General features: G+C 41.6%; 6 protein-coding genes across 6 annotated transcripts; 3 read left to right on the top strand and 3 right to left on the bottom strand.

Moving 5' to 3' along the window:
* The first annotated feature begins 7,914 nt into the window (after positions 1-7,914).
* On the top strand, positions 7,915-8,886 carry LOC120379889 (olfactory receptor 10A7-like). The gene has a single exon (XM_039497404.1). It carries the CDS (start codon positions 7,915-7,917, stop codon positions 8,884-8,886), a length of 972 nt encoding a protein of 323 aa, XP_039353338.1.
* A 17,212-nt stretch (positions 8,887-26,098) lies between these two features.
* LOC120379888 (olfactory receptor 10A4-like) lies at positions 26,099-27,079 on the bottom strand. Its single transcript, XM_039497403.1, has one exon. The coding sequence runs from the start codon at positions 27,077-27,079 to the stop codon at positions 26,099-26,101; it is 981 nt and encodes a 326-aa protein (XP_039353337.1).
* Positions 27,080-32,941: 5,862 nt separating this feature from the next.
* Positions 32,942-33,901, bottom strand: LOC120379887 (olfactory receptor 11A1-like). Its single transcript, XM_039497401.1, has one exon. The coding sequence runs from the start codon at positions 33,899-33,901 to the stop codon at positions 32,942-32,944; it is 960 nt and encodes a 319-aa protein (XP_039353335.1).
* Positions 33,902-45,129: 11,228 nt separating this feature from the next.
* Positions 45,130-46,077, top strand: LOC120379886 (olfactory receptor 14C36-like). The gene has a single exon (XM_039497400.1). The coding sequence runs from the start codon at positions 45,130-45,132 to the stop codon at positions 46,075-46,077; it is 948 nt and encodes a 315-aa protein (XP_039353334.1).
* An 11,323-nt stretch (positions 46,078-57,400) lies between these two features.
* On the top strand, positions 57,401-58,348 carry LOC120379885 (olfactory receptor 14A16-like). Its single transcript, XM_039497399.1, has one exon. It carries the CDS (start codon positions 57,401-57,403, stop codon positions 58,346-58,348), a length of 948 nt encoding a protein of 315 aa, XP_039353333.1.
* A 7,893-nt stretch (positions 58,349-66,241) lies between these two features.
* Positions 66,242-67,189, bottom strand: LOC120379884 (olfactory receptor 10A4-like). Its single transcript, XM_039497398.1, has one exon. The coding sequence runs from the start codon at positions 67,187-67,189 to the stop codon at positions 66,242-66,244; it is 948 nt and encodes a 315-aa protein (XP_039353332.1).
* Between the last annotated feature and the right edge of the window lie 4,900 nt (positions 67,190-72,089).

Genomic DNA, 72,089 nt, shown 5'->3' with positions numbered 1-72,089 from the left:
TTTTCTCCAGTTGGAAAATGGTTAAAATATTCATATTCGTCCCTATCTTTCATTTAATAAGTTATGGTCATATTTCAATCAATTAAAAGGAAAGGGAGTGGAATTCAGAAGACCTGGTTACATTCCAGGTTCAGCCACAGACTCCCTGGGTGACCCTGGCTGCATCACTTATTCTTCCTCATTGTTCAGTGGTCATGAATAATAAGAGAAAGCGGCAAACTGAAGCATACTCTCCTACTATACCACCGCCTGTTTCAGGCAATATATCATCACAAATATACCTTGTTTTTCACCTATGTCTGGTAATAATATTGACTTCCCTTGCAGGGGTGTGGTTAGTATAAAATCTGTTCATTATTCTGAAGGTGCTTATATTACAATGGTGAAGACCACAGAATTACCTAGATATACAGGAGGACTATTACCCAGAGTTGGTAAATTGTGTGTTGAGCTTTAAGCATGAGTAGCCTCACTGAAGTCAATGACCCTTCAGCTGATGCTTCAGTGGCATATTTTGAGCATGTGTTAAACTCCCATTGACTTTAAAGCAACTACTTACAGGTTTAAAGTGAGACGTGTGCTAAAATGCTTTGCTATAATGAGGCCAAAGTTTGGTAAGAAGTGTTTGCATGACAAGAGCACTGACCATTTTGAAAATAAGTCTGGATGCTTTGCTTTGCTTTGCTTTGTTTTAAAGTACACTGTTGTTCAAAGATGAATCACTTTGGAAGAATTCTCTGGTCCAGGTTATACAGAAGCTCAGACTAAATGATCACAACAGCCCCCGCTGGCCTTGGAATCCACACATCTGTGACAATTACCTCCCTGCTGTAATGTTTCCCACTTTGTGTAGTCACTACCAAGTAAATGGCACTCCACATAGCTTTTATACTTGAGTCCTCCATTGATGGCCAGCTCTGAAGCCCTGTGAAGCCAACAGGTGTCTCTCACTGGATCACACTCATGGGTTTGCAATACGAGGCCCTAATCTAGATTCACACCTGTGTAATTTAGGCTATGTCTGCCCTTGGAGCTACAGGTGTGATTCCCAGCGTATGGACACATATTTGTGCTAAGCTGTCATTGAGTTAGCATTCTAAATATAGCAGTGTAGCTGCAGGAGCATGGGCAATGGCAAGTGGCCATGTGCTAGTCACCTCAAGTACAAAGCCACTCAGATCCCAAGGGCACATACTTCTTTCAGCTAGACTGTGCTGCCACCACTCCCCCAGCTTCTAGTGTAGCTGAAGCCTTGAGTAGAATTCCATTGAGTTGACCTGAGCCTCATTGACACAGAGGCTGCTTTGTACCATTCTAGCAGTATGAAAAGGGCCTGAAAATGGATATAAATGACATTGACATCCACCCCAAGGCTCTGTTACATTCACAGAGCCACATGGAGTCTCTATAATGTAAATGAGAATCAATTCCAGGAACTTCAAGCAAAAAAAAGACAAAAGTTTCCACTGAAAACTCTTTCACTGTAGAATTTTTCCTCCCAATTAAAGAGACTCAGTGGGAATACATGGGTGTAAATCCCCCAGTGTATTGGGCACAGTGGCTGCAGCATAATTCCATCCCAAAGGTCATATAAGGGGACTGAAATAGACCATAGATATCAGCACATTCATTCTGCAGAGAGCTGAGCAGAGAGAGCTGGAGGTAGGAGGAAATTATTTGGGATCTAGCTACATTCTGGTTTGCATTCACTATTGGATAGACTGAAAACATATCTGAGGGCATGTTGCTTTTTGCTCCCATGACTTGAACTGTCTCTGTATAGAAACCTGGGGGAGATTCTCAAGTGGTGTCATTTCAAAGAAAGAAGTTTCCCCTGCTGGGGATTGGTCCCTTTAGCATTTATTTTTCTGGCTTTGCTAAAGAAATTTAAAACTGCAGTTAACTAGGTGCCCACCTTTGGAAGTTCGTGACATTAGCCATCCCCAGGGCTCTGTATAGTAACATAAAATCTTCCATCAGGTAAACAGATTGGGAAATGATGTAATTAGACTGCAAGTTCTTTGGGGCAAGGGCTGTCTTTTTTAGTACAGGCTCTGTCAAGAGCATAACATAATGGACTCCTGGTCCATGCTCGGGGCTCCTGGGCATTAATGTTTTTCAAATAAATAAATAAATAAAACATGTCCCACAAGTAATGCAAACCAGAGCACACAACTCAAGAAATTGAGACAGAGATAGTTCTGTATCAGCAGAATGAGGCAATTGCAAAGAGATACACCAGTACCTGATAATTAACTTAAAGCAACTAGGAGTTTGTACTGAGTTTTATTACTTTATTTGTAGAAAGAAAGGGTGTAGAATTAACACTAATGATGAAGTATTTTTTCTCCTTTTATTTAGTTTATTTTTTTCAATTCCCTGTTTCACTAAGCCATCAGTGATTACTGGAGATCTTGGACACTGAATTAGGTCATTGCCTATTACATTTTAATTTTGCCTGATCATATCATAAACACAGAACTTCCTAATTCTTTAACTCTAGAGGTGTTTAGCAACTTGACTGGATTGTCTGCTTTCTCATACATTTATCTAGGAATCACTTTTTGCAAATGCACACATGAATGAGACTCCTCATGTGGCAGTTTGCTAGATCATAGCCCTCAGCTTTATGTGACACCTGATAGATGTTCTGTTCCCAAAATCCAGGTTGTGGTCTCTACAGTCTCTGTATTCATGCAGCCTTTGCAGGTGTCTTAAGAGTGGAGCATCTTGAGAACCAGCGAATGGGACTGGATTAATGGTGGGGGAGGTGGGTGCATGAAATGAACAATTTGTCTGTCTCTTTCTATAGACATGGCCCCCACCTATGTAGTTTGATCAGTCATATAATTGGGTTTCTGCAGAGCTGTATACTCTCATATTTCTAGGGTATATTCAGGGGCAATTCTGTGCTTAAACCAGGGAAACTTATGATACTGAAATCTCTTCCTGCCCCTGCCACGAACTAGTTATGTGACCTTAGAAAAGAATCACTTCTTGCTTCTCTGTGTTTCAGTTTCTCCTTCTGCAAAAGTCCAACCTACCTCAGCATGAAATTGTGAGGCTGCCATAACTGATATTAGTTGTTCAGAGGTCCTCTGCTGGAAGGTGCTATATAAATGGTAGGGGACACATAGTGACACCTTCACATTGAACGGGAACCTGTTCTGTAAATGATCACATATGTATCTGTAAAACAGCTCATGGAACAAGTCAAAATCTAATCCATAAGAGCTCAAATTACTGCCTAGTTATTTATCATTATTATAACTACAAATAAGAATAGGAACAATGCCTTATACATTTCTCAGAGGTGGTCTAAACATGGAATTTCTGTCCCAGAAGATCATACAGTTCAAAATTTGGTTTAATCCCAGATCAGACCAAAAAGTTAAAATCTCAGGGGATTTTTCGTGAAACAAAATATTCTGAAATATTGCATTTCAATAAGGTAAATATATTGAGGGGTTAAACAAGGTTTAACATTTCATGTTGACTTTACTGTTTTGATTATATTATTGTTTAAATGATAAACCTGAAACAAAATATTTCAACCTGATCAATTTCCTATAGACAATTAAGACAAAATGAGAACATGAAAGCTAAATATTTCGATTTTCTTGAATCAGCATTTTCTTACGAAAAGAATTCCTCCAAAATTTTTTAACCAGCTCTGCTTTTTTTTTAGCTTCCCTCTACTTCTCTATACACAGTAGTCACATTTCCTTACAATCCTGCAGTCACATACTCCAGGTCTCTGGACATTTCTTCATAGTTTAGATCTTTTAATTCTCATCCCAAACAAAAAACAATCAGACTTTTTACCGCTTTTTGTACTCTCTCAGGTTTTCTATTAACCCTTTCTTTACACACACACACACCCCCACACACAAAAATAAAAATGTGCGTTGGTCCATATATTATTCAACCATAATCAATTCTATTTGAATTTGAACAATTAACAGTTATTTGGGAACATCTTTGATTCCGTGATAAAAATGTCTCTTTGAATTTCCATAGGAACAGTCATCTCAGAAACTCAAAGGGTTTTATAAACATTAATGAAATTAGCCCCACAAATCTACTGAGGGAGAAGTAAAAATCATCATCCCTTTTTATAGGTGGAGACACGATGGTAAAAAGAAGTGAAGCAGCATGTCAATCTTCTCTGACATTTTAGAATAAAGCCCTTAGGTGAATTAAAATTCCACCTGTCATGCTGAAAGGAAAAGGTGATTTTTTCAGGATCTCAGAATTATTCTTTCGCATTCACCGAGAAGAGGGAAAATACTCATCGTGCAAATCAATGTAGCTCCATCTACTTCAAAGTAGCTTTGCTGATCTGTGTCCCCTGGGAGTCTATGCAGTTTGCCAGTTAGAACATAGTGTAGTTAATCCATTTCTTAGTATTACCAACAATCATCTACTGTGCATGCTTAATGTAGCAGGAGAGAAGATGGGATAGTTAAAGGAATTTGAAAGAGGATAAAATCAAAACAGTTCAGTGAAATGTATCCATCTACCCATTAGTCTATTGGTCAATCTCCCTATTGTCTTATCTGTCTTTCTATTGGTCTCCCTGTGTGTCTGTCTGACTTTCTATTGGTCTGTCTGTGAGTCTGTCTGTCTGAAAGGCATGTTCCAGGCAGTCCTGATTTTTTACACAGAAACAATGAACTTTGTGGGGGTGATTCTTTCCCTTGAGACATTTTCTGGCCACATCTAGAATATAGAAATGCCAGTCAACACAGACTGGGATTTTGGAAGGAGCCTAAAGGAGATTTGCACTTGGTGAAGTGAAGAATTTGCCCCAATGAGTTTGGGGTAACATTTTCAAAGGTATTATGGCTTCCCCTCATCCTCCCTTGGCTCTTGTCACGCAGACAGAAAGCAGAGGGCCAGAGTCCAAAGTGCAGGCAGTGCAATGTTTACTGGGGTTGCCAAGCAAGCATAATCTACAGCTCTGAACACCTGTAGAGCTTTTTTTGATCTTTTTCCCACCTCCTCCTTCTAAGCAGGCTTAATTATACCTCTAGTGCACACCCCTGCTCCCACCCCTTACGACGGTGGTCCCCAACGCAGTGCCCGACTCTGCCGTCCCAAGAATGGAGGCAATGCTGCCCCATAGCATGTGCTGCCCCAGGCACGTGGTTGCTCCACTGGTGCCTGGAGCCAGCCCTGTATGTGAGTATTCTTCCGCTGCACTGATACTGCTGTTTTCTTGTGCTTTGCAATTTATTATTTTTTTAACATTTTGCCCCAAAATGAGTGGTTCAAATAAAAGACAACATGCATATTATTTCAACGCAGAGTGGGAAGAATCCTATTGTTTTATTGAAAATAAAGGGAAAGGTGTTTGCTTATTTTGTGCTGTTGCAGTGCCAAAAAAACATAATGTCGAACACCATTTCCAAACTAATCATGATTCTTTTGATATTAGCCATCCACTTAAATCTGAGTTGAGAAAGGTTTGATTTGAGTTGATTAATTTTCTTCTATCTGCCCAGCAATATGTTTTCTCTAGACAAGTGGTAAAGTCTAAAGGTGCTTCTATTGCTTCCTTTAAAATTGCTCATCTGTTCGCAAAGAAGAAAAAACCCTTTCAAGATGGTGAATTGTTGAAGGAAGCATTTTTGATGGGTGCTGATTGCCTGTTTCAAGGATTTCCTAACAAGGGTGAGATTTTGTCGGCAATACAAGACTTGCAGTTATCAGACAACACAGTTACAAGGAGGATACATGCAATTTCAAGTGACATGCAAACTCAGCTAAAGGATTACTTGGAAATATGTGACTGGTTTTCACTGTAATTTGATGAGTCGTCAGATATATCGGCTACAGCGCAGTTGGCAGTTATGGTGAGGATGATATTTAGTGACTTCACCATAAAAGAAGAGTTACTAAAAGTATTGCCTATGAAAGGGCAAACAAAGGGTGAGGACAACTATAATTTATTCAAATCATACGCAACATCAATTAGTACGCCACTAAGCAAGCTGTCTGCGATCACCACTGATGGGGCACCAGCAATGATGGGCTGCGCCAATGGATTCATTGCACTCTGTAAGAAGAATGAATCCTTTCCAAACTTTATGTCTTATCATTGCATTGTCCACCAAGAACCTTTGTGCATCAAAGTTCTTTCTTTTCAACACATCATGAATGATGTTGTTAAAATTATTAATTCTCTTCGAGCGAAACCTTTGCAACATCGACTTTTTAAGTTCCTGTTGGAAGATGTTAATGATAAACAATCTGATCTTATTTTGCACACAGAAGTACGATGGCTGAGCAAAGGTAAAGTTCTTGCAAGTTTTTTAAGCCTAACTGAAGAAATCAAAGAATTTCTGAAGTCCACAAATCAGAACTTGGAGCAACTAGAAGACTCCAGCTGGTTAATGGACTTAGCTTTTCTTGCCGACACCACTGACAAAATTAACATTTTAAATCTTGAGCTCCAGGGAAAAGACAAACATGTGGCTCAAATGATAAGTTCTGTAAAACCATTCAAAGCAAAACTGATCTTGTAGATGTCGCATATGAAGATGAAGTCTCTCGTACATTTCCCAAGTATGAAGAAAATGGTATGTGACAGTGATTTTAACCCATCACCATTTGTTATCCACATTCAAACAGTTCTGGAACAATTTGAAAAGAGATTTCAACAGCTCACCATCACTGAACCTATTTTCAACTAAGTGCTGATGAGCGTGTATGATTAACTTGTGTTTAACTTTTTTTATATTTGTTTGTTCGTTTATTGAAATCCAGATACAAGTAACAATACAAAGAATATTTTTAATTAACCATATCTGGCTAGCTATGTTAAAGTAAGAATAGTAAATATATTTGGACCAGCAGTTCAACAATGTTTTACTTTTTTAAAATAAATAAGATGAAAACTGTTCATGATATTTATTTTGTAAAAACTCCTTAATTTTTCTTACAGGCGGATAAAAAAGAGGAAATTCACATGGTAAGGTGAAAGGGTAACTGACTAATCATTTAATTAATACCTTTTACATGTAAAATTACATTTTGTATCTTATGGATTCATATGTAATATTGTTTATCTTATGGATTCATTATGTAATATTAAATATGATGTTTTTCATATTATTTAATGTACAAATACAAAATAAGCCTTGAAAAATTGTTGGCGCCTGACAGACTCTTCTGAAAACATGAATGTGCTACTGGCCACAAAATGATTGGGGACCACTGCCTTACAATTTATGGTCATGTTCTTTTTTGGAGCGTGGTGAGTCTGGAGGCTTCAGCACAACCTCTTTTTTATCCCATCAGAGGAGTAAAGAGTGAGGTTGTGTTTCAGCCAGGGTCACCGTTTCTTTGGCTTTTAGTGTTTCTTATACCTCCGCCCATCCACCTCACCCCTCCAAACCGGTTGTTTGATCTTGTCTTGGGAAAGGAATTCTACATTTGTATATCAACCTCCCACCATGCCCAGCAACACTTTAACTCTATTCCTTATATTTTCTTATTGGGCTGTAACACCAACTGGCTAGGCAGAAGCAACATATGGTGTCTTTGTTCTTTGCTCACACATGGTAGTAAGACACGAACAATTGTGTTTTAAATATCTCAAAATTCAAATGGCTAAACAAAACCTAAAAGTCTATCTCAGGCAAATATACAGACCTGAATGCTATATTGCCATCACCAACAAAATGTACACGGGGCAGTAAAGAACCCAGGTACAGATCCTTAAAGGTATTTAGGTGCCTAACTCCCATAGAAATCAATGGGAGTGAGCCATCGAAATATCTTTGAGGACATGGGCCCCAACTCTCATAGAATGTCCATTGGAGAATGTGGGCCTTTGACTGTTTCTCCTTATTTCCCAAAGTAGGTCATTTCTTCACATGATATCTAGGTATTTATTGTCTCCCACAGATGAAATATGCAAAGGAATCAAGAAGGGGGAACCTCACCATGGTGACTGAATTCATTCTACTGGGATTGTCCAACCACCGTGAGCTGCAGGTGCCTCTGTTCTCCATCTATCTGTTCATTTACATTATTACTCTGATGGGCAACATCCTCATCATCCTCATCACCATAGACACAGCCCTTCAAACCCCTATGTATTTCTTTCTCCGAGTCTTATCCTTCCTGGAGATCTGCTACACCTCGGTCACCATCCCCAAGATGTTGGTGGACTTCCTGTCAGACAACAGGAGCATTTCCTATGTGGGCTGTGCTGCACAAATGTACTTCCTGCTCTTCCTTGGAATCTCTGAGACCTTCCTTCTGACTGCAATGGCGTATGACCGCTTTGTGGCCATATGCAACCCATTGCGGTATAGGCTCATCATGAACAGGAAGGTCTGCCTTTCATTGGTAGTTCTCTCTTGGTTCAGTGGTAACATGGTATCCCTAGTACAGACAGCCTGGGTTTTCACCTTGCCATTTTGTGGGTCCAATCAGATTAACTATTTCTTCTGTGACATTCCCCCATTGATTAAGCTTTCTTGCACTGACACCTCTTCATATGAAATGCAGTTGTTTACAGTTACTATACTGTTCAATTTCACTCCATTTTCTCTCATCCTTGTGTCCTACGTTGTTATTATCTCCACCATCTTAAAGATGGCTTCGGCTGATGGCAGACACAAAGCTTTCTCCACTTGCTCCTCACACCTCATTGTGGTGACACTGTATTACGGGAGCAGTGGCCTGATCTATTTAAGACCTAAGTCCATGAACTCACCGGACAGCAACAAAGTGCTTGCTCTGATGTATACAACCATCACCCCCATCTTGAACCCTATAATCTACAGCCTGAGGAACAATGAGGTGAAAGGGGCTGTGTGGAGATTGTTGTGGGATGGGCAGAAAGGAAAAATATTTTCTCGAAGAAAATAATTGGGATATAGGTCTTGTTCTGAGATCAGTTATCCAACTGTACAAATCTTGAGCAGTTACTTTTTATGTGAATGCCATTCACTGCTACAGTTGATGTAGTGTCCAAAAACTGCAAAATGAAACACACACAAATGTTGAAAACATTCTGCCAATTTTCTGGGTATTGAAATTAGAAAGGGCACTGACCAAATTTAATGTGAATATGCATGGCTTTCTTTTCATCTTAAGTCAAAATTGCAATGAAATAGGTTGTTGATAAAGCTAATTTTAGAAAACAATGTTCATGTGCTGCAAGCTAACCATTTTGAGAATGATTTTGAACAAAATTTCACAAAAATTGTAGAAAATGAGCATGAATAATAAACAATAAAGTACAATAGAAAATTTCACAAAAAAAGACAAAAATAGATCCATTTGAAGTTACCAAATGAAAGTCAGGGCTGGTGCTTCCATTAGGCGTCCCTAGGCAGTCGCCTAGGGCGCCAGGATTTGGGGGGCGGCATTTTGCGTGCTCCCCTCAGGGTGAATGGGAGCTTCCAGTTCCGCTTCTGTCGCACCACCAAAGAAGGACCTTCCACCGATGTTTCGGCAGCAGCTCAATGACTGCCGCTGTTGCCTGCAGCATTTCGGCGGAGTGTCCCCTCCCCACAAATTCTGCCTAATGCACCAGAAACCCTGGCGCCCCTCCTGATGAAAGTAACTTTGTTTGTTTTGTAATTTTTTCACCATTTCTACTAAACACAGAGCAGAAAATGAAATGAAAAAAAGGAGAAAAGATATTCACAAGCCCATCAGAAAAACATTTCCAATTTCATTGTAAATATAATTTCCCCATCAAGACTTTTCTCGGTGCCATGACATTAGCCATCCCGAGGGCTCCATATAATAATGTAAAATCTTCCAACAGACATACAGATTGGGAAATGATGTAATTATACTGGAAGTTTGATGGGACAAGGATTGTCTTTTTGCTCAGCTTTTGTCCAGAGAATAGAACAATGTGGTCCTGATTCATGAACAGGACTCCTAGATATTACCTCAGTTGAAAGAAAGAAAGAAAGAAAGAAAGAAAGAAAGAAAGAAAGAAAGAAAGAAAGAAAAGGTGTCCCACAGGCCCTGCAAGCCATAACCTACCACTCTCGTAAATCAGACAGACATAGTCCCGTATCTGGCAGAGTCTGGCAATCAATAAAGGGAGAAACCAGTATCTTATCATTAACTTGAAGGCAACTGGGAGTTTGTATTGTGTTTTATTACTTTATTTAAAGAAAGTGATTGTGTAACATTAATGCTAATGATGAAGTATTTGTCCTCTTTTTACTTAATTTTCACAGATCTCAGACATTGAATTGGGTCATTGCCAATTACATTTTAATTTTACACAGATCTTCCTGATTCTGGAAACCTAGAAGTGTTAGTGATAGGATTGTCTACTTTATCAGACATTTATCCAGGGCTCAATTTTGCAAAGGCACATGAATAAGCCACCTCATGTGGCAAAGTTTTCTAGATTGTAGCGGCTGGCTTTAAGTGACTCCTTAAAGATGTATCCGAAGAAGTGGGCTGTAGCCCACGAAAGCTCATGCTCAAATAAATGTGTTAGTCTCTAAGGTGCCACAAGGACTCCTGTTCTTTTTGCAGATGCAGACTAACACGTCTGTAACTCTGAAACCTTACAGATGTTGTTTTTTTTTCCTGAAATCCAATCTGTCCAGGCTCTGGGCTCTGCAGCCTCTTTATTCATGAAGACTTTATTTCTGTCTTTAGAATGGAAGTGGGAGCATGAAATAAAACTCTTGTCTATATCTGTATAGAGACATGGCCCCCATCTGTGTAGTATGATCGGTGATATCACTGGGTTTCTGCTGAGGGTTACACTCTCATATCTATAGGATATATTCAGGGGTAATTCTGTGCTTAGACCTGGGCAACTCATGAGACCCAGAATCTCTTACTGCGCCCACCACAAACTAGCTGTGGGACCATGATGGAGAATCCCTTCTTGCCTCTCTGTGCCTCAGTTTCTCCATCTGCAAAAGTGGGGTAAATACTGACTTGCCACAGCCAGAGGTTGTGAAGCTGGCACAACTGATGTTAGTTGCTCAGAGAACCTGAATTGGAAGGTGCTGTATAAATGTTAGGGGACATATTTTAATACTTTCAGCCTGAATGGGACCTTGTTCCATAAATAATCACATTGGTTTCTGTGGAATTGCTCAGGGAACAATTCAGATGATAATCAGTAGGGGCTCAAAGAACTGGCTAGTTATTCATCATTACTATTATGACAAATAAGAATAGGAACAATGTCTTATACCTTTTTCAGGGTTAGTCTAAAAATTAAATTTCTGTCCTGGAAGAAATGAATAATTTCAGAATTTGATTTTATCCCAAATCAGGACAAAAAGTCAACACTGCAGATTCTTCAGTGAAACAAAATATTCTGAAATATAGCATTTCAGTAAGGTAAAAATATTGGGAGGGTTTAATACATTGAAATTTATATTATATTATATTATATTATATTATATTATATTATATTATATTATATTATATTATATTATAGTTAAAATGATAAAGATTAAATCATTTTCCCCCACAATATAAATTTCCTAAACAAATTTAGATAAAAATAAAACATTCCAGGTAACCATTCAGATTTTGTTTAATCAGCATTTTGTTACCAAAAACATTCATCTGAAATGTTTCAATCAGCTCTACTCTCCTTTACAACCCTCTACATGTTTATCCATAGTTGTTATATTCTCTAGCTGTCATATACTCACATACTCCAAGTCTCTGGAAGTTTTTTCATATTTTAGATTAATTCCCTTCCCCCACAACAATATTCATATTTTCCCCTCTCCGTTTTACTATCTCCAGTTTTCTATGAGCCTTTACTTAAAAAAAAAAGGCAATCAATTTTAGCTCTTGTCCATATATTATGGACAATGAATTATCAACAGTTATTTAGGAATGTCTTTGATTCAATAATAAGAATATAAATTTGCATATCCATACCACCCACTACTTGAGGATCTCAACATGGTCTATAAATGAGTTAGGATCTGAGGCTAAAATAAGAAAAGACAAGTTAAAAATTGCTTACACAAGTAAGAGGTCTTCAAGTGAGCAGGAACTGATGAAATTCATGCTAGAACACTCAAGGAACTGACTGAGGAGATATCTGAGCCATTAGTGATTATCTTTGAAAAGTCATAGAAGATGGGAGAGATTCCACAAGACTGGAAAAGGGCAAATATAGTGCCCATCTATAAACAGAGTAAGGAAAACCTGGGGAACTACAGACCAGTCAGCTTAACTTCAGTACCTGGAAAGATAAAGGAGCAAATAATCCAGCAATCAATCTTCAAACACCTGGAAGATGATAAATTAGTGCCACTGTCAAGAACAAATCATGTCAAACCAAATGACAGAGTAACGAGGCTTGTGGATGGGGGGAAGCAGTAAATGTGGTATGTCCTGACTTTAGCAAAGCTTTTGATACTGTCTCACATGACCTTCTCATAAACAAAATAGGGAAATACAACCTAGATGGAGCTACTATGAGGTGGATGCATAACTGTTTGGAAAACCATTTCCAAAGAATAGTTATCAGTAGTTGAGATCATGCTGGAAGGGCATAATGAGTGGGGTCCCACAGGGATTAGTATTGGGTCCAGTTTTGTTCAATATCTTCATCAATGATTTAGATAATGGCAAAGAGATAAACATTTTGGATGATACCAAGCTGGGAGGGGTTGCAACTGCTCATGGAGGATAGGATGAAAATTCAAAATGATTTGGACAAACTGGAGAAATGGTCTGAAGTAAACAGGATGAAATTCAATAAGGACAAATGCAAAGTACTCCACTAAGGAAGGAATAATCAGTTGCACGCATACAGACTGGGAAATGACTGCCTAGAAAGGAGTACTGCAAAAAGGATCACAAACTAAATATGAGTCAACAGTGCAACAGTGTTACAAAAATAATGAACATGATTCTGGGATTAGCAGATATATTGGAAGCAAACACGAGAAGCAGTTCTTCCGCTCTACTCTGTGCTGATAAGGCCTCAGTTTGAGTACTGTGTCCAGGTCTGGGTGCCATATTTCAGTAAGGATGTTGACAAATTGGAGAAAGTCAAGAGGAGAGCAACAAAAATGATTAAAGGTCTAGAAAATATGACCTATGAGGGAAGATTGAAGTCAGATTAATTATTTCTTCGGTGATATTCCCCCATTGATTAAGCTTTCTTGCATTGACACATCTCAGTATGAAATGCAATTGTTTACTGCTAATATACTGGTCTTCACTCCATTTTCTCTTATCCTTGTGTCCTACCCTGTAGCACGGTGCACACCTACTCCAGCCCGGAAGGGGTTGGAAAAGCCCTGCAGAGGGCTGGGGCTGCGCAAGGAAAACCCTGGCTGACTGGGGGAAGTGGCTGCAGCTGGGGCCATGCCCCAAACTAGGCAACTGGGCCTTATAAGAAGACCAGGGAAGCCAGAGAGAGGCGAGCTAGAGGGATGCAGGGCTGGGGGAAGGCCGTAGGAGATGGGAAACACTAGGCCAGTAACTCCCCAGACTGCAGGGCCTAATTCTAGGCCTTCTAGGTGTTCGGCTTGCAGAGAGGCAGCTGGAGGGTGGGTAAAGGCAGCGAGTCCAAACTCCTTGTTGCCTGTGATGATCGGCTGATAGACTGCAGTCCACCCCAGGGCGCGGGGGCTAAACAGAGACTGGCATTAGCCAGGATTGAGGTGACATGGGGATAGGGGGTGGAGGGTTCCCCTGGGGTGGGGAAACCCAGAGAAAGACTGTGGGGTACTGCAGGAGGCAGAACCCTGAGATAAGGGCACTTGGCTCTTGGGATGGACACGGGGGCCAATGGCAAGCGGATCACCGGCCTGCAGAGGATGTTCTGGGGTCTAAGAGCTAATTCATGAGGACATCCAGCAGGAGGCGCCGCAGGGGTGAGTCTGCACTGTGCTACATACACCTTTATCATCTCCACCATCTTAAAGATGGCATTGACTGAAGGCAGACACAAAGCCTTCTCCATCTGCTCCTCACATCTCATTGTGGTGACATTGTATTACAAGAGTGGCAGCCTGATCTATTTAGGACCCAAGTTCACTGACTCACCAGACAGCAACAAAGTGCTGGCTCTCATATACACAACCATCACCCCCACCTTGAACCCCTTTATGTATCGCCTGAGGAACAAGGAAGTGAAAGGGGCTCTGAGGAGACTGTAGGGAGACAGGATGAAGCAAAAAATATTTTCTCACAGAAAGTAATTTTGGCACAGATCTTGTTCTGATATCAGTTACACAACTGTGCAAATTTGGAGTAGCTCCATTGACAACAATGGCATTCAATATTATGGTTTAACTAGTGTCCAAAAACTGCAAAATGAAACATGCAAAAATGTTGTTAACATTTTGTCAATTTTGGGGGGACATGAAATTAAACATTTTGGCCAAAAAAGTCACCAACGTTTCAGAAATGATGCTCATCTCTTTAGCTGCTTGAAACACATGGAAAAATTACAAAATCTCATCTACAATTCAGATTAATATGCATAGATTTTTTTTTCATCTCAGCTCAAATTTACAATGAAAAACATTGTTGAAAAATTTGATTTTGGAAAATAATGTTGATATTCTGTATGTAAAATCATTGTATGTTAGATGATATGTGCAAATAATTGTCCTCTAATTACGCGTATTTATTATGAATGGCTTGCCTAGATCTGGGAAAGAGATATGAACAGCATTACCTCTAGGTTGATTGCGAATTTAAGGTCAATGCTGACCAGCAGCTATTAATTCAATCATAAATGGTTGGTTGACTGTGGCAAAGTAAGCTAGTAGTTCAGTCATTCCTTCCTGAGAGAAGTGTCCACATGTGAGGAAACTTCCTTCTGAATTCTCATTCATCACTGCCCTGTTTTGCCAAGGTTTGAAATAAATCACGGTATATGCAGGCATGGTTTTCCATGACCTTGTGTCTACTGTAATGGATTACAACTGTACAGAAGAATGATAGAGCAGATGTAAAATGCTACCAGAATAGAATGATAGGTCCTGGTTCTTCTCTAAAAGTGTAAATCAGAAATGACTGCATTCTCTTTTGTGGTGTAAATCAGAAATGACTGCATTGACATCAGAGGCATAAATCAGAGGAGAAATAGGACCTAAGCATTTATAATCTCATTCAGAGGTGTGAATGAGTACGCAAGGTGCAAGGCAGTAGACATTCATATTCTACTCTCCTTTGTAGAATTGGTCCCTATACAGTAGGCCATTTGGCTGGTTGTTTTCCAACTTCTTCATTCTAGGCCCACTTTTCATGAGAAAAACTGCTTGAAACTTCTGAAATTAAAGCCATTGCACTGGCATGAAGGAGGGGGCTGAATCATGACAAGGATGTTTAAAGTGGAGTAACACGCTGATGTCTCAGACCCATTGTGTAAGTCTCTCAATAAAATAATAGGAGCGGTCGCAGCAGAGCAGGTGAAAATGATGTCTGATCACCAGGGGTAAAAGCAAGTCAGGACACTTACTGGTACGGGGCCGGGGTGGCTCTGGCCCCCAGAAGGGGCAGGGCCTCAGACAGAAAGGGCATGGCTAGGGGTCAGCCACCTGGTGCCCCCGTGTTGATTTAAAGGGCCCAGGGCTCCAGATGCTGTTGTTGTGGCAGTGGCAGCAGCAGCCGGAACCCCAGACCCTTTTAAATTGCTGGCCCTAGGCAGCTGTTCCCTCTGACCCCGCCCCACCACACCCATCAGGGGGAGGGGGAGGGACCTTAAAGCAATGCCACAGCAAAGGACGGTCCTTAAAGTGTTGTCACGGCAGCACTTTAATGTCCCTTCCCCTTTTGCCTCCCCTGTAGGCAGCCCTGCTGGTAAGGACCCTACCAGCAAGGCCACCTACAGAGGAGGCAAAAGCGGGAGGGACATTAAAGTTCTGCTGCGACAGTGCTTTAATGTGGGCTAGGTATGAGCCGGCGCAGTTCTTACCGGTATGCCCTACTGCCCCCTACTGGTTAATTTTCGCCCCTGCTGGTCACCAAGGCCCAGATCCACAAAGGGACTTAGCACCTCAAGATGAGATTTAGGCAGCTTTAGGCACCACTGCAATCCACAGACACCTGTTCTGCTGCCACTAAACTCTGTAGGCACCTAAACTAAGGGCCAGATTTTTAAAGTATTTAGGTGCCTAGTGGGATTTTCAAAAGCATCTAAACACCCACTGAAATCCATACCTTTAAAAATCTGGCCCTACGCACCTACATTTGTACTGTCAACATTTCCTTACTGCCTAAATTTCTGCCTCTAGGCATGGAATGCCCATTTGACACCAAAGCTGCAGCGTGATCAAAAAAACCTGTGAAGACTGGTGTCCCCAGCCTGTCTCACCTGCGGACCCTTATCCACTAAGGAGGCTCTGCATGCATATAATGGCCCGAGGGAGACATGGAATAAAATGAAGTAATAGCAGCCTCTTCCATTATAAAATGTAGCCCAGCAGTTAAAGAACCACTTGGGCTGTCAGACACCCAAGTTCAATTCCCCTCTTGGGTCAATCAGGAGAGGGGATCTTCCAGCTCTGAAGTGACTGCCTTGACCACTGGGGTACAGAGTCATTTTCATTTGCTATGAGGCCCAATGCATATTTAATTGCTTGTACAAAGTGGAACAGATTCAACAGGAGAGACTGGAAGAGCACTGTATCAGGATTTCCTTTAATTAGGCTTGGTAAAATTCAATTGTTATTTTTTTATAATTTTGATGCATAATATTGATGTTTGTTTATAACAGGGTTTCTCAAACTGGGGTCGCCGCTTCTGTAGAGAAAGCCCCTGGCGGGCCGGGCTGGTGTGTTTACCTGCCCCATCTGCAGGTCCGGCCGATCGCGGCTCCCACTGGCTGTGGATCGCTGCTCTGGGCCAATGGGAGCCGTGATCAGTCGGACCTGCAGATGGGGCAAGTAAACACACCGGCCCGGCCCACCAGAGGCTTTCCCTACACAAGCGGCGACCCTTGTTTGAGAAATCCTGGTTTATAAGCATTTTTCTATTTTTTATCAATTTACATTACCACAGTTGTGCAACATCATAGGTTTTAAGTATTTTTTCTAATTGTTATCAGTTTAAATGTTCATAGTTGTGGGAAATAATGGGGGGAGAAAGACAAGAGTGTGGGTCATTATTTAATGACAGGAGACATTAATTGCAAAAAGTTAAAGCTTTATAATCACTCAAACAGAAACTGAAATCACATGACAAAATATATTCAATCAAATTCTAAAAAGTTCCCAAGCAGCTTTTGTCTTACTTTGCCTATCCATAAATTTCTATTCTTTTCAAAGGAAATATTTTTGCTGTTTTATGTGTGTGGGGTGAAATTGATGTTTACAGTCTTTACCAATAAAAATCTTATTCTTCAAACCTACCCTTAAGTCAGTGGTTACAGCATGTAGCCAAAACATCGAGAACCCATGTTTGAATCCCTCTACTTCTCAGGCAGAGTGGGAAACTGATCTGGGAGCATCTCCCATATTTTTGGTGAGTGCCCTGAACAGTGGGCTAAAGCTTATAAGAGAAGCTGCCTCCTCTCTCTGACATTTTGTGTGCAGTCAGGCTTGCTCTAAGAATGCCTACTGCATGAGGTACACCACATGTTGGGCCCATGGATCTTGAAAGGTGCCTTGTGAGGATATTGACCATTGTAGCAATGGAAATATGTCTCCAAGTTTTGCATCTGTTGTTATGGCAGGGGCTGGTGCTGCTTTGTTTTGGTGGATCCTGGTGGGGAGCTTCTGATGATGAGCTTGGTGATGTTGAGGGGTTGTTTTGAAGGCCAAAAGAAGGAGTTTGGGAAATATTTCTTTCAGGATGTGGCCCCCGGTGAGTATGCTTTGTAATTTTTTTAATTATACTTACATTCATAAATCTGCTAGACAACAAAAAACATGTCATTAATAAAGACACTGGATTTCTGGCTCATTATAACCATCTGTAACCCACTAACCCCACTTTGTCCGATTATTGTAGAAGTGTTAACTGCCTACCTCACCTTTAGTGATTTTTGTATTCCACCTTGTAGTTAGCTGTGATTCTCTGAGTACCTTTCTCCGACCTGAAGAAAAGCTCCATGTAAGCACAAAAGCTTGTCTCTCTCACCAGCAGAAGTTGGTCCACTAAAAAATATCACCTCGCCCAACTTGCGTTTTTAATATCCTGGGACAAACATGGCTACAACAACACTGCAAACAAGGTATACCTCATGTAGACCATCTGAACTGTGGAGAAATTCATCACTACTGTGGAAGCAGGGAAAGAATTAATAAGGATTTGAAGGGTATCTTAATGCATGTCAGTTAGTTAGCAAGAGTTAGCCCAGCTGTAACCCTAATGACGTGAGACTTCTAGAAGCAAGGATAGTGTGAGACGTAGGGAAAGAACTGTGTACAAAGTTATTACGACCTTGTAACTGATAACCAAATATGCAGGCTTGCTTTTCTTAGGAGTGAGACAATCAAGATAGCAGAATGGCTTATGTATAAACAAAATGTAGTTGTTGCTCTCTGTTGTCTGTATTATTGCTAGTTATTGTCTGTAACAAAGGTATAAAGGCTTGCTGTAATTGTTTACCAGTTGAGAGACCTGTCCGGGACTGGGCGACCCTGTGTCTTATGGCACTCTCTCCCTCCATTGTAATTACTGGAGAAATAATAAAGTATTTGATTTTGCTGCACCCAAACGAAAAAGCGAGAACTGAGTTTTTCTGCGACAATTTGGGGGCTTGTCCGGGATGGCAACGCCCACGGACCCACAGATGGCTACTACGGATCCTTCCCCTTCGAACCCCATGGCGCCACATGAGAGGTATGAGACCTTTTGAAATCTCTATTGGGGTATCGGAGGAGGACTGTCCGTGGGGACGTCTGTCTCTGTTGGGCTCACGCCATCTGAACTTATTGACTGTGCAGCAAGATCAGATGCAGAGTGGTATTGGGGAAAGGCCCCAACAAGGTTAGTTTATAGCAGTACTGGGAACTGCTGAGTTGGCCAAGGTAATGCATAAGGTAATGCATAAAGTAATGCATAGGTAAATGCATTAGAATGCACCGGTGCTGAGGGGTTTTTACCGCCTCAAGAGGGGTTGTCATACCGCCTCATGGTATTGGTCCAGATCAGGTAAAGATGCATCGTGGTTTAAAAAAAAAAACAACCCAGAGGTAAAGAAGAAAAACAGAAAAAGGAAAGAAAAAAGAGGCCTTGGTGTGTGTGTGTGTGTACACCAGTGTGAGTGACTGTTACCGGAAGACGCCAAGAGTACCCTGTGAAGCGAAGGCTAGTGATCAGGACTACTCTAACGCAAGACCGGTAACTAGTGGATCTTTAGGAGATCCGACCCACGGTGGGCTGACTCGGCCTGGCATCGTCTGGCGAGGAAGCTTCCTGAGTCTAGGAGTGTGTGAACCCATCTTCCCTCCCCCCGCCCTTCCTTTCCGTGTGGGCTACTGACAGTCTGATCATATCACTGGACGCAATCAGAGTAAGCGGCGCCGTCTCCCAGAGACTAGCCGACGCTCTTTGCTGAAGGGAGGTGTAGGAGAGTCATAGTCATCCTCGTTAGTCTCTCCTGTGTGAGTGCCCTGTAGGGAGAGATCCTTAGTTTCTGAGCCACTAGCGCGGACAGGGCACCCTCTCTGTGTGTGTAAGTGGAAAATGGGTAAGGGACAGTCTAAACTTTCCACCTTACCCCCTAAGGGTACCCCAGCATATTACATGTACGTACATTATGGTCCTAAAACCTGCAGGTATTTAAATGATTGGAATCTGTACACGTGTGAAAATCCATCTAAACAATGCCCATTAGAAGGTACCTTCAATCTAGATAAGATCATATATCTCAGAGGAGCTTTTAATCACCAGAGAAAAGCCTCTGACACAGTGTGAGCAATTTGTCTAGGAACGGGTTAATTTGAAATTCAGCTTGTCCCAGAGATAAAGGGAAAGTTGCTCTACGTTCAAGGTCAAGAACCACCGCAGACTATGCTAAGTGCAAAGAAAAACTGCTTTCAGCCCCAGCTGCTTGTGGAGGATAGAGACAGGCAAACCAAAGGCAATACAAGTTACAGAATTGAAATTACATTTGCAAAGCTTAACTTTCCTGTGAGACATGTGTGAGTATTAAAGTGGCTTAAGGCTTGGGGCATTCATATTTTTCCTGAGTGAGGTGGGATTATTCCCAACACTCTCCATTGTTGTTTTATTATTTTTAATGAAGCTTTAAAATTTGGTTATATGGTGTGTTTTCTTCCCCCAACCTCCTGTAGTGTCAGCCTGATCACCTGACATGAGGGATAAATTGGTAACAGATATTTGTCACAGTTTGGTGAGCGATTAAGAATGGGGGAGCCCTGCAGAATTTACACCATCTATTTGTTTTACCCTTGTTATTTTATGTTTGCTTTGTTTGGTATTGTTGGTGTTATATGTTAAGAATTGCATGATTAAAGGTGAGCCCTAATAGGATAAGGAAACACTATCTGGTTTTGGTGAACTATCTGGTTCTGGTTCTGTTCTGTTTAACCGGTTACTGTTGTTTTCTGCTCTGTTCATTTGGGCGTTAGGTGTGTGGGCGGATCTGAACTTCTCGTTCGTAATTCCTCAGGGTGGAAGCCATGTGTGCGATGAAACTCTAAGTTTGTATTGAGATTCTTCTGTCCCGCCCCCTGTAGCGGACAATGTAATAGAAGTAGGAAAAAATCTGGCTTGGACTGTAATTCTCTCTGCTTTCTGTGTAATTTTCCTTTTTGTTTAAGTGTCAGCAGACAAATGGGTGGGTCTCTGGGTAGACCCCCTAAAGGGGGTTGGATTATGTGTTAAGTAAATGGCCTTTATGCAATGGCCATGTATTTTTGCCCAGGTGGCAAGCCTTACTAGGGAGGACTCGGGTAGTCTTGTGAGTAGAAATGTTTTAGGGAAAAGACCAGAAGGGCGGGGGCTAGTTGAGAAGCCCACCCTCCGAGCTAAACTGGTAGTGGAACAAGTTTGTGCCCATGAAAGGGACGGTTCAGAGAGAAAAACAGGATCGGGCCCAGGCGGGCAGGCAACAGACAGAGAGATTGGAGAACAGGTTGGAGACTTTTGAAGGTGTAGTGGAAGGAAAGAGTAAGTGAGTATAGGCATGAATATTTCAAATACTCAGGAGGATATTTGGAATGGTGATTTGAATTGGTAGTGGCTGTTGAAAGACAAAGCAAGTGATTTAAAGGACAGTGAAAAGTTGACTCTGTAGTTGCTGGAAGGAATAGCAGTTGAACTTTGTAAAAATGCTAAAGAGAAAAGTTTTTGGTGTCTTTGACATGTTTGTAAATATATTCAGGCAAAGAAATTATTAGATTGCAATCACTTGGCTATGAACAATTTTGTTGAATTAGTTAAAGAATGTATACAGTGCTATGTAATTAATATTGTATTAGGCTCTAAGGGCACTGTAAGTGGTGATGTTTTCTTTCAGTGTTTAAAAGCAAAAGTTAAAAGCAAAAAGCAAGCCAGAAAGCATCAGTGTTAATGCAAATTATCTAACTGATAAGGTAGAAGCTGCTGTAACCTGGGCTGCCTATAAAACACATACAAGAAAATATGGGGTAATTCCCCTGTTTTGCCTAAAATCAACAAGAGAATCTGTATATTTTAAGTAATTGACTGCCCAGAAGGGGTAGACTTCTGTTTTTGTCTTTCAGATAATCAAAGAAAACTAATGCCAGCTGAACAGCATTCAATGTACCATGCATTTACTGACTGAGTAAAAATTATGTTTTGTGTTCTATGTTCTGTCTTGTGGTGTTTGTCTCATGGCCAGAATTGTTGTTTAATATTTTCATGGGATGGTCTGATTTAAACTCTAGCGGAAGTGTTGGATTGAAATGTGGATACTTGTTTTGTTCGACTTAGAATACAAAGTGTTTGGATACATCAGAAAAATGTGATATACTAAAGTCTAGTACATTTTCTTGGGTGGGAGAAAGAAACTACATTGGCCAAATCTTTTAATTACAAATTGTTGTTAAAATTTGCATACTGCCGGTCTTTGGAAGCAAAGACACATGAAAAGTTAACCCACTCCCCATATTTTACGTGGGATCTTCTGGTTACCTCAGATTTCAGAGGGCTGGGGATGGTAGGAAGCTATTGCTGTTGTTAAATGTACCACTCACAAGACCCCTCATGATGAAGTTACCCGTGGAAATGCTTTGGCAGACTCTGCAGCCAAAGCAGCGACCCTTTCCGTACCTCAGGCTGAACATACTTGTGTCCTAATTAAGCAGCCTTCACTAGCCTCCCTTGAGGATCTGGCTAAGATCCAGGAGGCTGCATCAAGAACCTAGAAAAACTCTTGGAGTGCTGATGGATGCATTTTCCATACTGATCATCTTTGGTGTGCCCCGGATGGTCACCTGGTGGCACCGAAGATGTTACTGCCCTATCTTGCTCACATATACTATGGAATGGCACACGTGAGCAAAGGGGGGATGGTTGCTGCAGTTAGCATAGATTGGTGTGCACCGAGTTTCCCTTCTGTAGCACATTCCTACTGTCAACACTGTGTGATTTGTCAACAGCACAACATTGGTAAAGCTGTTAAAGCTAAGCGGGCAGCCCACACTCCTCCTTGGGGACCTTTTGTAAATATTCAGATTGATTTTATTCAAATGTCTAAATGTTGTAGTTATGAATATGTATTAGTTTTAGTTGATGTATTTACCAATTGGGTTGAAGCTTTTCCTTGCAGGAAAGCAGATGCCAGGACTGTTGTGAAATTTTGCTTAAAGATTTTGTACCACGTTTTGGCATCCCTGTGAGTATCAACAGTGATCGTGGAACTGATTTTACTGGACAGATGGTAAAGGAGTTATGTGCAGCTTTGCAGATCCAACACAACCTTCACTGCCCTCACCTGGGACAGTGGAACGCCAGAACGGGATTTTAAAAAATAAACTGGCCAAGATTTGTGCTGAGACAAACTTAAAGTGGCCAGATGCCCTTCCTTTGGCACTGATGAGTATGAGAGCCATTCCCAATCGAAAGACTGGACTCAGCTCTCATGAGATTTTGACAGGACGCCCAATGCGACTACCAACTGCACCTCCACTAACCCTAGCTCAGATGGACATTCATTTGATGGATAACATAATGCTTAAGTATTGTCAGGCACTAATGAAATGTGTTAAGTCTTTTTATACACAGGTGAAGGAAGCACTACCGAAGGATCCTGTGCAACCTTGCCACTCGTTGGAACCAGGAGACTGGGTCTACATAAAGATCCATCAACGAAAGACTGCTTTGGCTCCATTCTGGAAAGGCCCTTAAGTCCTGCTGACTACCAACACTGCTGTGAAGTGTCAAAGACTACCTGCCTGGACCCATGCATTGCACTGCAAAAGACCCCTCCACCTCGGGAGGACACTCCTACTGATGATCAGCGTACTCCTTCTTCTAGCCCTGCTGTACCTTCTGGACAGCAGGAAAAAGGACAAGGTGACGTGCTCGTAACTTCTCCCTTGTCCACTAACAAATCTACTATGCCTTTAAACTTTTCTAGAAGAAGCAAAACCATTACATGGTGATGTCTGGTAATCTCCCCTGTAGGATGCTGAACCACGACTGCTTCGGGAAAGAAGAAGAAACACCCACTCCACTGACATTGCCAAAGTCCAGGAATTCCTGACCAGAAAGGGCATTGAGAACTGACCCTGGTGAAGAAACAAAGAATTACACACTGGCAGGAAAAAAGAAAAATTTGTGGGACCCATGCTTGGGAATGTGGTGTTGATTGGATTTTGGGGGTTATTCTACAGGCTGCGCCCTGTGTTTTGGATAAATCCTTCAGTATGTATTGCCCTCCCTAATTGGATTTTAAATGACATTGCCCTTATCCAGTTTTCAGATCACTTTTACATACCCAGATTGCTCACAAGGGGCTGCCATTAGATTAGCACAACAGAGGGCCTGTGTTATTTCCTCTGGAAAGAAAGAGAATTGACCAAATCCCTGTGGGCTAGGGGCCAATAGTACAGCAGCCATTTGGAATATTCTTAAAAGCCAAGAATATGATAAGAAATTGGGCCAACTAGAAAAGGCCACCAACCTTATTCTTGAAGCTCAGCTATCTTAAGTACAGGCTGGAGCTGGTGAGTTACATGTCATTTCCACCCTATGACCCAGAAGTTACTGACAGAGATGGTATTGAATATCACTGAGGCTGGGAAGGCATTGCAGTGGGATCTAGTATGTTTAGAAACTCAGGATTTCCCGAATGACCAGCTGATGGCCATTCCGAGGGATCTTGAGCACCGGACTTGGCCCACTGCCCTTACAGACACATCAGGAATACCATCTGATCTGTGGTCATGAAGACATACTTGGACACAAAGCATGATTAGCATGAACATGAAAGGTACTTGGACACTTTCTGGATGGAAGTGTGGACATTTACAGTGCTCCTTCCACGCATATGGACCGGTTGGGGGGGGTGGGCTCCCACATACCGAATCCTGCCGGGTCCATGAGGAGGATGCATGTGGGACTGAATTATTTACCGAGACATCTGGGAAATTAGACCACCTGGTATACCTAACTGATTTATAGACAGTACCCCTAGAATAACACCTGACATTTTGGATAAGGATAGAGAGTCAATGGACATTTTGGCCATTAGAACCACCACAGCTCAGTGTATCTATACACTGGAGCCAGGGGAAGTTGTCACTGTTTATGACAATATTTGCTGAGAGGGTGGAGGTCAAAGGAACTACCCTGACAGGACGCCCACTTTTTCAAGCTAATGATAGCTGTGTGTATGTTACAGCCACCACATTGCAAGATATACATATTAATCTTACCACTGCTGCAGGCAATCATATCATTTACTGGCCTGCAGATAGAATGTTGCAAGTAGCTCTTAGATTTCAGTTATATTTTAATTGGATTAGAGTAGTGCCTGATCGGTTTTAAAATTTGCTTTCATTGTTACCAGAGGTTCAAAGAATCTCTGAATTGCAAGGGCAAATTCACATGCTTCAGAATCTATGTCAAGCTGAAAAGAATGCCTTTCATACAGCTTATAGAGTGTCTACTTTGTGTACTAAGTATGATGTCTTGTGCTTTGTAATCAAAATTGTACAACAGCCCCATTATATTATTCCTATGGGAATGTTATTGTTTGTAGTGTTGTTAGTTAGCTTAGGATTATGTTATTGTTGTTGTTGTTGTAAAAAAAAACGTAATAATAGCAATACCTTTCATGTTCTTGCTAATCATGCTTTGTCATTACATCCAATCAAAACCCCTAAGGTTGAAACATCTGATGTAGAATCTGAAATCCACGAATTAATGCAAATAGAGATTTGAAAATATTTGTTGTACTAGAAGTACAAAAGGGGGGAGTGTGGAAGCAGGGAAAGAATTAATAAGGATTTGAAGGGGATCTTAATGCATGTCAGTTAGTTAGCAAGAGTTAGCCCAGCTGTAACCCTAATGACGTGAGACTTCTAGAAGCAAGGATAGTGTGAGACATAGGGAAAGAACTGTGTACAAAGTTATTACGACCTTGTAACTGATAACCAAATATGCAGGCTTGCTTTTCTTAGGAGTGAGACAAACAAGATAGCAGAATGGTTTATGTATAAACAAAATGTAGTTGTTGCTCTCTATTGTCTGTATTATTGCTAGTTATTGTCTGTAACAAAAGTATAAAGGCTTGCTGTAATTGTTTACCAGTTGAGAGACCTGTCCGGGACTGGGTGACCCTGTGTCCTATGGCCCTCTCTCCCTCCATTGTAATTACTGGAGAAATAATAAAGTATTTGATTTTGCTGCACCCAAACGAAAAAGCGAGAACTAAGTTTTTCTCCGACACTACTTAACCCCCTAAAATCACTGCCCATCTTGCAGTGCAGCTCATTTCACTCACATTACCCCAGGAAGATCCAGGGTCCATCCAGACTATATCTTATGAGTCAACCTATACCTGGCCCCGCAGTCCATACTTCTAAACTGGCCCTTTCTCACACTTGGGGTCTTACTATAGGTAATAGAACAGCTCTAATAATTAAGGACGCCCACATGAGTCGTGGTTTGCTACACTGCATCACATGATGAGCTCCCTTTCTACATATTTGATTGCAACTTAAAATAAATGCCTACCACATAGTTTGTGATTGGTTATAGAAGTCATAGTCTTACTTAGAGCTTTTCTCAGGGCCTCCTTGACCTCTTTGTTTCTCAAGCTGTAGATGAGGGGGTTGGCCAATGGAGTCAGGACAGTGTAGAAGACAGAGAACACTTTGTTCAGGTCTCGCAGGGCAGCGGTGTCTGGGAGCATGTACAGAATGATTAGGGTCCCATAGAAAATTGTGACCATGATGAGGTGAGAGGAGCAGGTGGAAAAAGCCTTTTGCCTCCCCGTGATGGACGGGATTCTCAGGATGGTGCTGATGATACACACGTAAGATGTCAAGGTTAAGAGAAATGGAAGAAGAATCATTATGAAGGAGAGAAGGAAGATCACAAGAACCATCTTGCTGGTGTCACTGCAGGACAATTTGAGCAATGCGATGTAATCACAAAAGAAATGGTCAATTTCATTGGGCCCACAGAAAATCATTTGTGACATCCAACATGCTGTGTTGGTACTGACTGTCAAGCCACTTAGCCAAGACCCAGCTGCTAGCTGGAGGGAAAACCGATCATTCATAAGGGCTGAATAATGCAGGGGTTTGCATATGGCTAAATACCGATCATATGACATCACTGCTAGGAGACAACATTCTGTAGCTACCAGACAAGCAAAGCAATGCAATTGTACAATACAGCCCCCAACAGAAATGGTTCTGTCTCCAGTCAGGAGACTGGCCAGCAACCTGGGCAGGACGGTGGAGGTGTAGCAGGTCTCCAAGCAGGACAAGTTCCCCAGGAAGAAGTACATAGGGGTGTGGAGGTGCTGATCAGCCACAACTAGCACAACAATGAGGATGTTCCCAGCCATGGTCACAATGTAGATCACTAGGAACAGCAGGAAGAGAAGAATCTGTAGTTCGAGGAGATTCCCAAATCCCAGGAGGATGAATTCTGTGACGCCTGTTTGATTTCCCCATTCGGTATCTTCCATGGGTTGTATCTACAGAAAATAACTCCCAATAATAAATAAGTGAATTCTGTCACTGTTTGATTTCCCTTACTCTGTTTCCCATGACCAGTCCCTAAAAGATAGTTAAACAAAACCTTTGCAACGTTATTAGATGAAGTTAGAAATTTAATACAGAGTCAATAATTTAAGCCTATAAAATTATAATTTAAACTCCGATTTTCCCGGTGATTACTAATGTTATTTTTGACCTGATACTCCAGACAGTGAACATGCATATCTTCATATCTCTGATGCTTGAGGCATCTGATGTCACCTTAAAAGTAACTTGACATTTCATTAGCCACAAACCTTGTTAATACAACCAATGCAATCTCCATTTCTTCCAACTTGAACTCTGGTCTCTTTTGTGGGCTAGAACCCACTTCATCAGATCTGATAAATGCCTGAGAGCTTAGGCCTAAATACATTTGTTAGTCTCTAAGTTGCCACAAGGACTCCTCTTTTTTTTTTTGATGATGCAGACTAACACAGCTACCACTAAAACCTGTTCTATATCAGTAGAATTTCAATAACTTTCAAGAGCTACACAGATTTAAATCAGATGGGGATCTGACCCATTGACTGCATTGGCATTGAATGTCTGGCCCAGTGCATTCAAAAAATGAGACAGTCAAGATTTAAACCATTCTTTACAGCGGAAGATACCTCTCTCACATCTACTTAGTCTTCTTCTATAAGATTTCCTGACTTTCCAATTCCTCATTCAGCCTACAAGTAAAATATATATAATAGTATAGTTGTGAAGCTAAAAAAAAGTATAAAAATGTCTCTGTTATTCTTCCTAAAGGTCAAGCTACTTATGTTTGAATCCCACCCTTCTAGTTGAATACTTCTGAATTTCTAAACAATTTTCTAAGAGCACTCACCTAGGATATATGGGACCATGGATCTAGAGGCCGGCTTCTTCCTCACAGTGTTCTCAGATCTGTTAATCTGGATGGTATATTCTGCCTTGTGGTTTTTTAAGAATGCGCAAAAGACTTTCTCGATTCAATATTTATCTGGGATAAATTATCCTTTCTGTGAGAGGGTGAGATCTCCCTGGGCATTTCTGCTACTGGGAATTTTAAACAGGTGGGAAGGGACCATTTATGAGAAACCCATCAAAGAGTCTACAAACAACAAGTTTAATGATGTACATCTAACCTCAAAGGAAAACTCTTGACTTCAGTCTCTTCACAGATTTGATGAGATACACACCATTGTCCGGTCTATGCAATTTACCTGTCCCCCATCAACAAAGTTTCTGAGCACCCCACAATATTGAAAGTATTTATCCTCTTAGCTGCTGTGAGAGGTAGCGAAGAGCATTATCCTCAGTTTAAACACAGAGAATTCAGGTAGAAAGAGAAAAAGGGCAGATTTACAAAGGTATTAGGCACCGACAGATGGACATTGGTATCTCAGGGGATTTACAAAAGTGTGTAAGTGAGTTAGGTGCCTAAGTCACATTGACTTCCAATGAGTGTTATGGGACAAATATTTAAAGATATTTGGGCATCTACAGATGCAAATAGGCATCTAGTGGGATTTTCAAAAGGCCTAGGCACTTAATGTGCAGTGAATCTCAAACCCTCTGCTGCCCCTAGAGTATAGCCACCCCTTCCCCATCTGCCACCCACTGCTGCGTGGGAGGGATAGCTTAGCAATTTGAGCATTGGCCTGCTAAACTCTGGGTTGTGAGCTCAATCCTTGAGTGAGCCATTTAGGGAACTGGGGTAAAAATCTGTCTGGGGATTGGTCCTGCTTTGAGCAGGGGGTTGGACTAGATGACCTCCTAAAGTCACTTCCAACCCTGATATTCTATGATTCTATGCTGCCACACCCCAACACACTGCTGGCCCTAGCTGTCACTTGCCTACCTCTCACCCTCTGCTGCCCCAGTGTCCGTTATGCAGTACAGCCACCCTTTCCGCACCCAATCCCTCTTCTACTCCCAGTTCCCATTACACAGTACAGCTGCCTCTTCATCACCCCTCACTGTCTCCAGGAACCAGCTGACATCTGGACACATTTGCCCCTATTTATGATAGTCCTCTAAAGCAGAGAGTGGCAAATTAACGGACATGCACCATTGCTGTATGAGAAGAAAGAAGATTCCTCTCTGTAGCAAGAAAAGTGGCAACCGTAAAGTCTTGGACAAATCATCCAGAGAAAGAGATCAATCTGGTGTTGCTGAAAGCGTTAGCCATGCGTTTGGGGATGGTGACAGAGAAGTAACAAGGGTCTAAGAAGGATCAGTTAACAAGGAAGAAGTACACTGGGGTGTGAAGATGATGTTCAAGGGCTAGGCCCATGATGATAAGAATATTTCTCATCTCAGCTGACAGGTAAACCACTAGAAAGGCCATGAAATGTAAAATAAGCAGCTCTCAATATACAGGGAATCCCAGCAGAATGAACTCGGTCATTGAGGTTTGACTAGACATTTCCCGCATTGGATACAGTCTGTGGAGGGATGATGTGGGAAGGAAAGAAGGAAACAAACTGCTTATATTTATTATGCACCAGAAAAAGAGAAAAGGACATGATACATTCCAGGTGTAATGTCCTAGATAATCACATGGACATAGAATGGAGCAAGGGAAATGACTCTTGTTCAACTGAAAACCTTGACCCTACCTTCACTGCAGTCTCTGTACTGCTCGACCACAAATATATAATTAGAGGGTAACCTGATTGTCATCTCTACCCTGTTTTAGCTTTCTAGGAAGCAACTAATGAATCTATTTATTGAAAAACAAATGTACAAAGATTAGAAGAATGTTCACAACATTTCAAAGGTATTATAATTCCATTAATTTCATGAGGAACTCAAAGGCAATATAATTTCATAATGAAAACAAGATGGCTGACACAAAGGGGAGACTTTTACTGAAATAATCCAATTACTTGACTGAAGACTGTGTCCTGAACCTGAAAACCTGATGGAAGGGGTGACATCAGAGACTCCAGCTTACAATTCACCTGTCCGAAAGTTTCAGAGAGGTAGCCGTGTTAGTCTGGTTCTGTAAAAGCAGCAAAGAATCCTGTGGCACCTTATAGACTAACAGACGTTTTGCAGCATGAGCTTTCGTGGGTGAATGCCCACTTCGTCGGATGTCCGAAAGGTAAGTCTACCTTCATCTCTACCTGAAATGAAAGCAAAAAGGGCTAGATTCGCAACAGGACTTAGGTGCCTAAATGCCAGAATCAGGTCCCACTGGTATTCAAGAAATCCTCACTCAACTGATGCTGAATCCTGTAGATACGAAACACACTTGGCATTAGCATTTTACAGTTGTCCATAGCCTTCAAAGAGACAGCAAAGGAGTCACTGTCCTTTCACATGGCCTGGCTTGCTGGGATTATCACACCATAGGAAGGGAACTGTGCAAAAACCTGTTCAGGAGAGTGTCTGTCATAGAGATATGATGGCTGATGAGTTGAGAACCTAGCATGAGTGCACTGCTCAGGAATGTGTGTGTTTTTGTAATACCAGCCCTGTTTTTGCCTGATGCTCTGAGCTTACAAGCGGACAGAGCCTAACTTCTGCTAACTTTGCTTCTTTGCTTTATTGCAGCAAAGCAGGACTACTACTTTAGTTCAGGCCTTAGGCCAAACACTGAGCCTCTGATACAAGGCCTTATGTCTCAGGCTCTCTTTCTACTACACTTATTATCATCTACATACAACATGTATCCTGCTGTCAGGACAGGACATTTCATTTTACATTCAGGTGTCTCATAATCTTGGGCAGTACGTTGTGGTCTATTGCAATCTATTTTTTGGTAACATCACCTATTTGTAGATCTTTTACAGTAATCTTGTGACCTTACTGGCACAGGGCTATTCCTATGCCATCCATTCATATCAACCATTCTTAAGCCTATGGTCCAGTCTGGCTCAGCTAAAATATTACAGGCCTCAGCCTGTGGGCCTTGTGTTCCACCCATGCTTTACTTATATACCTAATACACACTCATCACTCCAAAATACTTTTCAGTTTTTTACTGCTATAATCCTACAATTTAAATCTATTTAACATACATTGACAATAATATATGAAATAGCACATGAAATGAGCATAACACCAAATAACACAATGATAAAATGAACTACAGTCTGGTGACACTCAAGGGGAGATGTTAGAGGGCTTATTTCTTTACCCATTTACTTCCCTGGTTCTTCTTGCATAAACACAGAGCAACAATACCCAAAGTTCAAAGGTGCAAACAATTTAATGTTTATTGGGGTGAACTTTCAGCAAGAATGATTTCAAATTTCTTCCTCAGTGTCTCGCTTCTCAGCTCTGAAACCACCGAGCCTTGCCTGTGTCCCTGTTCCCACTCACTGTTCCCATTCCCCTCCGTAGCGAAACATGATTCCAATCCCCCCATTACTTCCTCATTGACTGCAGACTATATAGTAAAACTTGAGTTCTTAACCAATCATTTTACTGAAATTTAACTTACCAATTCTAACACATTTTAACATAATTATTTAACCAATTATATTCCACCACCTTAATTGGTTTACACTCAACAAAATTAATTATACAGCAGACAGAAACAATCACAGAAGCAGACAGAGATTATACAGACAAACAATAGGGAAGTGGGGACTACAGTGATAGAACAACAAAGAAATGAGGATTTTACACCCCAGCTATTGATAAGGGAGTTCTTTCCAGACAGGATGGTATCAAACAAAGTTTTTTTTAATTTATTTAGGCTCTTCCCTTTCTCTGGAGGTGATAGATCAGATCACCTTTCTAACAGCCCCAGATTCCCTTATTTCAATGTGGCTGGTTTGGGATGTGAGGATGTAACCATTTGCTTTCCAGTTTATGGCTGCTCCCACTGCTTAGCCAAAGGCCTTAGCTTAAGATCAGGTCCTCAGACTGTCACAGTGAGAGAAGGCCCTTACACAGGCAGACAATGATTTTGATTCTTTCTTTTATACCTCTATAACTAGCTAAGTGATAAACATGTACCTAAATTCATAATATATAGGCCTTTAGAGACAGGCATGAATATCTATATCCTAACAGTAGATATTACAGTTGTGGGATAAAATTCAAAGCCATATGATCAGTTAATTTAACATGCCCTGTTGGCTTACCCCTCTGCACTCTGCCCCCTAAACCATCATCTCTACAGGTTTGTGTGTGTGGAAGTTGAGACTTTTAAGGGTGTCTAGAGATAAAAAATCCCATTGAACTTCCTTTGAAACAACCCATTCACCTACCTTTCAGAAATTCCAGTTACAACCTATATTCGTATGCCTAGTATATGGACCACTCACCTGAATAAGTAATATTCAAATAACAAGTGACAATCTCATATAACAATCATTTCAAATTTTATTTTACCTTAAAAACATTAACTTGAACTATATGAATTTTAGGAAGGCTGTGAAAGGAAAGCAACAAAAATGATGAAAGGTTTAGAAAACCTGATGTGTGAGGAAAGGTTAAAAAAACACTAGGCATATTTAGTATTGAGAAAAAAGACTGAAGGGGGAATCTGATAACTGTCCACAAATATGTTAAGGTCTGGTCTGAAAAGGAGAGTGATCAATTGTTCTCCATGTGCACAGAAGGTAGGTCAAAAAGGAACCAGCTTAATCTGCAGCAAGGGATTTAGGTTAGATAGAAGAAAAAAATTCTATCTATGATAGTTAAGGTCTGGAACAACCTTCCAACAGAGGTTGTGGAATCCCAGTCACTGGAGATTTTTAACAACAGACTGGTCAACACATCTCAGGGATGGTCTAGGTTTACTTGTTCCTGCCTCAGTGCGGGTGGTTGGACGAGATGGCCTCTCAAGGTCCCTTCCAACCCTACATTTCCATGATTCTTGCAAAAGCCACACATTTACACAGAGCTTTTCTCAGGGCCTCCTTGACCTCTTTGTTTCGCAGGCTGTAGATGAGGGGGTTGAGCAGAGGTGTAATGACAGTGTAGAAGACAGAGAATACTTTATTCAGGTTTCTCAATGTATCAGTTTTTGGTAGCATATAGGCAATGATTAGTGTCCCATAGTAAATGGAAACAACGCTGAGGTGTGAAGAGCAGGTGGAAAATGCCTTTTGCTTCCCAGTGGTGGAAGGGATTCTGAGGATAGTGATGATGATGCAAATGTAGGATGTCAGAGTTAAAATGAACGGAATCACTGAGAATACTGAAGAGCATATGAAAGCAACCACCTTCAGCACATGGAGATCACTGCAGGAGAGTTTTATTACTGGGATGAAATCACAAAAGAAACTGTTTATTTCTGTGGGACCACAAAAAGTTAACTGTGACATCAATATTATTACTATGATCATAGCCAGGAACCCACTCATCCAAGATCCAACTGTTAGCTGGAGGCAGAACCTATCATTCATGAGGGCTGCATAATGAAGTGGTTTGCATATCGCTAAATACCGATCATATGACATCATGGATAAGAGGAAACATTCTGTACCCACCAGAGCACCAAAGAAATAAAATTGTATGATGCAGCTGCTAACAGGAATGGTTCTGTCCCCAGACAGGAGACTGGCCAGCATTTTAGGCAGGACAGTGGAGCTGTAGCAGGTCTCTAAACAAGACAAGTTCCCAAGGAAAAAGTACATGGGGGTATGAAGGTGCTGATCAGCCACAACTAGTGCTGCGATGAGGATGTTCCCGGCCATGGTCACAATGTAGATCACTAGAAACACCAGGAATAAAAGGCTCTGCAGTTCAGGGAGATTCTCGAATCCCAGAAGGATGAGTTCCGTCACTGATTGATTTCCTCTGTCTCTGTTTTCCATGAACAGTCCCTACAGAAAATTAAACAAAACCTCTACAATTGTACTTGATGAAATTAGAAAATTAATACAGAGTCAATCATTATAATTTATAAAGATAATGTAAACTCCCTTTTTCCTGCTGATTACTGGTGGTATGTTTCAGCTGATACTTGAGACAATGGACATGCATGTTTTTGGTATTGCTGATGCTTGCGGCATCTGATGGTAGCTTAAAAGTGACTTGATGTTTCATTAGCCACAAACCTGGTTGATACAACTGGGGCAAACTCCATTTCTTCCAACTCTAATTCTGATCTCATTGGTATCATGCAGACACCATGTTTTCCCAACTATTCCCGTCCTTGTTTGGAAAGAATCCAAATCCCTTCTGAGTTACTGAAAACTGACAGACAACTTTCTTTCTTAAGCAACCTGGGCCTGATTTTCAAAGTTATTTAGGTAGCTGCCTAGGACTGGAGTCACACCAAGATTCAGCTGCCTAACTGCCACTTAACACACCTAAATCCCAGAATCAGGCCCCACTAGAATTCACAAAATTGCCATTCAGAAGCTCCCCAAACCCAAAGATGCCTAACCTTGTTCAGCGCCTAAATTTTGGTTGTAAAAGTCCCCCAGGTGCCTACATTTCTGCCCCACACCAGACCAGACGAACCCAGTGGTTTTCTAGGCACCTAAAATTTGGGCACACTCAACATATCAACAAGCCTTTGTGATTCTAGCCCTTTAGTGGAGCTTTCAAAGCTAGATGAGCTTTCTTGTTCCCAGCCTACTAGGGACCTTTTGAAAATTGTACTATGCACATGCATGCATCTTAAGGAGCCCATAAACTCCTTTGAAAATCTGGCCCCATATCTTCAAACTGTTTTATATCAGCCGAGCTGCCATAACTTTCCAGAGCTACACTGGTTTACACCAGGTGGGAATCTGACCCCTGGGCTGCACTTGCATTGGATATCTGGCCCAGTGAATTGAAAAATGAGACAGTCAAGATTTAAGTCATTCTCTATAGTGGAAGATACCTCCCTCACTTCTACTTGGGCCTGGTCTACACTGGGGGGGTGGGTTTGAACTACGCAAATAGCGTAGCTGAACTCGAACTATCTTAGTTTGAACTACTCACCCGTCCTGACAGCGCGGGATCGAAGTCCGCGGCTCCCCCGTCGACTCCGCCACCGCCGTTCGCGGTGGTGGAGTTCCGGAGACGACGGGAGCGCGTTCGGAGTTCGATATATCGCGTCTAGATGAGACGCGATATATCGAACTCCGAGAAGTCGATCGGTACCCGCCGACCCGGGCGGGTAGTATGGACATACCCTTAGTCTACTTTTATAAGATTTCCTGACCTTCCAATTCCTCATTCAGCCTACAAGTAAAAATATATAATAGTATACCTGTGAAGCTAACAAAAGTATAAAAACATATCTATCATCCTTCTTAAATGTCAAGATTCTGATGTTTGAATCTCATACTTCTAGTTGAATACTTCTGAATCTGGAAACAGTTTCATTATAACTGAAGCTCACCATCTGGCATCAAGATGATATACACTTCAGCTGAGAAAAATGCTTTCTTACTGCCTTATTTTTCATTGAGCATGAGATTCTTCTCTGAGAGTCCTATGGACCAAGGAGATAAATCCCACTTGCTCACTTAGTCTGGGATTTTCAAAGAAGCATATGGGATTTAGGCAGAAAGGGTAAATTTTTCAAGAGTCTAATGGCCTGATTTTGAAAGCTATTTAGGCATCTAGTGGGATTTTCAAAAGCACGTATGTGCCTTAATGTGACTTGTTTCATAGTACTCCCAACTCAGAAAGACACAAAGGTGAGTTCTCCCATTAAATCCTCTAGCCCGCAGACATTCCAAATCTTCTGAAATAACTTGTCCAAAACCCTGTGTAAATTCCTGGTTGCCAGGTTGCTCTGAATATCATCACAGATTCTAACAGGTGAATTAAATGTAACTATGAATTGGGAAACCAAAAAGTTTTGTTGAACTTTTTGTGGTTTTGGGGGGGAGGGATAGCCTAGTGGTTTGAGCATTGGCCTGCTAAACCCAGGGTTGGGAATTCAATCCTTGAAGGGGCCACTTAGGGATCTCAGACAAAAATCAGTACTTGGTCCTGCTAGTGAAGGCAGGGGGCTGGACTCAATGACCTTTCCAGGTCCCTTCCACTTCTAGGAGATAGGTATATCTCCTATTATTGTTCTGTTCTGTGATGAAAAATGGCTTCCTGACTAAATGGAGAATATTGATTATCTTTGAAATTGCTAAAATTTCCTTTGAAAAATTAAAACAAACACCAATTTTTGCCAGCTTTCTAAAAATGTAAAATTATGTTTTGAGTTTATTGAGAACCACAAATATTCCTTTACTGGGTATTCATTATGTTTTGAAAAACAAACAAACAAGAAAAATTCAGGGAAAGGTGTAAAAAACAATATTCATTTCCTTTGACATTTCTGGTAGAAATTAAAATATTTTAACATGATCTAATGTTCAATATGTGAACTTCTTGCAAAAAGAGATGACCCCAAATCACAAAAAGAAACTATCTCAGGATTAAAATGTAAGAAACAGGACTTTTTCAGTGTCTATAACAAACCAATCTCAAGTCAAAACTTCTAGATCTTCCCGTGTATACTGGACTCCATCCCAGTAATGGATGTCAAAACCTCTTCATCTTGAATATTAGTTTTCCAGGCTCGCATCTTCCAAACATTTAAATTAAATTAACAAGAAGGCAGTGAGAGGAGATTCAATATTAACTCATGCTCCCTCAACTCTTTGTACATTTAGAGTGAGCTACATTCATCTATCACTACATACATCCAATATTCCCAGGTCAGCAAAGGATCTAAGTGAGAAACAGACAGAGTATATGAGAAGAAATAGAGAGAGAGAGAGAGAGAGAGAGAGAGAGGGAGAGTCTGTAATATACCTCAATAAACATAGCTGATAACCTTCTATGAGGGAAAATCCTGAAGTGGGGAGAGAATGAAGATGGAATGGTCTGTGTTTCATCTTCTCTGATGCTTCAAACCAGAAAACCACAAAGGGACTTAGACACCTAGTAAATCACTAGGATTCACAAAACCTGAATTTAGCATCCAGGCATCCTATAGAATGAATGGTGGGAGAGACAGGCACCTCAAAATGAGATTCACAAAAGCCAGCTCACTCAGCGGGGAGCCACTTAAGATGTCAAGGAGAGGTGTAGTCTGTCCCAAGCACTCTTAGGGAGTTTTATGCCTGAGTTTGTGATGGAGGGAAACACCAATCTGGGTTTAGCATTCTCAGCTGTGATCCCTCTGTAGGGTCAGGGGTTTCTTCTGACCAGAAGTTGCTCCCTCATAAGTTTTATCCTAGCAGTGAGAGCACTCACCTAGGATATACGGCACCATGGATCTAGAGGCTGGTTTGTTCTCCTGGTATTCTCAGATCTGCTGATTTGGATGGTATATTCTGCCTTGTGGTTTTTTAACAATGCGCAAAAGACTTTCTCGATTCAATATTTATCTGGGATAAATTATCCTTTCGGTGAGAGCGTGAGATCTCCCTGGGCATTTCTGCTGCTGGGAATTTTAAACAGGTGGGAAGGGACCATTTATGAGAAACCCATCAAAGAGTCTACAAACAACAAGTTTAACGATGGAGTACATCTAACCTCAAAGGAAAATCATGCAGACCGTAAAACTCTTGACTTCAGTCTCTTCACAAATTTGATGCGATACACACCATTCTCCTGTCTATGTCACCATTACCTGTCCTCTATCAACAAAATCTCTGAGCTGCTGTGAGAGGTAGAGAAGAGTATTATCCTCAATTTAAACACAGAGAATTCAGGTAGAAAGAGAAAAAGGGCAGATTTACAAAGATATTAGGCACCGACAGATGGACATTGGTATCTCGGGGGATTTACAAAAAGTGTGTAAGTGAGTTAGGTGCCTAAGTCACACTGACTTTCAATGAGTGCTATGGGAAAAATGTTTAAAGACATTTGGGCATCTACAGATGCAAATAGGCATTTAGTGAGGTTTTCAAAAGGCCTAGACACTTAATGTGCAGTGAATACCAAACCCTCTGCTGCCCCTACAGTATAACCACCCTTCCCCACCTGTCACCCTCTACTGCCCCTAGTGCCCATTATACAGTACAGCTGCCCTTTCCTCTCCCCTCACTGTCTCCAAGACCCAGCGGACATCTAGGCATATTTGCCCCTGTTCATGATAGCCCTCTAAGGCAGAGTGTTGGATATGGCAACATAGAAGACATATGCCATTGCTGTACGAGAAGAAAGAAGATTCCTCTCTATTGCAGCAAAAGTGGCAACTATATAGTTTTGTTCAGCACATCCAGAGAAATAGATCAATCTGGTGTTGATGAAATCATTAGCCATGGGTTTGGGGATGGTAACAGAGGAGTAACAAGGGTCTAAGAAGAATCAGTTAACCTGGAAGAAATACACTGGAGTGTAAAGATGGTGTTCAAGTGCTAGGCCCATGATGGTAAGAATATTTCTCATCTCAGCTGACAGGTAAACCACTAGAAAGGCCATGAAATGTAAAATCTGCAGCTCTCAATATACAGGGAATCCCAGCAGAATGAACTCGGTCACTGTGGTTTGACTAGACATTTCTCGTATTGGATACAGTCTGTGGAGGGATGATATTGGAAAGAAAGAAGAAGGAAACAAACTGCTTATACTTATTATGTACCAGAGAAAAAGCAAAGGACATGATACACTCTAGGTATAATGTCCTAGATAATCACATGGACATAGAATGGAGCAAGGGAAATGACTATTGTTCAGCTGAAAACCTTGACCCAACCTTCACTACAGTCTCTGTACTGCTCCACCACCACCTGTTTGTCATCTCTACGCTGTTTTAGCTTTCTAGAAAGCAACTAGTGAATCCATTTATTGAAAAGCAGATGTATAAAGATTAGAATAGTCCCAAAATTTTAAAGGTGTTATATTTCCTTTCATTTCATGTGGAACTCAAAGATGATACAATTTCACAATGAAAACAAGATGACTGACACAGAAGGGAGACCTTTACTGAAACAATTCAATTATTTAACTGAAGGCCATCTCCTGGGCCTGAAATCCTGATGGAAGGGCTGACATCAGAGACTCAAGGTTGCAATTTGCCTCTCTGCAAGGTAAGAGTACCTTTGTCTCTACCTGAAATGAAAGCAAGAAGGGCTAGATTCACAAAGGGACTTAAGTGCTTAAATGCCAGACGCAGGTTCCCACTGGCATTCAAGAAATTCCTGCTCAGCTACTGCTGAATCCTGTAGACACCAAACTCACTTGGCACTAGCATTTTACAGTTGTCCATAGTGTTAGGGGGCTTATTCCTTCACCCTCTCAGTTTTCTGGTCCTTCTTGCATGAACAGAGAGCAACAATACCCGAAGTCTGAAAGTGCAAACAATTTGATGTTTATTGGGGTGAACTTCCAGCAAGCATGATTCCAGTTTCCTTCCTTAGTGTCCCCCTTCCCAGATCTGACACCACAGAGGCTTGCATGTGTCCCTCTTCCTGTTCCCATCCCCTGTTCCCATTCCCCCCCTTAGCAAAACATATTCCCAATTCCCTCACCCCCAGTCCCTGTTCCCATTCCCCCTTTACTTTCAAATTGACTGCAGACTATATAGTAAAATTTAAGTTCTGCTCAGCAATACCTTAACCAATCATTTTACTGAAATTTAACTAACCAATCCTAACATACTGTCACATGGTTATTTAACCAATTATATCCCATCATCTTAATTGATTTACACCCGACAAAATTAATTATACAGCAGACCAAAACAATTACAAAACCAAACAAAAATTATACAGACAAACAATAGAAAAGTGAAGACTACAGGAATAAAACAATACAAAAATAAGAATTTCACATCCAAGCTATTAATAAGTGAGTTCTTGCCAAACATCTTCTAGGCTCTTCCCTTTCTCTGGAATATCAGGACAAAATTGTATTCCTAACAGCCCAATCGCCCCTTATTTCAATGTAACTAGTTTGAAATGTAAAAATGTAACCATACACTTCCTAGTTTATGGCTGGCCTCTGCTGCTTAGCTGAAGGCCTTAGCCTAAGAACCAGGCTTCAGACTCTCACAGTAAAAAAAGTCCCTTATACCAGCAGACAGTAATTTTAATTCTTTCTTTTATACTTCTATGACTAGCTAAGTAATTAGAATACACCTAAATTCTTAAAGTATAGGCCTTTGCAGACAGGCCTGACTATCTATATCCTAACACATAGCCTTCAAAGACACAGCAAAGGAGACATTGGCCTTTCACATAGCCTGACTTTCTGTGGTTGTCATACCATAGGCAGGGAACTGTGAAAAAACCCATTCGGGAGGGAGAAAGACACAGGTCTCTGCCAAAGAGAGATGATGGCTGATGAGTTGAGAACCTAGCATGGCTGCCCTTGGTGGACCACAGAGGGGGAACACAGGTGAGGTGTGTTATTCACAGAGAAGCCAATGGTTTAGATGGAAACTGAATCACCTACTTGGAGATTGTGTTTCTAGGTTAGATTTGGGCCTTCAGTCCCTCAAAGAAGCCAATTAGCTCAGATGGATTGGCTGAGGTGTGTGTGCTGTGGTTCCTTGTCCAGAACCTTGAGAAATGTCAACCACTCTTTTCTCAGGGGTCAGAAAGGGAACAGCTGCTGCAGGCTATTCACTTACTTAAAGAAGATCCCTAAAGATGAAGGGATCTACCTCATTCCCTGTGCCCTGAGCCAGCTACTTCCCATGTACACTAGCTCTCTGTAATAGTCCCATGTGACCGTGGTGTGAAATGAGATCTCATTTGCTGCCCATTTCCAAGTGTGGGACTGATAACAGGACATTTTCTTTATTCTTGGGATACCTTGGGACACTGTCTATTCTCAGTCCTTGCTTCTGCTTCTGCATAGCGTACAAGGAACATCCCTTCAGCTCAGGAAAGCAGGTATCAATAGCTCCTAAAAGAAACAGACCATGTGGAAATTCCCTGAGGAGCCACATATGAGGATATGATGCTCTGATTATCCCTAGTGAGTACGGGAATAGATTTTGGAGGAAATAACTCAACTGAAAGGCCTGGACTCATCCATGTTGTGAGTTTGTTTATTTCTGTGGAGTTACAGAAGGGGTGCATTTAACTCCCTTGCCCTATGGAGAAAAATGTGATTGACTCTGCCATATCCTGGCCTTGAACTCCATGAAACTGTATTTAATTTCATCTAAATGAAAGCTTCTCTACAAGCCAATCTTGATGGTCTTACATCTTCAGTTATAGGACAAGACGTGAACCAAACTCACATCCTCTTAGGAAGCCAAGAAGTTCCTGGTATCCAGCCTAGCCTCAGTTTCTCTCCATGACTCTGTCTCCCTCTTGCAGGGAAATCCTGGTGTTTTGAAAGCCCTCGCCCTGCTTGTGTATGTCTGGACAACAGCTACCATATTGCTCAATGATGTTTTTGATAGAGGGCCCAGCTGTAAAATCTTCTCTCTGCTCCGACTGGCTTTTCCCACTTGTCTGGAGCATCCAGATAGGCCACCTATGATTATACCTTCAACATGCATAAAACTCATGCCATGTCTAAGACTATAGTCCTACTCACATCCTCAAAAGTATTGTAGGGTCTGATGTGTCTTATCTTGAGGAGGTTCCAGTGTGTTCTTATTACCTGGGGGGGATGTTTGTACCATACTTGGAATTGTGGTGTTCCGGTACCACCCTTCTGGAATGCATTTGCTGGATTGTCCTGTGCCTAGCACTTCTCAGGAATGTGTGTGTTTTTTGCAATACCAGCCCCGTTCTTGCCAGGTTCTGTGAGCTTGCAAGGAGGCAGAGCCTGACTACTGCTAGCTTTGCCTTTGCTTTATATCAGCAAAGCAGGACTACTACTTTAATTCAGGCCTTAGGCCCCACACTGAGCCTCTGATACAAGGCCTTATGTCTCAGGGTCTCCTTCTACTACTCTTATTATCATCTACATACAACATGTATCCTGCTGTCAGGACAGGACATTTCATTTTACAATCAAGTGTCTCGTAATCTTGGGCAGTACATTGTGGTCTATCACAATCTGTTTTTCCATAACATCACCTATTGGCAGATCTTTTACAGTAATCTTGTGACCTTACTGGCATAGGGCTATTCCTATGTCATCCACCCGTATCAAGCATTGTTAAGCCTATTACCTAGTCTGGCTCAGCTAAAATCTTCTAGCCATGCTTTACTTATATACCTAATACACATTCATCACTCCGAAATACTTTGCAATATTATACTGCTGTAATCCTACAGTTTAAATCTAGTTAACATACATTGACTGTATATGAAATAGCATATGAATTAACTATAATACCAAATAACACAATGATAAAATGAACTACAGCCTATATTTGAATGAGAATAGGGCTCGACACTAAGGGCCAGAATTATAAAGATATTTAGGGGCTTAGTTGGAATTTCACAAGCACCTAGTTGCCTAAAACCTCTTGATTTCAGTGGTTGTTAGGCAACTAGGCACTATTGAGTATCCCACTGGGCACCTAAATACCTTTAAAATCTTTCCCTAAGGCTGAAAGTCTCCCTCATAGTCAGATATAAGGCCAAATCCTATTTGCTACATTAACGTCAATAGCCTCATAGGGTTCAGTTGGACAGCTCAGGGAAGGAGTCAATTCTTTGGTCTATAGTATACCGGAGCTCAGACTAGAAGATGATCACAATGACCCCTTCTGGCCTTAGAATCTGTGGGTGGATGGATGGATAGATAGATGGATAGATAGATAGATCAATATGATTTTTAAGCCAATGTGAATATTTTTCGGAGGAGACATTTTTGAACATTTGGTACTGGCAATGCTGCCTTATTTTCCAACAAGAAAAGATTTAATTTGATTTTTTGGGGGGGACCAGTCCTAGTTATCTAATTCTTGATTACAAGGCAGATTCCTCCTGTGTCCTTGTTTCTGAGCTCTGCAGGCCTCCAGGGAATAACAGCCCTGGTACATATCAGAGAAATTGCCTGGATAAATCTCCTTAGCAAGGCATCAGTGGCTCACTGTTAGGAAGGTTCGGCTTGGGTACCCACCATATCAAAAGCAGATCTTGTCTTAATATATTTCCATGATACCTGATGGTGATTCCAGAGCACTGGTAGGGTAGGAATTGCTTGCTATCATCAAAATTATTCACCAATTCTAAGCAGCTGCATTATGAGTCAGTCTCCCTTTCCTAGCCCCAAATCGTACCAGTAATCAGTAATTCTTTGGTTGCAGACTTAGGGGGGCAGGGAGATATAGGAATGCATGTATTTCAGTGTCCTATTTTCTTTATACCGTTTTATAGCATCTGAAACAATACCTGGTGTTTTAACTCAGGATTCTGGCAGGTAAGCTTCCTATCATGCAGCTGAACATGATTCTGATTTCTGCACTAGACAATGTAAATCTTGAATTTATTTCTCCACTGACATCCATATCTGTCTTTCTATCAATTTTCTTTTCGTGGGATAATTTACCATAATACATGTTGGTGTCCTGTTCTGTCTGATTCAAGAAGATGGTGCTGATTTATGTAAAAGTCAAAGCAGATTAGAGAGAGAGAGAATGATGGAAATGGATGAATTGCTGTTGCTTGAAAGGTATATACGTACAAAAATGGGTGGATTGTTACATAGATAGCTGCTTATAGGGTTGGGTAGATGGATGGAATGTGGGATGGATGGATGACAGAATAAGCTTTCCTTACAGTTAATTCCCTCCAACTTATAAAAAATCTGTTCCTCCCCACTTCTGCCTTCATATTTCATTATCTTTCTTTTTGATGCCTAGCACTGAGTGTACTGTTCCAGGTGTCCTGTGGAATCAGATAGAATCAGACTCCCACCTGTTTCTTTTGTTTATCTCATCAAAAACATCATTGGCTCTTTTGGACACCCTAAGTATGTCTATACTGGGGAAAAAATGTCCCATGGCAGCAAGCTTCAAAGATTCAGTCAAGTGACTCGAACTCACGGGGCTCAGGCTATGGGGCTGAAAATAGCAGTGCAGACATTCCCATTCAGGCTGGAGCCAGGCTCTGAGAACCTTTCACTTCACCGGGTTTTAAATCTGGTCCTCCAGCACAACCAGGCATGTCTACACTGCTACTTTTAGCCCAGTCGCATGAACGCAAATCAGTTGGCCTAGGCGCTGAGACTCGTCGTTAATGGGAGGTTTTTTTGCAATGTAGACATACTCCATATACCATTGTAAATACATGTCCATTGACTGTGCCAATATATTGTGGATTGATTTATAAGTAGGCTTGGAAGAATTAGAAATATATCAATAAAAATCAATAAATATTAATTTCACCATACACACAAAAACCAGCAAAAATATTTCCATTGAGAATAATCAAAATATGCAGCTAGGCAAAGTAAGAAAAATGGTACTTGAAAACTTAGTCAAGCTTCGATTTAAGGCTATTTACTTTGTATATTTTGAGGTGATATTGACAATTTACATTTTAACGGTTACAAACCTTTAATTTTTTTCAATCTCAATGTCATGTAACAAGTATTGTCTGTCCCCCCCATTCTGTGATCCCCTCCCAATAATTTCCTGCAAATGTGAAAATTTAAATAGATAAAATGCAAGGGGAAAATGCTTAAAACATAATGTTTTGGAATTTTTAAAATATAAATTGGTAATACTAATTGTTAAAAAATAACATTGATATTGCCTGGTGAAGTTATAAAAAAATAAAAATTGAATTCTGCCACATCTACAGATAAGGATTCTACTTCCAGTAATTGAGGGCATAATTTGAAAACAGCCCGACAAATTCTCCACCGATGTAAGCTGACAAAGTTTCATAGAAGATAAAAATATACAGAAGCAGAGAATTTGATCCAATGGGTTTCTCTTGCTGTAAATGAGGCTGAATCATTTTGAAGAGCAATTAGGTTTGGGAAAATGTCAATCAACTCCAGGACATAGCATGAACATTAAATATGCAAAATGTATCTAAATAAATTGAGAATAATTTGTCACTAATACTTTCTCCTTGTATCTGAATGACCTTAGAAAAGCACTATTCTATGCACTAGTTCTAGAATCCAGAATCTTTTCTGAAGAAGAATAAGCACATATATTGTTCACTTTTCTTCTTTTCTACCCTCACCCTGGTTTTATCTTGCATTTCTCTCCACACAGCAGGAAATGTCCAACCAAAGCACCGTGACCGAGTTCCTTCTCCTGAGATTCTCTGATGTTCGGGAGCTGCAGATTTTGCATTTTGTGGTGTTCCTGGTGATCTACCTGGCAGCCGTAATGGGCAATCTTCTCATCATCACAGCCGTAGCCATTGATCACCATCTTCACAGCCCCATGTACTTCTTCCTGGGCAACTTGTCCTTCCTAGATGTCTGCTACATCTCCGTCACCGTCCCCAAGTCCATGGTGAACTCCCTAACCAACACCAGACTGATCTCTTTTTCTGGCTGTGTTGCCCAAGTCTATTTTGGTATCTTCTTTGCCTTTTCAGAGTTGGTCCTTCTCGCAGCGATGGCATATGATCGCTACGTTGCAATCTGCCATCCTTTGCGTTACAGGGTCATTATGACCAGAGGGGCATGTGCACAGATGGCAGCTGGTTCCTGGATCAGCAGCTGTATCTATTCATTGCTCCACACTACTAATACCTTCCTATTACCTTTCTGTGGGTCCAATGTTGTTGATCAGTTCTTCTGTGATATCCCGCAGCTACTGAAAATCTCTTGTGCTGATACAAGTGCTAATGAAATAGTGGATATTCTATGTAGTGCTGTTGTGGGTTTATTTTTCTTAATTTCCATATTGGTGTCCTATATTCACATCCTTTCTGCTGTGCTGAGAATCCCCTCTGCAAAGGGCAGGTATAAAGCCTTCTCCACTTGTCTGCCACACCTAGTTGTGTTTTCGTTGTTTATCAGCACTGGCATATATACGTACCTAAGGCCGGGATCAGAATCTTCCCCGTATCAGGGCATGCTGGCTACTATGTTATATTCTGTAGTTACCCCAGTAATAAATCCACTCATTTACAGCCTGAGAAACAAGGAGATAAAAGAAGCTCTGGGCAAAATTTCAAGCCAGATATTTTTCACCAAGAGCCTTTTTACTTCTTAATATGTATATAGGTTACTATTCCCTCCCCACTCCAGGTTCTCATATTCATAAATGAATGGGGGGATTCCTTTTAGCTGCAGAGACACTCATAAATTCACTATTGCAGTGGTTTTCAAACAGTGGGTCGGGACCCTAAAGTGGGTTGTGATCCCAATTTAATGGGGTCACTAGGGCTGACTTAGACTTGCTGGGGCCCAGGGCTGAAGCCCAAGCTCCACCGCCCGAGGCTGCAGTAGAAGCCATGGGCAGAGGGGCTCAGGTTATAGGTCCCTGACTGGGGCTGAAACCCTTGGGCTTTGGCCCCCCTGCCCTGGGTGGAGGGGCTTGGGCAGGCTCAGGCTTCGTTCCCCTCTCTGGGGTTGTGTAGTAAATGTTGTCATAAGGGGGTTGTGGTGCAATGACGTTTTAGAATCTCTGCATTACAGGACAGTGCTAAAATACTATGATGGTGGGTGTATTATGAAAACTCATGTACTGCAGAACACAATTCTGAGAGTTTTCACTCCATGGTCAAATCAGTAATGTGTCTCTAAGCAGTGTTTAAACATGGTGCGTGGGACAGATATGGCAAGTCCCGGAATATCCCTGGGGGAAAAAAACGGACAGGATTATTTTTTAAAGACTTTGGAGTCCATTGTAATGAATGCAAAGTTTGTCTTATATTTGTATGTATCCTAGCTAGCAAGGAGATGGGATGTGAGCCCTGGGAAGGGTTATGAATGTCAAAGGACTCTAGTGAACAATGAGCCAGACAAAAATGGACTTTGGGACAAACAGTGTCAAGTGGTTTGCTGAGGGAATTTCTAGAGCAAGGTGAATACAAATTCCTATCTCTGCTTATGCAAAAACCCAGCCTTTTCAAGCTACACATGCAAATACAAAGTAATGCACATTGGAAAACAGAATACCAAGTAAAATGATCAAGTCAAAATTAGCTGTTGCTACTCAAGATCTCAGAGTCATTGTGAGTAGCTCTCAGAAAATAACCACTCAATATGCAGCAGCAGTTAAAAAAAGCTAAAAGAATGTTGGGAATATTTATGAAAGTGATAGATGAAAAGACAGAAAATATCATATTGCCGCTACATAAATCCATGGTAGGTCAACATCTTGAATACTGTGTGCAGATGTGGTCACCCCATCTTAAAAAGATATATTGGAATTGGAAAAGGTACAGAAAAGGAAAAGAAAAAAGATTAGGAGTATGGAACAGTTTCCGTAGGAGGAGAGATTAATAAGACTGGGACTTCTCAGCTTGGAAAAGAGATAACTAAGGGGGGATATGACAGAGATCTATTAAATCATGCCTGGTGTTGAGAAAGAAAATAAGGAAGTGTTATTTACGCCTTCTCATAACAAAGAACTAGGGGGTCACCAAATGAATTAATAGGCAGCAGGTTTTAAACAATAATAAATGAAGTATTTCTTCACACAATGCACAGACAACCTGTGGAACTCCTTGCCAGAGGATATTGTGACGGCCAAGATATGACAGCATTTTAAAAAGAACTAGAGGATAGGTCCATCAAGGTCTATTAGCCAGGATGGGCAAGGATGGTGTCCCTAGCCTCTGTTTGTCAGAAGCTGGGAATGGCTGACAGGAGATAGATCACTCAATGATTGCTTGTTTTACTCATTCCCTTTGAATGTCCTGGCATTGGCCACTGTGGGCCACTGGGCTAGATGGACCATTGGTCTGACCCAGTAAGTCCATTCTTATGTTTTTATGTATGTACACCCTGAGGAGGGGACTTTTGTTTGTTGATCACCTGTTACATGACACTTAGTTTAAAAGCCAAGGCTGTCTAAAGAAAAGAACGAACTATTCATGGTGGTTCTGGTGCTGAATCTGAGACAATTATAAACATGTAACCAAAGGGAAAAAACAGCTGTGGGTGTGAAGGACTCATTCCTACCAGAGCCTGAGGTGGAGGTGGGATAAGCTTTGCTATGGTTTTTAGCATGTGTGTAAATTCTTTCATTGTTTTTTAAATGTTTTCTCTGCAATGCTTTCCCCTTAAGAATAAATGTGCTTGCTTAGAAAGACTTTGTAGCAACTTATAACTGTAGGCTATTGTGCTGTTCACAGCCTTAAAACAAAAATCAAAGTCCAGACGCTGGCCAGTTTCAGTTTTCTGGGACTGTCACTGTGTAGGCCAGGAGCTGTGCAGCCTGGAAAAACTCCAGTCAGGAGGGAGAGAGAGTGTCTGCTCGAGAGATGATGGCTAGGAGCTGGGAGTGGCTGCCATCAAGGAACTGTGAAGGGGGAATACAGAGTCAATTACCCTAAACTGTGACATATATCTATCCTGTAAAGAATTACTGAAACTAGGCTGATGACAAGCACCTTAGTTAACCCATTGACTGATTTTTTGGACAGGTTTATTCCCTGGAGGGCTTTATTGCCATGACCTTCCACTATGTAACATTTAAACTATTCTGATAATATCCATTCTACTAGCAGTCCACCAGACAGCAGAAACCTGTACAGCATCGTTTGACAGCCACCGTCTTTAATTTTTCTCTCTAGTGCTTATGGGGAGAAGACTTCATGACCCCTTCTCACTTCAAAACCTTTGAGTGTAAACATGCAACCCGATCCTCCTGCTCCCATCTCCCATCCAGTTTGAAGGCTTGTGTATGGTGTCCTACTGTCCCCCCTGGGGATGGCTGCCCCTAAATGAGTTGAACTTCTCCCCGCCCTGGAAATATTACACACAGCAATTATTTCAACCAAAAGCAGAAATAAGGCTGGGATGCTTCCCTGTGAAGTGGCTCTCCACAATGCACTGCTTGTAACAGCAGAGGGGTTTAGCAAAGGAGATTATCCAAACCTCCCCATAGGCTAAATTCCTCTCTCTGCCCCACCTCCCTGGCAGTCGGGGCCCAGGAACTCCGATAGCCTGAACTGAGGCAAGCAGGAGGGATATTGATTCCCCACTCCACTGAGGTGGCCTGTTGTTCCCCACACACTCAGGCAAGGAGAGCAGATTTCCTCTCCCACCCAGCTCAGGGTCCTTTACCTCTCTGCAGGACATCAGGGAGTCAGAAACTGTGGGAAGAAGTCTCACCTCCTTCCTGTCTGTAGGTACCTTTGTCATCTCCCAAGCAGCTGTCGTACACTTTACAAGGACATTTCCCATTCGGGTGACCAGATGTCCCGATTTTATAGGGACAGTCCTGATTTTGGGGTCTTTTTCTTATATAGTCTCCTATTACTCCCAACCCCCATCCCGATTTTTCACATTTGCTGTCTGGTCACCCTATTTCCCACCCTGGGGTGGGTGCTGTAGCTTTGGCAGTGCACTGCAGTTCCCCCAGCATCCCTACATTTGGATGGAGACACTGCCATCACCCATGCTCTGTACTGCTGCCTGACCTCTGATTAGGCTAGGCTGCAGAGTAATGTATTCCTGATCGTGCAAACTGTGGAGTCACATGCACCCTTTATCTTGTACTGTGTGGTGCAGTTCTCTCTACTTCACCTTCTAATGAAGAAAGTTCTGTAAGATTCTTAGCTGTGTCTCATCCGTCGTTCGTCTGGGATTTGTGTCATCAGAATGGGCCATGTTCTCAAATTCCTTAAATCTCCATAAATCCATTTTATACCACTGGCCTCACTGACTTCAATGGAATGATACTGGAGATCTGGGGAAGTTGCCTGATTTCAGTGGATCTACATTGCTTTACCCAAGCTGGGGATCTGGTCCATTGGTTTCAGATGATCTGCACTTAGAGCTGTGCACAGATACAAAATGTATATCCATGCGTGTGGATATCCACAGATATAAAGTGGAACTCTGCAGCGCTGCAGGGCTCTAGCAATAATGAGCAACAGCACCAGGGTCGGACCGGACCGGAAACTGCAGCAGCAAATCAGACCACTCGCAGGAGCCAGCGCCTAGCCCAGGCAGCTCCTCCGGCGTGGCTGTGCTGCCCCCAGCATGGGCCACTGGACCAGGGACTCACCGGCAGCTGTCCCTGGTCATGCTAATGTGTGCATCGATCTTGCACGCTCCCGGACAGCAGTTGCACACCACTATTAAATGACCTCCAGAAGTGGACAGTCCTGATTTTTGGGTCTTTTTCTTATATAGCAGGGACCTGCTCACAGAATCTGGAAAGAACCAGGCTAATATTGCAGAAATACATATTCTATGAAGTGTTAGTCACAGAGAACTTATGCAAACAGATTTTGATATGAAGTGGTACCAGAACATTCCGATATTAAGGATGGTACAAAAATATTCCCCAAGGATAACAGGAACACACTGACCCCTCCTGAAAGATAAGGTCAGGATAACAGTATGTAATAAAAATGTTTTAATTAAATCAACATGTACAAGACAATGAATAATAACTAGGCATGTTAGGGGGAAGTAGCTACAGTAATTATGTCACTGGGCAGTACTATCATGTTTGTATCGGGATAAAAAGATGTATTTCAGAGAGCGTGTCAAGGTTCCTTCCCCACTTTGAACTTTAGGTTACAGATGTGGGGACCTGCATGAACACCTCTAAGCTTAACTACCAGCTTAGATCTGGTTTTGCTGCCACCACTCCCAAATACTAACTCCCTTCCCTGGATAATCTTGAGAGACTTCTTCACCAAGTTCCTGGTGAACACCGATCCAACCCCTTGGATCTTAACACAAGGAGAATTTAATCATCCCCTCTCCTTTCCCCCACCAATTCTTGGTGAGTCCAGATCCAATCCCCTTGGATCTTAAAACAAGGAAAAATCAATCAGGTTCCTAAAAAGAAGGCTTTTAATTAAAGAAAGAAAGGTAAAAATCATCTCTGTAAAATCAGGATGGAAAATAACTTTACAGGGTAATCAGATTCATAGAGCCCAGAGGAACCCTCTCTAGCCTTAGGTTCAAAGTTACAGCAAACAGAGGTAAAATCCTCTCAGCAAAAAGGAACATTTACAAGTTGAGAAAACAAAGTTAAACCTAACACGCCTTGCCTGGCTGTTTTTTACAAGTTTGAAATTTGAGAGACTGGTTCAGAAAGATTTGGAGAGCATGGATTGATGTCCTGTCCCTCTTAGTCCCAAAAGCGAACCACCCCCAAAACAAAGAGCATAAACAAAAGCCTCCCCTCCACCAAGATTTGAAAGTATCTTCTTCCCTTATTGGTCCTTTGGGTCAGGTGTCAGCCAGGTTACCTGAGCTTCTTAATCCTTTATAGGTAAAATGATTTTGGTGTCTCTGGCCAGGAGGGATTTTATAGTATTGTACACAGGAGGGCTGTTCCCTTCCCTTTATAGTTATGACAGAGAGTATCTTTGTTTGGCCTTAGGGAGGAATGGAATGTCCCACCGTTCACTGTTGTTACGAGTATACATGTATTAGTGGTCCAGTGGATTCCGCTGAATGCTAGTACTGTGCTTTGTTGACAATAAACCTGGCTTAATGCCTTTGTCCCTTAACGGAGCTTGTGATCATTAGGTGGTTCACTCAAGGTCTGACATGGCAGCTGTTTGCACTGGGCTGTGGGGACACACAAAGGAAACACACACATGCAGCCAAACATCTATTAACATCTAATCAGACTAGTGACCCTCACATGCAGCCAAAAACACACACACAGACAAACATCTATTAACATCTAACCACATCCATGACCTACAACATTAGGCAGTGATGCTGCTGTTACTTGTCTCACTCTGGACACACTCAGGAGCCATCATGCTGTATTGTGGGGAAGCCTCTGCACTGGCTGTTCCTAGATTTGTAAATTGTCAGGCCAGAAGGAATCATTACATCAAGTAGACACACCTCCCATATAATACTGGCCTACCTATATTGTGTATAGAGAACTCAGGACCCAATCTAATTAACATTCAAATCAAAGAGAGCTTTACCATTGACTCCATCTGCAACAAAGCTGGCCCAGAGAAAGGGAATAGACCCCTTATATTCTGTGACCTGTGATCACAATGGTCCTTTCTGGCCTTAGAATAGATAGATAGATAGATATGATTTTTAAGCCAATGTGAATACTTTTGGGAGGAGACATTTTTCAACATTTGGCACTGGCAATGCTGCCTTATTTTCCAACAAGAAAAGGTTTAATTTGAATTTTTTGGGACCAGTCCTAATTATCTAATTGTTTTTATTCTTGATTACAAGGCAGATTCCTCCTGTGTCCTTGTTTCTGAGCTCTGCAGGCCTCCAGGGAATCACAGCCCTGGTACACATCAGAGAAATCGGCTGGATAAATCTCCTTAGCAAGGCATCAGTGGCTCACTGTTAGGAAGGTTCGGCTTGGCTACCCACCATATCAAAAGCAGATCTTGTCTTAATATATTTCCATGATACCTGATGGTGACTCCAGAGCACTGGTAGGCTGGGAATTGCTTGCTTTGATTGAGAAACAGGTGAACTATAATCAACATTAGTAACCAATTCTAAGCGGCTGCATTAAGAATCAGTCTCCCTTTCCCAGGTTTCAGAGTAGCAGCCGTGTTAGTCTGTATCCGCAAAAAGAACAGGAGTACTTGTAGCACCTTAGAGACTAACAAATTTATTTCAGCATAAGCTTTTGTGGGCAACAGCTCACTTCTTCGGATGCATAGAATGGAACACACAGACAGGAGATATTTATACATACAGAGAACATGAAAAGGTGGAAGTATGCATACCAACTGGAAGACTCCAATCAATTGAGATGAACTGTCATCAGCAGGAGAAAAAAAACCCTTTGAAGTGATAATCGAGATGACCCATAGAAGGTGTGAGGAGAACTTAACAAAGGGAAATAGATTCAATTAGTGTAATGACCCAACCATTCCCAGTCTCTGTTTAAACTTAAGTTAATTATATCTAATTTGCATATGAATTCGAGTTCAGCAGTCTTTCTTTGGAGTCTGTTTTTGAAGTTTTTTTGTTGCAAAATTGCCACCTTCGAGTCTGTCACTGAGTGGTTAGAGAGGTTGAAGTGTTCTCCCACTGGTTTTTGAATGTTATGATTCCTGATGTCAGATTTGTGTCCATTTATTCTTTTGCGTAGAAACTGTCCGGTTTGGTACATGGCAGAGGGGCATTGCTGGCACATGATGGCATATATCACGTTGGTAGACGTGCAGGTGAACGAGCCCCTGATGGTGTGGCTGATGTGATTAGGTCCTATGATGGTGTCACTTGAATAGATATGTGGACAGAGCTGGCATCGGGCTTTGTTGCAAGGATAGATTCCTGGGTTAGTGTTTGTGTTGTATGGTGTGCGGTTGCTGGTGAGTATTTGCTTCAGGTTGGGGGGCTGTCTGTAAGCGAGGACTGGCCTGTCTCCCAAGATCTGTGATAGTGAGGGATTGTTTTCCAGGATAGCTTGTAGATCTTTGATGATGCGCTGGGGAGGTTTTAGTTGGGGGCTGAATGTGATGGCTAGTGGTGTTCTGTTATTTTCTTTGTTGGGCCTGTCCTGTAGTAGGTGGCTTCTGGGTACTCTTCTGGCTCTGTCAATCTGTTTTTTCACTTCAGCAGATGGGTATTGTAGTTTTAAGAATGCTTGATAGAGATCTTGTAGGTGTTTATCTCTGTTTATTTCAGCATATGCTGAATAAATTTGTTAGTCTCTAAGGTGCCACAAGTACTCCTGTTCTTTCTCCCTTTTCCAGTTATAAGTAATTCTTTGGCCACAGACTTAGGAGGGCAGGAAGATATAGGAATGCATGTATTTCATTGTCATATTTTCATTTTACAGTTTTATACCATCTTAAAGAATACGGGCACCTCAGCTTGGGATTCCAGCAGGTAAGCTTCCTAGCACGTAACTTAACATGATTCTGATTTCAGCACCAGCCAATGTAAATCTTGAATTTATTTCTGCACTGACATCCAGTTCTGTCATTCTATCAAAATTCTTTTAGTGGAATAATTTACCAAGGTATATGTTGATGTCCTCTGCTGTATGATTCAAGAAGATGGTGTTGTGTTATGTAAAAGTCAAAGCAGGATAGATAGATAGATAGATAGATAGATAGATAGATAGATAGATAGATAGATAGATAGATAGATAGATAGATAGATAGATAGATAATTATGGCGATGGATGGATTACTTTATAGGTATATACCTATGGATGGATTCCTATATAGATAGCTTCTTATGGGGATTGATGGATGGATGGATGGATGGATGGAAGGATGGGTGATTTATAAATGGCCTAGAGAGTACACTTATAAATTTTGTGGATGATACAAAGCTGGGAAGATTTGCAAGTGGAGAAGAGGATGAAAATTCAAAATTATCTGGACAAATTGGAGAAATGGTCTGAAGTAAATAGGATGAAATTCAATAGGGGGAAATGCAAAGTATTCCACTTAGGAAAGAACAATCAATTGCACACATACAAAATGGGAAATGACTGCCTAGGAAGGAGTACTGCGGAAAGGGATCTGGAGTTCATAGTGGACCACAAGCTAAATATGAGTCAACAGTGTAACCCTGTTGCAAAAAAAGCGAACATCATTCTGGTATGTATTAGCGGGAGTGTTATAAGCAAGACATGAGAAGTAATTCTTCCACTCTACTCTGAGCTTACTAGGCCTCAACTGGACTATTGTGTCCAGTTCTGGGCACCACATTTCAGGAAAGATGTGGACAAATGGGAGAAAGTCCAGAGAAGAGCAACAAAAAACGATTAAAGGCCTAGAAAACATGACCTATGAGGGAAGATTAAAAAAACTGGGTTTGTTTAGTCTGGAGAAAAGACTGAAAGGGGACATGATAACAGTCTTCAAGTACATAAAAGGTTGTTACAAGGAGGAGAGTGAAAAATTGTTCTTCTACAACCTCTGAGGATAGGACAAGAAGCAAAGGACTTAAATTGCAGAAAGGGAGGTTTAGGTTGGACATTAGGAAAAACTTCCTAATTGTCAGGGTGGTTAAGCACTGGAATAAATTGCCTAGGGAGGTTGTGGAATCTCCATCATTGGAGATTTTTAAGAGCAGGTTAGACAAACACCTGTCAGGGATGGTCTAGATAATACTTAGTCCTGCCATGAGTGCAGGGGACTGGACTAGAAGACTTCTCAAGGTCCCTTCCAGTCCTATGATTCTATGATAGAATAAACTTTCCTCACAATTAAGTCCCTCCAACTTATAAAAACTATGTTCGTCCCCACTTCTGCCTTCATTTATCATTATTTTTTTCTTTTTGATGCCTAGCACTGGGTGTTGTGTTCCAGGTGCCCCATGGAGTTAGATAGAATGGGACTCGTATCACCGCCACCTTTTTCTTATGTTTATTCCACCAAAAACAGCACTGGCTTTTTTGGAGACCAGGAGTATGTCTATACAGCAAAAGAAGAAAAAAAAATCCCACAGCAGCAAGCTTCAAAGATTCAGTCAACTGATTCGGGCTCATGAGTCTCAGGCTATGGGGCTAAAAATAGCAATGCAGACATTCCTGTTCAGGCTGGAGCCGGGCTCTGAGAACCTTTCACTTCACTGGGTTTTATAATTGGTCCTCCAGGCCATCCAGGAATGTCTACACTGCTCTTTTTAGCCAGTGGTACGAGCCCAAGTAGTTGACGTAGGCTCTGAGACTCGCAGCTAATGGGTGCTCTTTGGCAGTATAGACAAACACCGAATAACATTGTAAATACATGTGCATGGACTGTGCAATTTTACCAGAGAATAACAAGTGCATTGTATTTTTCTTGGCAGAGGAAAGGCGGTTTCTTATATCTGGGCATGTCATTTTCTAGCACAGGATAAGGAGCTCCTATCTTGGTGGTTTATGGAATAGGAAGTGTTTGGATGTGATACGTATTGGAAAAATAAAGAAAGCAAGCATTAAACATTTCATGAAAGACATTCCAAAGAGAGACAGGGAGTTAAACACCTTGAAGTCAAGGGGAGTTGAGTCCCTAACTCTCTTAGGCAACTTTGAAAACCCCAGTTGAAGTTGTTAAGGATGCGGACAGGTGAAGATGGATGGATAGGGGGCTGATGAATGGGAGGGGAAGGATAGAAAAGTTATCCTCGTTTGACAGATTCAGTAAATCAGTAAATTCTTCCTTGGGATTAAGGCTAAAATGTTCAAGGATGCCTAATGGATTTGCACATCCAGCTCCCACTCATTTAATGGGAAATGGGCATCAAGGTCCCTTAGGCAGCTTTAAAAAATCTCAGCCTAAGTGTCCAGGTGCTGAGCAGGGAACAGAATGAGCGATTATTCAATTCACAAGTCTGACAGAACAATTCCAGTTTTCATTTACAGTAAATCTTAAAGCACAAATTGATTAGGAGCTCCAATTCAACAGAAATTGCATCTACAAGAGCCAATTCTCATGCCAATTCTCTTTCATGGGTGTCATTGATGGCACAATCACAGGACAGTATTCCTTTCCAGATCTCAATGAACGGAGAATTATAAAGAAATGTGGTTCCACGTGTACTGTATATAAAAATTATGATTCTTTTTTCCCCATGTCCTCTGTATTGAATTATAAGCAGGCTTGGAGGAGTTAGAGATTTCCTGGTAAATATCCGAAAATATTAATTTTACCATACACACACAAACCAACAAAACATATTTCCATTGATAACAATCAAAAGGTAGAGCTAGGCAAAATAAGAAAAATGCTACTTGAGATCTTAGTAGAGTTTTAATTAAAAGCTAGTTAATTTGTATATTTTGACATGATGTTAACAATTTGTATTTTAATGGTTACAAACCTTCAATTTTTTGAATCTCAATGTAATTAAATAAGCATTGTCTGTCCCCCCATTGTATGATACCCTCCCAATAATTTCCCACAACCGTGAAAATTTAAATAGATAAAATGCAAGGGAAAAATGCTTAAAACTCATACATTTTTGCAACTGTGAAAATATAAATCGGTAATACTAATGTTTAAAAAGTAACATTGATATTGCCTGGTGAAGTTACAAAAATAAATATTGAAAACAGCCAGATAAATTCTCTGCTGATGTAAGCTGACACAGTTTTATAGAAGGTAAAAATTTACAGTAGCAGAGAATTTGACCCAACGGGTTTCTCTAGATGTAAATGAGGCTGAAGCATTTTGAAGAGCAAATAAGTTTGGGAAAATTGCAAGCTGCTCTAGGACATATCATGAACATTAAATACACAAAAAGTATCTGAATAAAAGTTTCATTGAGAATAATTTGTCGCTAGTACTTTCTTCTTGGATCTCTCTGACCTTAGAGAAGAAGGAAACCCTCCACATTAGTTCTAGGAACCAGATTTTTTTCTACAGAAGAATAAGCACATATATTGTCCTCTTTTCTTCTTTTCTACCCTCACCCTGGTTTTTACTGTTGAATTTCTCTCCACACAGCAGGAAATGGTCAACCAAAGCACTGTGACTGAGTTCCTTCTCCAGGGATTCTCTGATGTTCGGGAGTTGCAGATTTTACACTTCTTGGTGTTTCTAGTGATTTACCTGGCAGCCCTGGTGGGCAATCTTCTCATCATCACAGCCATAGCCATTGACCACCACCTTCACACCCCCATGTACTTCTTCCTGGGCAACTTGTCCTTCCTAGATGTCTGCTACATTTCTGTCACTGTCCCCAAGTCCATGGTGAACTCCTTAAACAACACTAGGCTGATCTCTTTCTTTGGCTGTGCTGCCCAACTCTATTTTGGCATCACCTTTGCCTTTGCAGAGGTGACCCTTCTCACTGCAATGGCATACGACCGCTACGTTGCAATCTGCCATCCTTTGCGTTACAGGGTCATCATGACCAGAGGGGCATGTGCACAGATGGCAGCTGGTTCCTGGATCAGCAGCTGTATCTATTCATTGTGCCACACTGCTAATACCTTCCTATTACCTTTCTGTGGGTCCAATGTTGTTGATCAGTTCTTCTGCGATATCCCACAGCTACTGAAACTCTCTTGTGTTGATACAAGGGCTAATGAAATTGTGGTTATTATATTAAGTGCTTTGGTGGGTTTATTCTTCTTCATTTCAATATTTGTGTCCTACATTCACATCTTTTCTGCTGTGCTAAGAATCCCTTCTGCACAGGGCAGGTATAAAGCCTTCTCCACTTGTCTGCCACACCTAGTTGTGTTTTCATTGTTTATCAGCACTGGCATATATACGTACCTAAGGCCGGGATCAGCATCTTCCCCATATCAGGGCATGTTGGCTGCTGTGTTGTATACTGTGGTTTCCCCAATAATAAATCCACTCATTTACAGCCTGAGAAACCAGGAGATAAAAGAAGCTCTGGGCAAAATTTTAAGCACAATGTTCTTCACCAAGAGCCTTTTTACCTCTTAATATAGGTTAATATTCTCTCCCCATTCCAGGGGTTCATATTCCTAAATGAACAGGAGGATTCCAGTTACCTGCAGAGATATTCATTAATGCACTAGAGGGTAGCACTAAGGTACTGTGATGATGGGTGCATTATGAAAACTCATGTAAGCAGAACACAGTTCCGGGAGGCTTCACTACAGGCCAAGTCAATTATGTGTTTCTAAGTGGTCTTTAAGCATTGTGCATGGGACAGATATGGTAAGTCCCTGCAACATCCTTGAAAAAACCTAATTGGATTAAGTTTAAAAGTCTTTGGAGTCCATTGTGCTAATTCAAAGTTTGTATATTATTTTGGGCTGTGTTTGTACATATCCTCATCAGGGAGGAGATGGGATGTGAACCATCTGAAGTGTTATGAACTTCAGAGGACTCTAGTGAACAATGGGCCAGACAATAATGGACTTTAGAGGCAAACTGTGTCAAGTGGTTTGCCTGGGGAATTTCTAGGAGGAAGTGAATGTAAATTCCTACCTCTCGTTATGAGCTAACTCAGCCTTTTTAAGCTATGCTCTAATTCTCTGGCCCTGGTGTAGAGTCTTAAAAAGCTGCACCAATTGAAAGGGGCTAATGCCAAGATGCTGAGGTGGAGTTTGACCCTCCAGGATTATGATATAGAAGTGGTCCATGTTAACGGGAGTGCCAAAATGTTATAGCCCATGCTTTGTCACGGGGGGGCAGAGGTTGAACTTTCACTGGATAAAGTGACCCGCTCAATTTGGTCTTGAAGGTGGGAGAGATGTGAAGAAATAGGAATATTCTTAATGTTTTTTTTCTGAATACTGTGTGTGTGCCTCGGTTTCCCATATGTATTACTCAAGTATCTAGGTGGTGGGATAAGGGTGTGTGATCATTGTAGGGACCCCTAGAGGGTAGGTGTGACTATCAACTGGCTGCCTGGGGACAGAGAATGGCCGACACCCTGCAGTCTCGGAACTGATGGCCAGGCCCCATCCTATACAAGAATCAGCCAGAGGCATTAGAGAGCAAAAAGGAGAGGTGCAGGCCAGGTAATCCCGTTTGCCCAGGAAAGAGACAAAGGATGGAGGGGCAACAGGTGGGACTGAGCCCAGGCAGCTGGAAGCTGATCAGTCTCCTGGCTTGGGACTCAGGGGGGGAGGGCCAGGGGTCTGGAGCTCTGGGTGCCCCCAAGATGGACTTTACTGAAAGTTCATGATTTCTGTGCTAACAATCTCTGTTCTACGCTGTGTTCCCTTCGACTAATAAAACCTTCTGTTTTATAATGCTGGCTGAGAGTCACTTCTGACTGCAAAGTTGGTGTGATGGGTCCTTTGGGGGCGTATAAGGCTTCTCCAGTTGTGACATCCAGGTGGACTTGCTGCAGGGAGTTCACAGGGTGAACAGGGGGCTGAACACTCCAAGGTCGGACCCAGGAAGCACCAAAGCCGACCAGGCTTCTTGCTCTGGTGAAAGAGTGCCCTGAGAGGCGACACGCTGCAGCAGAGTCCTAGCTGAACTTCATTCCGAGCTTTTTCAGAGCACCGAGACTGAGACACCATGGTATTGTCTGCTGATCACCTATTATGTGATGCTAAGATTAAAGACACAAGCTATCTAAAGGAAAGAATGAACTAGTCATGGTTGTTCTTGTTCTGAATCTGAGATAATTATGAACTTGTAATCAACGGGAAAAACCAGCTGTGGGTTTTGAAGGACTGTCACCTACCAGAACCTGAGATTGGAGTTGAGGTGATCTCTAGTAAGCTTTTTAGCATGTGTTTAAATTCTTTCATTGTTTTCCATATGTGTTCCCTGTAATGCTTTCACCTTAAGAATAAATGTGCTTGCTTAGAAGGACCCGTGTGGTAACTTATCATACAAGCTATTACACTATTCATTGCCTTAGAAGAGAAAGCAAAGTGCAGACATTGGCCTGTTTAAGCTTTCTGGGAATATGACAGTGGACAAATTTATTCCCTCAATGATCCTTTTGCCATGACCCTACAGAATTTCACATTTCAACTATTCAGAAAATAAACATTTTGCTAGCAGGCCACCATGCATCAGGTGTCCTGTTTAATTTTTCTCCCTAGTATTTATGGGGAATTGATTTCATGCACCCTTCTTACCTCAATACCTTTGAATGTAAACATGCAATCTGATCTGCCCACTCCAAGCTCCCATCCAGTTTTTAGGGTGTCTGTGTGGTGTCCCAGAGTCCCTCAAAGGGATGGCTATCCCATCAATGGATTGAACTTCTCCCCACCCTGGAAATATTACATGAAGCAATTCTTTGGCTCAAAGGCAGAAATAATGCTGAGATGCCTCCTTGTGAAGTAACTCTCAACCATGCACTGCTTTTATGGGCCATGTTCTCAAATTGCTTAAATCTCCATAATTCCATTTTATAACACTGGCTTTACTGACTTCAGTGGAACTATACTGGGGATCTGGGCAACTGGCCATTGATTTCAGAGTATTTACATTGCTTTACCCAAGCTGGAGATCTGGCCCAATGACTTCAGATGATCTACACTGATGTATATGAGCTGAGGATCTGGCCCACTGACTTCAATGGATCTTCATTGCTTTACCCAAGCTGGGGATCTGGCCCATTGACCTCAGTGGAGCTCTGCTGATGTACAGCAGCAACGGAAGTGGCCCATAGACTCCACTGGGGCTAACTTGATTGACATCAGCTGGGCTTCCTTCCCCATTGATTAAATGTCAGAGTAGCAAGTAGTGAGAGTGGAAGTTCATTGAATTAAGCATTGAGATCAGAGTTGTTTGCAATAACTGTTGAGACAATTATAACATGCAATAGATAGATAGATAGATAGATAGATAGATAGATAGATAGATAGATAGATAGATAGATAGATAGATAGATAATACAGGGCCTATTATCTATGTCTCATCCTTTGCCTCCAGTGTAGAGACACTGATTTACACCATCTGGAGATATGAAGCATTATCTTGAGTGAAGTTATGCCAGTTTACAACAACCAAGATTCTGGCCCATATACTCTATTACATTTCATTATCTGAGTTCTTAAGAAGTTACCGATGCCAATGCTGAAGTTGTATCATGACCATTGGTTGCAGAGGTGTTGTGCTACTTCTACCAGTGCTGACTTTGGCCCAGAATTCATAAGTCCTGGTAGAATTATCTCAAATGCTCTGAAAAAATGAGCCAGATTCCTAACTGTGGTATTCCACTTTTAGCTGATATAAACCTATTTTAATCCATGGAATCCATAGAACTGGATTAATGCAGGAGTGGTGAATCAGGGTCAAGTCTCTGAGTTAAACTCAATAGAATTTAAATGACCTCCAGGAGTGGACCTCAACAAAGAAGGTCCTGCCCATCACTGAGCTGAATTGCTTCCATTGGCTGCTACCTACAGCATTAGGCAGTGATGGTGCTGTTCTTTGTCCCACTCTGGACACTCTCAGTGGCCATGACATTGTATTGTGGGGAAGCCTCTGCACAGGCTGTTCATAGATTCCTAAATTTTAATTTGTAATTTTTTATTTTCGGGAATTTGCAAACCCACCCAGATGAGGAGGTGCTGGGGCAAGGTAGCCCCAGCGGAGTCTATGGGCCACTTCCACTGCTGCTGTACATCAGCAGAGCTCCACTGAGGTCAATGGGCCAGATCTCCTAGCCTACTTTTAATCCAGTAGCCTAATACTTAGAACACACCTCTAAAATGTGGGTGTTGCACTGCCTGGAGTGGGTCATGACTGTAGGTGCCCAGCTCAGGGCAGACTGTCAAAAACAGAGCAGACACTCCAAACTGTTGGTGTCTTCTGTCATTAGTTTTCACCAACCTAGAAACAAATATGAACTCCTGGATCACTATAACAGTTTTACCATGGAGTTATAGACATTTCCCTTAGACTCTCCAGTCTATCTTGCCACCCAAGCAAGCTAGACTTCATGATAAATGATCAATTACACCAAAAATCACAAAATTTTCAGGTCGCTTCCAGTCCCAAGAGGCCAGTCACTTACCCCCTATCAGTTGCTACTCTAGATCTTACACCAAAAAAATGCCTGTAGCCAATCCTGTAATAAACTATCTAAAGGTTTATTAACTAGGTAAAAGAAATAAGAGAGTTGTTTACAGGTTAAAGCGAGCAAACAGATACACACAAATGAGTTACCATGTATGATTCCTAAAGATGACAGAGATGTAGTAATCTGTCCATTCAAAATGTCTTTCCGGGCAGATCCAGGCGTAACCCCTGGGGATAGCTGCCTTAGTTTAATGCTTCTGGCCCTCAAACAGCAAAGAGATGACAAATTTTTGTGACCCTGCTTTATCTTTTACATTTGGCCTTCATGTGCACAAGATCTGCTCCCTGGCATGTAGCATTTCCAAGGTGTGGTAGAGCCATTCACTGGCCCTTGGTATTGCAATGTTCCTTAATGGGCCATTTAATCTTGATAGGCCTCCTGAATGGGCGGGGGGAAATGATTCATGTGTCTGGGTTCACAGATTCAGAGCAAACCTTTACATAGTTAAAAAGCAAAATTTATGTATTTCCTAAGAGCATGGGATACAGACATTGCAAGTGAGATTAATGCAGGCAGCAATTTACACACATTTCACAGAGGCTAAACACTAAATACAACTAATGAGTATTTTGAACAAAACTGACATACAGGTGACGAGCTGGTTTGGGTTCCAGCTCTGAGTTTGTCAGTTCTTAGCTTAGCCTATGGCCTTGGCCAGAAGTGGCACTTGGTTTGCCAGCCTCACGGCGGGAGACCCTTGTCTAATCTGTTCTGAAGCAATGCCTTGCACCTACATTTCCTAGGGTAGTGTCCTAATCCATGGGCTACAGGTGGCTTTCAATCTTCCCTGTTGAAGCTGTTCCACTTTGCAGGCTAATTATATTTTCATTGGCATGGAGACTAGAACCAAAGGCTCCATCTTTCTAGCTGATTGTCCAAACAATCAGTGCAGCCAGTCATTCTTACCCTGGTCTGATGAATATGTCATTGGTTCTACAAGGTGGAACAACTCTAGAGCGATTCAGAGAGTTCTGTGACTGAATACCTCTATCCCTGCAAGCTTATGCTCTGTGTGGGAGACCTAGGTTTGAGTCTACACTCTGCCTGATTTTAGAGGTGTGGTTTGAACGTCGGCCTCCCACATCCCAGCTGAATGCTCTAACCACTGGTCTATAGGGTATTCTCAGGTGGAGCTCTATACTGATGAGGTTGTTCCACTTTGCAATAAATATTTAAATAACTATTGGGCCAGAGAGAAAGAAGGCTTAACTCAAGGCGCTGATGACACACACATGGGTTCTCACACATTTGACCACATAGCTACATACACACACATACATAACTGACTTACCTAAATACCAAGGAGACTGGGACCAGACAGATAGCTAGGGAATCAGTGAGGGCTGAGAAAAATAGACTAACAAATATTGTAAGTTAACATTCAAGGCCGATGGGATTTAGGCACCTATGTCACTTTTACATGTGGGACTTAGGCTCCTAAATTAAATAGACAGCCTTGAACATTTTACTCTCATTGGTTAGAAATAAGCACTTTGTGGTTTCTGCAATGAGCTACATCTAATCTGAATTATTGACCAAGAAAAAAAGAAAGAGAGAGGGAGAGAGAAACAGCATGATCTCCCTCTCTCTCTCTCTCTCTCTTTCCATCATTTGCATATGCTTGTTTGTACACATATTTCCCTATACAACTCCTCATATCAATGACTAAATTTATCCAGAAGCAAATCCACAGTAAGCAAGGGTAAATGTCATGAAAGTCTCTGTCCCTAACACATCATTCATATATATATATATATATATATATATATATATATATATATATATATACACAAAAAGAGCAGGAGTACTTGTGGCACCTTAAAGACTAACAAATTTATTTTAGCATGAGCTTTCGTGAGCTGCAGCTCACTTCTTCGGATGTATAGAATGGAACACCCAGACAGGAGATATTTATACATACAGAGAACATGAAAAGGTGAAAGTATGCATACCAACAGGAAGAGTCTAATCAATTGAGATGAGCTATCATCAGCAGGAGGAAAAAAAACTTTTTTAAGTGATAATTAAGATGGCCCATAGAAGGTGTGAGGAGAACTTAACATAGGGAAATAGATTCAATTAGTGTAATGACCCAACCATTCCCAGTCTCTGTTTAGGCCACAGTTAATTGTATCTAGTTTGCATATTAATTCGAGTTCAGCAGTTTCTCTTTGGAGTCTGTTTTTGAAGTTTTTTTGTTGCAAAATTGCCACCTTCAAGTCTGTCACTGAGTGGTTAGAGAGGTTGAAGTGTTCTCCCACTGGTTTTTGAATGTTATGATTCCTGATGTCAGATTTGTGTCCATTTATTCTTTTGCGTAGAGACTGTCCGGTTTGGCCAATGTACATGGCAGAGGGGCATTGCTGGCACATGATGGCATATATCACGTTGGTAGATGTGCAGGTGTACGAGCCCCTGATGGCGTGTCTGATGTGATTAGGTCCTATGATGGTGTCACTTGAATGGATATGTGGACAGAGCAGGCATCGGGCTTTGTTGCAAGGATAGGTTCCTGGGTTAGTGTTTATGTTGTATGGTGTGCGGTTGCTGGTGAGTATTTGCTTCAGGTTGGGAGGCTGTCTATAAGCGAGGACTGGCCTGTCTCCCAAGATCTGTGAGAGTGAGGGATCATCTTTAAGGATAGGTTGTAAATCCTTGATGATGTGCTGGAGAGGTTTTAGTTGGGGGCTGTAGGTGATGGCTAGTAGCGTTCTGTTATTTTCTTTTTTAGGCCTGTCCTGTAGTAGGTGGCTTCTGGGTACTCTTCTGGCTCTGTCAATCTGTTTTTTCACAATACCCACCGAAGAAGTGAGCTCACGAAAGCTCATGCTAAAATAAACTTGTTAGTCTTTAAGGTGCCACAAGTACTCCTGTTCTTTTTGCGGATACAGACTAACACGGCTGGTACTCTGAAATATATATATATATATGGGTTTGTAAATTTTATGTTGTATATAATTTAGAAAATATGTTCTGAGAAATTTTGGTCCCATTTACACCAGTGAAATTTTGGTGTCAGTTTTTAAGAGGTATACAATTAAAAACAAATACATAAATCATTACAATAAGTGAACAACAATAAGGGAAATATCCTAGATGGACAGACAGCCAGAACTTAAATGCAGGAGACTGTAATTATTAGTACCACATCTCTTTCTACTGACTGCATCCACCACCACTTCATTTTCTTCTTCGGCATGTTTTTTTCTCCTCCAATTTTAGAGTGAATAAGTTTGATTAGACTTTCAAAAAAATTGATCAAAATGGGTCAGAATTTTTTTCCCTTGGAAAATTTCAATTTTTTTGTCAAAAATCTAAAAAAAAAAGTTTTGTTTTTCAGCAAATGAGAAACAAAACAAAAAAAATGTCCAAAACCAACCAAACAAAGGAATATTTGGGGAGGATTTGAATTCCTAGTTAAAAAATGGAAAATTTCCAAGGAAAGCAGACTCTTTAAGTGAAAATTTCCTTCTTTTAAAAAAACATTTTTGAGATAATTTTGTTGATCAGTGCTAAAAGAAACACCAGACAAACTGAGGCAAAAAGCAGGAGTAGAATGGTGCTGAGCTCTTTGAGGGAACTCCTGGGAGTCCTATTCTGAGCCCAAACCAGCAGAAAGCATCCCAGAAGAAGGAGTGATGGACAATAGAACAATTCTATAGCTCACTTGTGCAACACAGTCTTAATGAAGAGGAACCAGTTTGCAAGAATCTTTTTGAATTGCAAAGGCAGATGCTGATCCAGATTGTGATCCCAATTCTGGGGTCACATTCAGATCTGCAAGTTTCAGTCCAGAGTCATTCATCTCAAAATCACGGCTGTCCCCAGGAAGATAATATCTTGCCAAAGGTCCTCCTTAGCGCTCCTTTCACTTCATTGTTCCTCAGGCTGTAGACAACTGGGTTTAACAACGGTGTGAGGATGGTGTAGCAGAGGGACAAGAATTTGCTGGTACTGGGTGAACTACTGGACTTGGGCTGGAAGTAGGTGAGACCAGCCGTGCTGAAGAGCAAAACCACCACAGTGAGATGTGAGGAGCAAGTAGAGAAGGTTTTATGCCGCCCCTCAGCAGACGGCATCTTCAGGATTGTGGCCAAAATGCAAATGTAGGACCAAAGTATCAGTGCAAATGGGATCACGACAAATAATACAGTTGAGGTAAGGGCTTCAATTTCAATCATGTAGGTGTTTCCGCAGACCAGCTCAAGTACAGGTGGAGCATCGCAGAAGAAATGGTCAATCTCATTAGACGGGCAGAACGGGAGATTAAATACCCATGTGACATGCATTAGTGTCACAAGGCTGCTGCTTAGCCATGCAATGCCCACAAGCTGCATGCAAACACCTTTGTTCATAATGGCAGTATACACCAGCGGGCGGCATATGGCCACATATCGGTCATATGCCATCAGGGCCAGCAGGCAGCACTCTGTGCCACCTAGGGAGATGAGGAAATACATCTGTGCAGCACAGCTGGAAAATGAGATGGTTTTCTCCCTGGTGAGGAGGTTGACCAGCATTTCAGGGATGGTAACTGAGGTGTAGCAGATCTCCAGGAAGGACAAGTTCCGGAGAAAAAAATACATGGGGGTGTGAAGGGCTGGGTCAGCAAATGTTATAAGAACTATGAGAGCATTCCCCAGCAGGATGATCATGTACGTAACTAGGACCAACACAAAGAGTAAAACTGGAAGGTTGGAGAGACCAGAAAATCCCAGGAGGATGAACTCAATTGCAGTGGATTGGTTTCTTCCTTTCATGTCATCAGGATGTTTCACCGCCTAAAAAAGGGAAAAGGCTCTCAGACACCATAGTGGTGGGAAACCTTATAAAATAGATAGATATGAAGCACCATGTCCCTGGATAGGTTATTGGCTGCAGGAATTAGACCTGAGACCTCTGGAACTTAACACATGAACCTCTACTGTCTATGCTAAAAAAGCCATCTCTGTTAGCCAACTCCCATCAACCTCTATGTGGCCCAGTCACCAGCAGAGGGGGACACAGCTCCACACTCAGTGTGCATGGGTTACAGATAGATGAGCTAATACTGGGATAGATGGATATTTAGATTATTGAAGGGAGGAAAAGTACTTTCTTCAGTCTGAATATAGGTGGCCTCATTCATTTCAAGTATAGGGGCCTAATTCTTCTGTCATTTACACCTCATGTCAATAAAGAATAACCCTATTAAAGTCAATGGTGCTAATTCTGATCTCTTCAGGAGTAACTTCTGTGACGGGTTGGAGTGTCATCCTTGGTCTCCCCTCACTCAAGTGAGCATGTTAACCACCAGGCTACAGCGTCATTTTCATTCTCTGGCTCAACTGGCCCTGCAGGGTGCTAAGTGGTTTGTGCATAGGACAGCATGCTCCCACCTCCTTTTAAGAGTGGGAGAAGCACAAGATACCATCCCAGGACAGGGAAGGGTCGGAGACCCAAAACATGACGCTCTCAGAAAAGGCACAAGATGCAGCTAGCACTGTAACTGTGAAACTCACACATATTAGTTAGTATTGCAGTGCAGCTACATTGGTCCCAGGATATTAGAGAGAAAAGGTGGGTGATGTTCAACAGAAGCTGATTCACCTCATGTTTTCTCTCAAACATTAATTAGTTAATTCAATCACCCTATAGCACGGGGGAAGGGGGAACATGTTTCCCTCTGTTTCCCACTCCATTTTAAATCAAGACTAGATGTTTTTATAAAATCTCTGTTCTATGAATTATTTTGGGAAAGTTCTCTGGCCTGTGTTCTGCAGGAGGTCAGATTAGATTATCACAATGGTTCCTTCTGGTCTTGGCATCTATGAATCTATGAACTGAGACATGAAGAGATTTACCCAGGTGTGTAAAGTTATTTCAATGTCTTCCTGGCTTTTATTTTTAAAGGGACAACACATGGCTTTCTGCCACCTAAACTCCTTTGACAATCCCAGCTTGGATGCATATGTAATGGGATGAAGAGTAACACTGAAAATAGTCTAATGCCATTCTATCTGCTAACAAGATAGAACATCCAAATAGAATGTTGTGTTCTGATTCTGCTAGCCCCATCTCAAAAGAGGATACAATAGAAATAGAGGGAGTTCAGATCTGGACAATAACAAGATTACAAAAATGGAACAATTTAAAATAATACACACTGGAAAACATAATCCCAACAAAACATATAAAATGATGGGGCCTAAATTTACTGTTACCACTCAAGAAAGAGATCTTGGAGTCATTGTGGATAGTTCTCTGAAAACATCCATTCAATGTGCAGTGGCAGTCAAAAAAGTGAACAGAATGTTGGGAATCATTAAGAAAGGGATAGATAAGATAGAAAATATAGAAAATGCTTATGGGAAGGGGGTAGGTTTATAAGATAAAATAAAGAAAGAACAAGTTAAAAATCACTTAGAAAAGTTAGATGCCTGCAAGTCACCAGGGCCTGATGAAATGCATCCTAGATTACTCAAGGAGCTAATAGAGGAGGTATCTGAGCCTCTAGCTATTATCTGTGGAACTCTTTGCCACAGAATGTTCTTAAGCCCAAAATTATAATAGGGTTCAAAAAAGAACTTGATAAGGGATGCAAAACCATGCTCTGAAGTGTCCCTACCCTCTGTTTGCTGGAAGCTGGGAACGGGCGACAAGGGATGGATCACTTGATGATCACCTGTTCTGTTCATTCCCTCTGAAGCATCTAGATCAGTGGTCCCCAACATGGTGCCTGTGGGTGCCAGGGCGCCCGCCAGGGCATTTTGTGTGCCCGCCTAATGCCCAGCAGGGGACCTGCCGGGGACAGAGAACTCAGGCTGTGGGCGCGGTGTTCTCTGTTCCCGGCAGGTGCGGGGCTTGCCTAGTTCCCAGCAGAGAAGAGAATCTGGGGCCCCGCCGCCTGCTGGGGACAGAGTACTCCGGGGCTGCGGGCACCATTGTTCTCTGTCCTCGCAGCTTCTCTCCGGCTTCTCTCTGGATTCATATATTATATAACATTAAATATGTTTTTTGTATTATTTAATGTACAAATACAAAATAAGCCTTGTAAAATTGTTGGCGCCCACCACGCTCTTCTGAAAACATGAATGTGCTACTGGTCACAAAAAGGTTGGGGACCACTGACCTAGATGGACCATTCGTCCGATGCAATATGGCCATTCTTATGTTCTTATGTAACAATGCAAAGATGAGAAGCTTGCCAGAAACAAAAGAGCTGGTTGGGGAAATATTTTCCCTCATGGACAATTTTGATAAAAATGAAAATGTTTTCTCATTTCTTCAACATTTTTTAAGTGTTTTGAGTTTTCACTGAAAAAAACACAATCTCCAATTTTTGTTTTGATTTGTTTTGTTTTTGGTTGTTAAACATAATTTTAAAAAATAACACTTTGGAGATTATCTCTTTTTCAATGAAAATATGTTTATTTTATTTTATTTTTAGGAAATGGATTATTTTGGTGAAAATTTCCACTAAAAATATAGAATGAAAAATTTACCTCTTTTAAAAGAGACACTTCATCTGTTCTGTCTTGAACAGTGATCATATATATTCCATTCGATTGCTCTCACACACACACAAGTAGTTCACAGCTTCCATCCATCCATCCTGCATCCAGCTATGTCTAAGACAGACATCACATATGCACCTGTGCACTGTAATAGCAATCGTAACTAAATAAATACTCACTAATTAGAGTGATCCATTGACATCATTCATACCTGAAAGAAGCTCTTTCTTTGATGTAGGCTCTCATGTTATTGTTAATTTCAAATAAAAAAGACCCCAGCGAATTTTATTCTTTCTCACTCTCCTCCCACCTTCCACTCCTTCCTGTTTCAGGGATCTCACAAGTATTGCGGCACATGCTACCAAAGGGATCTATTAACATGTTTATGTAGCTGTGAATAAAAGCAGTTTTATCCATTACATTGTGATCCCTGAAGAGAGATTCTGTCTATTCACCTCAGGTGGAAAATGAGATATCTTTTGACCAAGGTTTTTTGTTTGTTTGTTTGTTTAGTTGTTGTTGTTTTTTAATGTTTTTTTCAGCAGGGATCGGCAACCTTTCAGAAGTGCTGTGCCGAGTCTTCATTTATTCACTCTAATTTAAGGTTTCATGTGGGCAGTAATACATTTTAACATTTTTAGAAGGTCTCTTTCTATAAGTTTATAATACATAACTAAACTATTGTTGTTTGTAAAGTAAATAAGGTTTTTTAAATGTTTAAGAAGCTCCATTTAAAATTAAATTAAAATGCAGAGTCCCCGGACTGGTGGCCAGGACCTGGCCAGTGTGAGTGCCACTGAAAATCAGCTTGCGTGCCCAGGGCCGGCGCTTCCATTAGGCGACCCTAGGCGGTCGCCTAGGATGCCAGGATTCGGGGGGCGGCATTTTGTGTGCGCCCCACGGGGTGCACGGGAGCTTCCGGTTCCACTCGCGTCATGCCACTGAAGAAGGACCTTCTGCCGACGTGCCGCGGAAAACAGCAGCAGGCAATTGAGCAGCTCAATGATTGCCACTGTCGCCTGCGGCATTTCGGCAGAGGGTCCTTCTTCGGTGGCGCGATGGGAGTGGAACCGGAAGCTCCGGAGCACCCCATGGGGAGTGCACAAAATGCCGGCCCTTGAATTCTGCCGAGGGTGCCAGAAACTCTGGCGCCACTACTGCGCGTGCCATAGGTTGTCTACCCCTGTTACAAAGTTTCAAGTGCAGCCAGCAAGAGATTGGATTATTTTCATAGTTCATGGGCCAAATTTTCTAAAACAGTGGTTTTCAACCTGTGGTCCACAGACTATGTCTAAGGGGTCCACAAAAAGTGACTATGAAAATAAAGTTTCAGAGCCCAAAAAAGGAATTCCATTTTTCAGATAAATCAAAAGCATGTGACTACTTCTCCTACAGGACAAAACCCGGAGTGTTGTCATTACCATAGATGCCCACAGTTTAGCACCCTTTCTCACACATCCGAACATGTGCAACATTTATATTTGAATTCTGTTCAGTCTGTTTTCGGTCTAAGACTTCTACGGCAGGGGTCTGGATACCACAACTTGAAATTCCAAAAGGGTCTGCCCCTGCATTACAAATTTTTCAGGGGTCCACAAATGAAAAAAAGGTTAAAAACCACTGCTCTAAAAACTTCTCAACTCAGCCTCTAGTTTTGTGCAATTTGTGACATGATCTTACAAATATACAGTGTGTGTCTGTCCCCTTCTCTTCCCTTAACTTCTGCTGCCTCCAAGTGTCCATCATACGGTATAACTGCCCCTTCCCCACCCCCACCCTCTGCTGCCACCTAGTGCCCATTATACAGTATAGCCACCCCTTCCCCACCCCCACCCTCTGCTGCTCCTAGTGCCCATTATACAACATAGCTGCCCCTTCCCCACCCCCACCCTCTGCTGCTCCTAGTGCCCATTATACAATATAGCCACCCCTTTTCAGTCCCTCACTTTCTGCTGCACCCTAAGGTCTACTATCCAGTATACATTGTACAACAAAGAGAAGGCTGAGGAATGACTTGATTACTGTCTATAAGTATCTACTTGAGAGAAAATATTGAATTGTGATCTCTTTGAAATAGCAGAGAATCATAGAATCATAGAAACGTAGGACTGGAAAGGACCTTGACAGATCTTCTAGTCCAGTCCCCTGTACTCACGACAGGACT

Source organism: Mauremys reevesii, linkage group 13 (assembly GCF_016161935.1).
Source record: "Mauremys reevesii isolate NIE-2019 linkage group 13, ASM1616193v1, whole genome shotgun sequence".
Classification (NCBI taxonomy): Eukaryota; Metazoa; Chordata; order Testudines; family Geoemydidae; genus Mauremys; species Mauremys reevesii.
Note: the sequence above shows the minus strand (reverse complement) of the source record. Positions and strands in the feature narration are given on the sequence as shown.

Excerpts from the sequence above, each read along its gene's own strand:
- LOC120379889 (XM_039497404.1), top strand. The coding sequence starts at position 7,915 with ATGAAATATGCAAAGGAATCAAGAAGGGGGAACCTCACCATGGTGACT.
- LOC120379888 (XM_039497403.1), bottom strand. The coding sequence starts at position 27,079 with ATGGAAGATACCGAATGGGGAAATCAAACAGGCGTCACAGAATTCATC.
- LOC120379887 (XM_039497401.1), bottom strand. The coding sequence starts at position 33,901 with ATGGAAAACAGAGACAGAGGAAATCAATCAGTGACGGAACTCATCCTT.
- LOC120379886 (XM_039497400.1), top strand. The coding sequence starts at position 45,130 with ATGTCCAACCAAAGCACCGTGACCGAGTTCCTTCTCCTGAGATTCTCT.
- LOC120379885 (XM_039497399.1), top strand. The coding sequence starts at position 57,401 with ATGGTCAACCAAAGCACTGTGACTGAGTTCCTTCTCCAGGGATTCTCT.
- LOC120379884 (XM_039497398.1), bottom strand. The coding sequence starts at position 67,189 with ATGAAAGGAAGAAACCAATCCACTGCAATTGAGTTCATCCTCCTGGGA.